The 72,089-nt window shown below is 43.5% G+C and overlaps 1 protein-coding gene across 2 annotated transcripts; it reads left to right on the plus strand.

Annotated features, from left to right (window-relative positions):
* Positions 1-2,140: 2,140 nt before the first annotated feature.
* On the plus strand, positions 2,141-56,583 carry LOC311246558 (protein regulator of cytokinesis 1-like). 2 transcript variants are annotated; one of them, XM_084336707.1, is made up of 15 exons: positions 2,141-2,260; positions 2,819-2,951; positions 6,657-6,779; positions 8,335-8,571; positions 9,873-10,043; positions 10,192-10,341; positions 15,918-16,065; positions 22,424-22,560; positions 22,821-22,916; positions 25,536-25,682; positions 34,183-34,293; positions 44,479-44,595; positions 51,209-51,409; positions 53,893-53,927; positions 55,537-56,583. In XM_084336707.1, exons 1-15 carry the CDS (start codon positions 2,250-2,252, stop codon positions 55,583-55,585), a joined length of 1,866 nt encoding a protein of 621 aa, XP_084192833.1. In that variant the 5' UTR covers positions 2,141-2,249; the 3' UTR covers positions 55,586-56,583. The 2 variants fall into 2 exon arrangements, with proteins under 2 accessions (XP_084192833.1, XP_084192834.1); XM_084336708.1 differs by lacking the exon at positions 53,893-53,927 and having other exon boundaries at positions 55,537-56,582.
* The last annotated feature ends 15,506 nt before the right edge of the window (positions 56,584-72,089 follow it).

The following is a 72,089-nucleotide window of genomic DNA, read 5'->3' on the forward strand; positions in this document are numbered from 1 at the left end:
GTCAGTTACGTTAGAACCCACTAGGGCCTCTATTGGCGGGGTAGCCTGGTCGATAGGGTCGGACATAATTTTACTATCTACTTTTTCCGCGTTTACCGTCTGTAGAAAGCTAGGTAGTATATTGGCAACGTAATCCTCTAAGTACTGAGGTGTCTGCCGTCTACGCTGCGGGCGATCTACTTTAGGAGAACCGTTTTGTGGAGTGTTCATCATAGGCCATGTCAATATTAATACCACTATATTAATATTACGCTAGTTACCCTCCGGCTCGAAGGACCAATTGTAACTGAAGGGTACAATTCCCTGACTGTATTGATAAGTATGGTATCATTAAACCACTACCGCTTTATGTACTTTAATTACTGGCCATACAGTACATGATATATAAATATGATGAACACTTCCCACAATGAATCGGTTCCACACAAAGGTGTAATCAAGTATTTATTGCAGCAAAAGGTACATAATATACTTCTCTGTATTTTACTTTGGATGCGCTTATAAGGCAAAGGAATGTGCGTAGGCAAATCAATAATGAATGTCCATTCTCTGGTTACGCAGGAGGTAATTATACAACCTGAATCTTAGGGAATTATATCTATGGTACACTAGTAATATATAGCGGGAGATACTGGAAGGGTCCCCCCGGTTGTAAGCCAGCAGGGGTAGAGGATCTGTCGGTAGTAGAGAGTCTGGTCAACGATGACTAAGGAGACTCCAAGTACAGGATACGGTGCAATAGTCTCTTGATCCACAGACGAATACAGCTGTTCTCCGTAGACTGTAGCTCCACAGTGAAGAAAGCTAGCCGGCCTCAGGCTCTCTGAGGCGCAGACTCGACTGGTCTCCTCACAGGGTAAATCCAACACGTGTAGGCGTCGGCGATTCTCCGCTCCATAAATCACAGGACCAAAACAAATATAATCCAGCCGCAAAGGGCTATGTAGTCGTCGGGTAGATTAATCCAGTGTACATGTCCACACGGTTCTCGTCTAGGTCTCCTCGGGTGAAAGCGCCATGAAAGCAGCCCAGCCTGGATAAGCACTCTAGCTGATACGAGGAAGCGTTGGTGATGCTGGTCACTGTAGAACTTTAGCCGCACGATACACTATACACAAATAGACTATTACTGACTTAATAGAAATATGTCGCACTCGACGGTATAGCGCCAAACTCTGACAATTCAGTTATTAATTCGCACGCGGTCTCAATGCTCTATTTTGGGGCCAAACAGGCCATACTTCACCGCACGGAGTATCGTGGGTGAGGCTTCAACTTATTGGGTAACTCTACTTCTGTATTCACCTGCGCCATATTTATATGCACGGCGAACAATCTAGTGCCAACCTCATTTCTGTCTCGTATCCCTGGGCAAGGCCGGGCATGTACAGACATGTCTTGACGGTGGCCTTGAACCTGACTCTGGAGGCACGGCCCCGGCGCCTGTGGACCGCTGTCCAATAGGAGAATGAAATACCATGGTCTGCACTAGGCTAAAGGGATATTCCGTGTATATGTACAAGGAATATACAAGGGATATCAAACGATATACAAATACTATGCAATATATATCAATCAATAAATATATATATTCGGTTTAATCTGATCCTTTGTAACATGTATGTCATAAATGTCTTGCTGAATTGAAAATGGGGGACCCTGATGGAAACAAGACAAACGTCTTTCTCAGGTCTGCATCCCCTTAACAATTGTATGTATTGAGCCGTACTGTATTGTACCCATTCTGCAATCTGTTAAATAAAGTTTTCATTCATTCATTCATTCATGAGGTATGAGTTGTAGTGCAAATCTCTACCAATAAATATAATAATAATTATTATTATGCTAAATGACATGCATTATAATAATGACCAGCAGCAGCAGATCTGCAAGTTGTCAGTAACACCAGTACAGTACAGTACAGTAGTATGTACAGTAGTATTTTGAGTGACGCCACCTACACACCACGCCCTGTATGTTATGGGTGTGATGGATGTCCCTCACGGTGTATTAGGCACGGGCGGGTTTCCCTCTGAGGTCTATTACGTCTCCTCCCGTCAGCTCTTGGCCGGTGTAATGAACGAGCGCTCCCTCGCGGAGCCAATGAGGGTGAAGCTGCTCTGTGCTGCGCAGTTTGAATCTGAAGCGGCTGCAGTCAGAGTGACGTCACGGTTCTGCAGAGTGTTGTGAAGCTGATCCAACAGTTAATCTAACTCATCTCTCAAAGCACCGCCTGGACTAGCAGCACGATGAGAAAGAGGTAATATAACATAACGCTAATAATACACCGTGTCTCCGCTGTCTGTCTGTGTGCACGTTTTATATCCAGAAGAACGCAAACAAGAATGCTAACTTGGCTAACGTTACTAACACAACCCGAGCTACACGTCCAAACGATCATCATCATAATCATAATAACGCGGATACATTCAAACATCTTGAGTTTCTGTATCGTTGCCTAACATTATAAGCTAACGTTAGCCAATTCATAAGTCTGGTAATAATGGGGGAACTAAATAAGCTTGAACTCAATACTCTGTGTATTGAGCTGTACTGTACTGTATTGTACCCATTCTGCAATCTGTTAATAAAGTTTTCAATCAATCAAACTCAACTGATTAGTTTAGGAATAGGGGGCAGGTAACTATAAGAGTTATTCTTCTTCCTGCTCCTGTTGCCCACATGGTATGGTATTTATGATTTTGTATGAAAACTCTATGATTGTATTGCTTCCATGTGGCGAATAATACAACTATGAGAATCTGATGAATGAAGTGCCAACAATAAAGTACGTGTTCCTGTCCTCCACGCCCCACAGTGAGGTGCTCGCAGCAGAGTCTGTGGCCTGCCTGAACAAAGCGCTCTGTCGTCTGAAGGACATATGGGAGGAGATCGGGATCCCAGAGGACCAGAGGCTGCAGAGGACCAACGTGGTGAAGAACCACATCAAGGTGGGACACCTGACCACATCTCCTCCGATGGCAGAGCGGCCATTTAGAACCGTGTTGTACATACATGTGCACATGATTTATCTACATGTCAAGTGACAGAGTATATTGAAACGTTATTCCGACTATGGAAGTGGAGCTAACTCCCTTATTCACCTCATCTGCTTCAATGCAGCCAACACACGCACTCACACACGCACGCACACACACACACACACACACACGCACACACACACACACATGCACACACACACACACAAACGCGCCCATAAACTGGAATTCCCAGTACACATTACACAGTAATGACGTAACCTTTTCCCATTCGGTTCTTGGTGGTAGGACAGGAAATGAACTCGGACTAGTATAAAGCCCTGTGTGTCTGAATTAATTAATGAAAACTTTATTACCAGATTGCAGAATGGGTACAATACAGTACGGCTCAATTCACACAATTGTTAATAAGGGGATGCAGACCAGAGAAAGACTTTCGTCTTGTTTACATCAGGGTCCCCCATTTTCAATTCATAGTGACATTTATGGCATACATGACATCATGGCATTTATGACATAGGGACATACATGACATACAGGTATATAGTACTGTTACATTTGTGACATATATGATATGCAAATATACAGTACTGTTACCCAGAGATCCTAACAGAAAATATATACATACGGTGGGGAGAGAATATATACTTTACGGTGGCCAGTTTCGAATTGCAGCCTCCCGTAGGTGCTCTTTAAGAGCGGTTTTGAATGTGGGTAGTGATTCACATTCCTTTACGGCTGTGGGTAGGGCGTTCCACATTGTTGTGGCATAATTGCGAAATGTGTTTAGTCCCTTGTCTGTGCCGAATCCAATAATATAAAGCAAGACGCACTGTTAATATATTGCTGTAATATGGGAAATGTGTGGGACTATCCGGTATTTATTTGAAAATAAATACTTTTAGTTTGATACCTACACATGGCCTGCTGTGTTTCCTCAGAAAGGTGTTCTTGGTGGGGCTTGAAATGGTTCAGAATCTGTCCGGACCATGCCATGTGTGACTCTGTACTCTCCCCTGAAACCAAGGCTAATGATGTTCTTTCTGTGGGGTGGTGGTGGCACCTCCATGGGAGTTGTGTAGGTCTCCCAATATGAATGAATGAATGATCTTCATTGTCAAGAATGGTACAACGAAATTGAAAATGCAGCCCTAGGTGCTAACACAGTCACACAGTCCTAGATAATAACAACACAGTCCTAAATACACAGTCTTAAAATAATAAAGACGAGTGAGACATAATACACATGAACAGGGGGGGGTATAAAAAGAAAATTGCACTATTCCCTTGGTGTTATGTGTGCGTGGGTGGGGGGGGGGGGGGGGGGGGGTGGTTGCAGGGGAAATTGTTTGCTTAAAATTTTAGCTGAGTTTAGTGCACTTATGGCCCTGGGATAAAAACTGAACTTGAGTCTGTTATTCCGGATGGGCATGCCGCTGAAACGCCTGCCCGAGCGCAGCGGTATGAGGTGTTTGTTGTCAGGTTGGTGTGGGTCCTTCAGTATTTTGACTGCCTTTTTAAGACAGCGGGAGAGGAGTTGTATAGTTCTTCCAGTGAGTGATATTATGTAAGCATTAAAGGAGTGAAAGGACCACACAATAATGAACACAGTTAATTTAGTTACGTTTAGTGAATGAACGAGGAAAGGAAGAAATGAACACATCAACAGAACTTCTCTGTCTTACTAAGGCTATTCAAATGTATAAAGGATAACTTCGGCATTTTTTAAACCTGGACCCTATTTTTCCGGGTCTAATTGAATATTGGGGGACACATTTTTTTGTAAATGCTCCAGTATCGCGGGAGATCGCTTCAGCCGGCAGCCGTAAAGCGGGCTGCAATGTGATCACACGGGGCAAACCTACACATCGAAGTACATCCACTAAAAGAGCTTCTTCTGACACTGACAGGCTCAGACTGTTATAAGTGTCTGAAGATTTCGTTCACTACAGTCTGGCTCAAACAGACGTCTTGCTCTAAAATCCTGTGAGATGCGAGTTGTTGCAGGAAAGGTACAGCAGACAGAAAGTGTTGCGTTATCTAAAATATATAAAACAACTAGGGATGCTCGATATTGGCTTTTTTACCTATACCGATATTGTCCAACTCTTAATTTCCGATACCGATATCAACCGATACCGATATATGCAGGGTTCCCCCCCCAAAAAACGGAATAATTCCAGGTAATTAACATTGCATATCTCTTGTTGTGGAATTAACACAACAATATGCATACTTTTGACAATAAATAAAATCTGAATTTGTTCTTACTTGCTTGCCTGGGTAAATAAAGGTTATAGAAATGTAAAAAAATTAGTGCTGTCAAACGATTAAAATATTTAACTCGATTAATCGCATGATTGTCCATAGTTAACTCGCGATTAATCGCAAATTAATCGTTTTTTTTTTTTTTTTTTTTACCTTAAACATCTTTTTCAAGTTCCAAGTTTTAATACTCTTATCAACATGCGAGTCAACAAATGCTTGCTTTATGCAGCCATTTAACACAAAAGGATGACCCTCATGCATTGCAAATTTGCATCAAATTCAAAACCGAGTGATGCACAAAATAACTTAAAAGAAAATAATAATTTAAAACAATGAATAAAGTGTGCATGAAATAATACGGGAAAGAAAACGTTAGGAACTTGTTACATTCACACACACAAGGGCTGATTAATCACTCGCCCCCCTCTCTCCCTCACACACACACACTCTCCCAGCTCTCTTTCTCTCTTGCCCCTTCCTCATCTCTCTCACCCCCCTCTCTCTCTATATCACACACACACACACACACACACACACACACACACACACACACACACACACACTTCAGAAACAAACATAGTATCAATGAGAGCATCAATAATACACCTGAGTGTATTTAATCTAGTTAATCTTGAGTTAAAAAAATTAGTGACATTAATAGAATCGGGAGTTAACGCGTTAATATCGCGTTAACTTTGACAGCCTTAAAAAAAAATAAAGATTTTGAAAACCGATACCGATATTTTCCGATATCACATTTTAATGCCAATATCGGCCGATAATATCGGACATCCCTAAAAGCAACCTTTCTGTGCTGCTCTTACAAGAGTGGAGAGACCTGCTGCAGACAGAGTGGAGGTAATGTTATTAGCTAAAGTTATTGTGTTGACCTGTCATCGGTAGACGCAAAATCTTGACAGGATAACAGCAAAAACAATCACTCAATAATAAGCCAGTAGTATGTACAAAATATCAAGTCATGATTGATCATTTTCTCTTTGTTTGTAGACATCAGAAAAACCGCAAATGGTGAAATGGATAAACGGAGACTGGAAGAAGCGCAAACACAATGTAACATGTTGTCAGAGAGAGACTTATTACAACAGTCTGTCAAGTTAACAGGATTGTCCCTGGCTTTTGAAATGCTGTATGTGGTAAAGGTGGCGTTGATTTGGGTTTGTCATTGTGAGTCGGGTGGAACTGGAACCGATGGGGGGCCTTTTTATGGACATGATGAGACATGAAACGGCCCCTTAGCTGATCTTAGTCGACCAAGACACAGTTGGTCGATTAGTCAATGTTGAGTTGTTGAATGAATCATTCCCTGAAAAATGACAAGTTAATCTCCGGTAAACACTAGATTAAGTGAAGTCATATTATCTGCACCAGGGTTTACTGGACATGATGATCACAGAGGAGGAGTCTCTGAGGACCAGGCTGGTGGAGAGCATGCGCTGCTGCCGCCAAGACCTGGAGAAGCTCTGCCGGGAGCTGCAGCTGCCCCCGTTTCAGGTGAGTAGTCCAACCAGTAGTCCAGCCAGCAGTCCAACCAGTAGTCCAGCCAGTAGTCTAACCAGTAGTCCAGCCAGTAGTCTAACCAGTAGTCCAGCCAGCAGTCCAACCAGTAGTCCAGCCAGTAGTCTAACCAGTAGTCCAGCCAGTAGTCTAACCAGTAGTCCAGCCAGTAGTCTAACCAGTAGTCCAGCCAGTAGTCTAACCAGTAGTCCAGCCAGTAGTCTAACCAGTAGTCCAGCCAGTAGTCTAACCAGTAGTCCAGCCAGTAGTCTAACCAGTAGTCCAGCCAGTAGTCTAACCAGTAGTCCAGCCAGCAGTCTAACCAGTAGTCTAACCACAGTAATCAGTAGTCTAACCAGTAGTCTAACCACAGTAATCAGTAGTCTAACCACAGTAACCAGTAGTCCAGCCAGTAGTCTAACCACAGTAACCAGTAGTCTAACCACAGTAACCAGTAGTCCAGCCAGTAGTCTAACCAGTAGTCTAACCAGTAGTCCAGCCAGTAGTCTAACCAGTAGTCCAGCCAGTAGTCTAACCAGTAGTCCAGCCAGTAGTCTAACCAGTAGTCCAGCCAGTAGTCCAGCCAGCAGTCTAACCAGTAGTCTAACCAGTAGTCCAACCAGTAGTCTAACCAGTAGTCTAACCAGTAGTCTAACCAGTAGTCCAACCAGTAGTCCAACCAGTAGTCTAACCAGTAGTCCAGCCAGTAGTCCAACCAGTAGTCTAACCAGTAGTCTAACCAGTAGTCTAACCAGTAGTCTAACCAGTAGTCTAACCAGTAGTCTAACCAGTAGTCTAACCAGTAGTCTAACCAGTAGTCTAACCAGTAGTCCAACCAGTAGTCCAGCCAGTAGTCTAACCAGTAGTCTAACCAGTAGTCTAACCAGTAGTCTAACCAGTAGTCCAACCAGTAGTCTAACCAGTAGTCCAGCCAGTAGTCCAGCCAGTAGTCTAACCAGTAGTCCAGCCAGTAGTCCAGCCAGTAGTCCAGCCAGTAGTCTAACCAGTAGTCTAACCAGTAGTCCAGCCAGTAGTCCAGCCAGTAGTCCAGCCAGTAGTCTAACCAGTAGTCTAACCAGTAGTCCAGCCAGTAGTCCAGCCAGTAGTCCAGCCAGTAGTCTAACTGGTCTGTTTGTATTATGTACTGTTTACATTTTGTACAATCGTCGTTTGTGTAAATGAGAGAACCCTCAGAAGCTTACGGTTTGAAATGAAGGTTGAAATGAAATGTGCAGTGAATGTAGACGGCATCTAGTTTTTTTTTTTTTTTTAAACTTTGGCCATTCCCCTGGCTCTTTTATGTGTTTATCACATCTATACTGGTCAAGGATGACCGACAGAAACAGGCTGAAAGGGTTCAGATGGGGGGGAAGACACTCTGGGAAAGGCACGGCTGCAGTCGGGATTCGAACTCGCTAAGCCCCAGATCCGTGACGAGCACGGTTGTCCACGGCGCTGAAATAGCGCTCGCGGTACGTGGTGAGCTACTGGAGCTCCCCCTACGGCATCTAGTTTTAGCGTCTCTCTGTGGTTTGCGCCCCCTGTCTCGCAGGAGGAGCAGGGCATCACGATGCTGCAGCAGGAGAAGGACATCCGCACGCGGGTGGAGGCGCTGGGGGCGGAGCGGAGCCAGCGGAGGCAGCAGCTGACGGAGCTGATGGAGCGCGACCACGAGCTGTGCGACATCCTGTGCTCCGAGCCCTACAGCGGCACCGACCCGCAGGCCGTGCCCTCCCTGGAGCAGCTGGACGGGTTCAGACGACACCTCGCCGGCCAGAATGCAGAGAAGGTCAGAGGTCACCCCCGCCGGGGGGATGGAAACGCTAAGACGTCAAAAAAGGGATCATTCATCAAAATAGATGATTCATCATTCAAATAGTCATGTTAGCGTGATTACAAACGAATTCATTGGGGGGGGGGGGGGGAGCAGTCGTCTGGTAATCCAGAGGTTCCCGGTTCGATTCCTGCTCCTCCCGGGCAGCGTGTCGAAGTGTCCTTGAGCAAGACACTTCATTTCTCTTAACCCCTAATTTCTCCTGATGAGCAGGTTGGCACCTTGCATGGTTGTCTCCACCGTCGGTGTGTGAATGTGTGAGTGAATGGGTAAAATGAGAGGAACAAAATTGTAAAGCGCTTTGGATAAAAGCTGCTATATACATTAAATGCAGCCAAGTTTCAAGTTCAAGTTTCTTTAATAGTTGTCATACAGAAGTACAGAATACTTTCATACAAAATGCTTCTTACTGTTACGCTCCAGAGACTGTGCTAGACCATTTATGTGGGAAATGCTGAAAGCGTTGGATGTATTAACAACTAGGGCTGTACTGAATGTAATTTAACATTCAAAGCTTCTATTGAAGTATTCGAACGAAGCTTCGTATGTCTGTCATCATATTTTATGGCGTAATCCAGAAAAAATTGTTTAAATATATATATATTTTTTAATAAATATCCTCAAACTAAATCCTCAATTTGAATAAAGTGATTAATCTGATTAAATTAGTATTTTTCTTTTATTAAATCAACTTTCTTTAATGAATATCAGTTTCGTCAACATGAATAATCCAATCAGGGCTCACGGTTGGTAGGAAAGTGATGGTGATGTCCTGATGGAGCGCCGAGCGGATGCAGATAGGCTACATCATTTATGATAAATGTTTTATAAAAATGTTTTATGATGAGTCATATACTATAATACTATAATATTAGTGTAGCCTAATCTTTATCTGTAACTGTGAAGAAACCCCCCATTGGTTTAAACGGAATGAATAGACATAAAAAATAAATATATAAAAAGATTAAAATAAAATTCGAATGTTGATTTAGAATTCGAACGTCAACATTATGGACGAAGCTTTGAACTATTCGGTACGGCCCTGCTAACAACACGGTCCCCTGCCTTCTGTGTGTCTGTGTAGCCCTGCTAACAACACGGTCCCCTGCCTTCTGTGTGTCTGTGTAGCCCTGCTAACAACACGGTCCCCTGCCTTCTGTGTGTCTGTGTAGCCCTGCTAACAACACGGTCCCCTGCCTTCTGTGTGTCTGTGTAGCCCTGCTAACAACACGGTCCCCTGCCTTCTGTGTCTCCAGGAGAGCCGGCACGCGGAGTTTGTGGACACCAAGCGCCAGATCCTCCTGGTGATGGACGAGCTGGAGCAGCTTCCAGAGAGCAGCTTCGAGAAGGACGTGGCCTGTGAGGACGAGGACGACTTCTGTCTCTCCAGAGACAACATCACGGCCCTCAAGCTGCTCCTCTGTCAGGTAACAAAGGTTTCTCAGGGTTCGCACAAGGTCCTTGAAGTGCTTAAAGTGCTTGAAATTCAAATCAACCATTGGCATTGAAAGTTGGTGAGACTGTCCTGCTAAGCGTGCTGCTGCTCTGCTCTGTGCCCTGGCGCTGACGCTGTAGCTGGAGGAGCGCAGGCTGGAGAACCAGGCGTTGTGCGAGCGCCACCGCGAGAAGGTCCAGCAGCTGTGGGAGCGACTGCAGGTCCCAGAGGAGACCCGCCAGGCCTTCTGTCAGCACATGGTGTCCTCCAGGAAGAGCAACCTGCAGGCGGTGAGTGGTGGGGAGTCAGGCCTTCTGTCAGCACATGGTGTCCTCCAGGAAGAGCAACCTGCAGGCGGTGAGTGGGGGGGAGTCAGGCCTTCTGTCAGCACATGGTGTCCTCCAGGAAGAGCAACCTGCAGGCGGTGAGTGGGGGGGAGTCAGGCCTTCTGTCAGCACATGGTGTCCTCCAGGAAGAGCAACCTGCAGGCGGTGAGTGGGGGGGAGTCAGGCCTTCTGTCAGCACATGGTGTCCTCCAGGAAGAGCAACCTGCAGGCGGTGAGTGGGGGGGAGTCAGGCCTTCTGTCAGCACATGGTGTCCTCCAGGAAGAGCAACCTGCAGGCGGTGAGTGGGGGGGAGTCAGGCCTTCTGTCAGCACATGGTGTCCTCCAGGAAGAGCAACCTGCAGGCGCTGAGTGGTGGGGAGTCAGGCCTTCTGTCAGCACATGGTGTCCTCCAGGAAGAGCAACCTGCAGGCGCTGAGTGGTGGGGAGTCAGGCCTTCTGTCAGCACATGGTGTCCTCCAGGAAGAGCAACCTGCAGGCGCTGAGTGGGGGGGAGTCAGGCCTTCTGTCAGCACATGGTGTCCTCCAGGAAGAGCAACCTGCAGGCGCTGAGTGGGGGGGGAGTCAGGCCTTCTGTCAGCACATGGTCTCCTCCAGGAAGAGCAACCTGCAGGCGCTGAGTGGGGGGGAGTCAGGCCTTCTGTCAGCACATGGTGTCCTCCAGGAAGAGCAACCTGCAGGCGATGAGTGGGGGGGAGTCCCATATAGGGCTGCACGATTAATCGTTTTTTAATCGAAATCGCGATTTGGAATGATGCAATTATCAAATCGCCAAGTCTGCATTTTTTTTTTTTTTTTATAACCAGGAAGTCCCATTGAGATACAAGATCTCCTTTGCAAGGTAGACCTGGCCAAGATGACAGCAATAACATTTGCAATACATCACACAGCAATAAAATTTGCGATACATCACACAACAGAACATAACAAATGTGCATGTATACAATACATCACATGTAAACACAAAGCAGAATAGTCTACATGATAGTAAAAGTGTATAATACAGGGTAATACAGTAATTTTGCAGTTGGGACCCGACTACAGAAAGCAGCAACATTCTTCTTGTACATTTCTTTTAAAATATGTTATAATCGCATCGCAAATCGCAATCGCAATATCGGTCAGAATAATCGCAATTAGATTATTTCCCAAAATCGTGCAGCCCCTAGTCCCATATGATCCAACACGTCACGTGTGTTCAGCCAGGAATAAGGGCTGTGATGAATCAAAAGGGGGAGGATCAAACCACAACACTGGATTCTTCCACATTGCGAGCCAGAAGAATGAGAAGAGTTAATTTAATAAAATTTCCATTCAGTTTTGGTTGATTTATTTTATTTTATATATGTTTTTGGTAGATTTTCATTGGCTTTATTGGACTTTAAGTCCGGCAGAGAGGAAGGACGGGAGGAGAGATATGGGGCCAGGGTCGCCGGGTCCGGGAGTCGAACCCGCGACGGCCGCGTTGCACCGCAGTGCCTTACGTGGTGCGCCAGCCTGGCCACCCTATTTTATTGTTTTAAAATTAGTTTAGTTTTACGTTTCAGCGTTGGGTTCTATTCATTTATTTAACCATTTATTTTTCTGGTAATATGGGAGGTACTAGTCGGGGGCAGGATTTAAGGGGTTCAGGATAGGTATTGTGTTTCTACAAACACTTTGTGAAGGCAGTCAACTACCACATGCCTGTCCCGTCATCCCAGTCTCTGTGAACAAACAGGGCTGACCCCTATTGGTCGACTAATCGGCTAATCGGTCGAAAGGGGCCGTAGTCGACTAACCAACCTCTTAGTTTCACATTTAAATCGACGTGACTGGGGAAATGTTGCCAGTCAGTCAGCCAAAACAAATTCCTGGACGACTCCAAGGTCGAACTGAGGGCTGCTCAAGTCGAAGGCCCTCTTGGAGATAAGAGTGGCATGCGGATCCCCCACCCCCCCTCCTACGTGTATGGCCCAGCGCCTCACGTTGGTGATGGCAGCTAACTCGTATGCGTGCTGGAGGGGGGAGCCAAGGCTGTCTCATCAGCCCCCCCCCCCCCCCCCCCCCCCGGGTGCTCCGCGCCAAACATGGCAGCGGTAATACGCATACGTCTGTCTCAAAGAGTCCTGCATGTATAACAAATGCGCATGTTGGTGAATTTATGACTGTGTGCCATTATTACTATCAATGTAATAATTGTGGAATATTACTATAATGAGCTGTATGTGTATGAACCAAGCATCCTTTGTGAAGCACTTTGGTTGACAAGTGTCATGTTTAAATGTGCTATATAAATAAATTTGATTGATTGATGATTGATTAGTCGAATAGTAAAAAAAAAAAAATATATATTATATATTTTTTAATCATTCCTTCCAAAAGAAAGGAGGCCTAGAAGCGTGGCTAACACTAATGGCACGCATACCAGAGGCTAACTGCCTACGAAAACAGGCACAGAGGCACTGAAAGAGGATTTCACCCATCTAATGAACACACTAGACTATAGACAAATATCAAGATGTATCCATCAGTGGACCAATTGCATGCTTTTGCAGAGGACAAGAAGCCTTCAGTCGACTCCTTCAGACATTAAGCACCCCCACAGCCCAAATGGAATGATACAATAAAAAATAAAAATATTATACTTAAAAAAAAATTATAATAATTTGTCTACCAATAGTCGACTAACGGCAAATTTTGGCCAATCATAGTCGACCATCCAAATCCTTAGTCGGGGACAGCCCTAACACACACCAATGCCTCCTCACACCTGCCCTCGACACATTTGGACCAAATTGACAAAGACAAAATGTCTTTATTATATTATTTCATTTGTATTTTAGTTATTTTTTTTATAAATAGACTATATAGTTTCAGTTTTGTTGTCGTCTTTTGCTAGTTGTCCCGAGGAAGGTGTTTCTGGTGCTGTTGTGCAGAACCCCTGGCCTTCAGAGCAAACTGCATTATATTCTGAGCAGGGGTCGCACAAGGTCCTTGAAGTGCTTAAAGTGCTTGATTAAAAAAAGTCAAGGCCTGGAATTCCTTGAAAACAGCAACTAATTGTCGGAAATTGTTTTTTTAAGTCATAAATATTGGACCAGATTTTTTTTCTATATAAAAAAAAAAAGAAAAACATTTAAAAGTAAATTGTATCTTTTTAAATGCCCTTTTTAAAATGAAAAATGGTGCTTGGAAAAGTCCTTGAATTTCATGTTGCAATGTCTGTGGCAGTGGTGCCCAACCAGTCGACCTCGATCGACCGGTAGATCGCTCGCTGGTTTCAAGTAGACCGTGAGATTATTTAGGGAGGTGACATTGGGGCTGCACATTGGCAAAAAAAAAAAAAAGATCAAATGGAAATCCGCGAGCCCAACTCAGATCGAGTTTTCCACCTGGCGGCTGTGTGTATTTGCCATGTCTCGCCCCTGCATCAACGGAGGCACAGTATTCCAACACACATCATACATCCTGCGCAGGTATAATCACTGCGGCCACGTCTGGTCGTTTGTGAGTCAGAGGAGCGCAAAGTGCCGCGACGTGCGTGACAGCCCTGCGCAGGTATATCGCCTGGTCTTTTGTGATTGTGAGTCAATGTGTACTCGGATATTTGTGATCGACACTGTCTCGTAACTAAAGCACTTCCAGGGGGGAGGCTTTCCAGGCCAAGCATATAAAGATGATGATAAAGTTGATTAATTTAACCTGGACACTCGCAATGGATAGGTCTGTTGTCAGAAGCGGCGCGTCACATGCGTGTGTTCCAAATTCTGGCAAGAGAAAGGCAGAATTTAGTAGTAGCGATACCAGAACTACTATGAAACGGAGTAAAAGAAGTTATGATCCTAAATACTTGGCATATGGATTTACTTGGACTGGCCAAGAAGATGACCCGAGACCACAGTGCGTTTTGTGTTACGAGATCCTTTCTAACGAGAGCTTTAAACCAAGTAAATTACAGCGGCACTTGGAAACTAAGCATCCTGAATCTAAAACGGTGATTTGAAGCCCATCATCTGTAGCCACACACAGGGGCGGACCTAGCACATTTGGCGCCCTAGGCGAGATTCACCACTGTAATTTTTTTTTTTTTTGTAATTTTTTTTTATGGCTTTTGCCTCTTCATAGTTCTCTAACGTTAGTCTTTCTTTCCTCAACGCTCAATTCTATAAACACTTGACCGATACCCATCAATGCACAGCGCTCTAGCATGTTCTGACTGTGAACACCTAAAGCTGAGGCTCAGACCGACCGACCGTTTTAGATTTTTGGCTCATTTTCCCTTATGTTAGAATTTTTTTTATGTAAAAATAATGGTTGCAGATATAGAGGGGGGCGCCAAAACTGCACAGATTTTTTTTTTTTTTTTTTTTTGGTGCCCCCCTCTGGGTGGCGCTCTAGGCGACCGCCTATATCGCCTGTAGGAAGGTCCGCCCACACAGAAGGGCTCATTGATCAATTTTGGAATTATTTCCCCGAAAGAAAGAGCACGGACAATTTGAACAACTGGATCCAAGATCCTGCCAAGATCCTGTTCATTGCGCATGATGCAACAGGCATCCCTCTGTCTGAGCAGGAGGCGTTGATCGATCTTTCGTGTGATGAGAAAGTCAAGTTCACTGGACAGGCCCTCGCAAAGTTTTGGATATCAGTCCGGAACGACTACTCAGTGCTGTGTAATGCTGCGCTGAGAAACCTTGTCCCGTTTGCATCAACATACCTCTGTGAAGCGGGATTCTCGGCTTTGACATTAATAAAAAATAAATGCAGATCTCGCCTCAGAGTAGAAGCGGATCTGCGCCTCTTTCTCAGCACAACGCAGCCACGTATCATGGAACTATGTTCAAATGTACAAGCACACCCTTCCCATTAAGTCTCATTTTTGTTTATTCTTGAAAAGCGCATGTGAACACATACAAAATGGCAAAATATGCCTTGATCGTTTTATAAATGTGTGTATACAGAAACAATTCCATTTGATAATATTCCTTCATTTCATTAATAACATTCTTGTCATTCTTGTAATTCCTACACTACACCATTACAATGATATATAAAATATCATATTATATTATATACTCATTCAATATGCACATGACAGAAAATATTATATGCCATATAATATTTTCTGTCATGTGCATATTGAATGGGTATTATTAATCTACTATTACTACTAATACTAGCCGAGAGTAGGTCAAATTTGGGCTGGTAGCTCTCGGCTAGGTGGCAAATTAAAAAGTAGATCTTGGTTTAAAAAAGGTTGGGCACCCCTGGTCTGTGGGAACCCAGTCTAATATAAGTAATAGCATCTCGCTTCCTCTCAACTTTTTGGGGAATTTATTTTCTCTGGCAAATATCATGCAGCCGGACGGTTTGTGGTTCAGAACATTTTTAAATGTCTATCTCTGCTGATCCCCCTGCTGGCCGCTGCCAGGACTGCTGCTGCTCTGTGTTTGATGCCCCCGCTGGCCGCTGCCAGGACTGCTGCTGCTCTGTGTTTGCTACTTTACATTTATATCTAATGTAAACTTCCCGTCCTCAGTTGGAAGCGGAGGTCTGTCGCCTGGAGGCCCTGAGGCTGCAGAACGTCCGTAACGTGACGGAGGCCATCCGCTCGGAGATGTCGCTCTACTGGGACAAGTGCTTCTTCAGCGCCGACCAGAGGCTCGCCTTCACCCCCTATCTGAGCGGTCAGTGAGCCTTCAGCCCCTATCTGAGCGGTCAGTGAGCGAATGAATGAGGCATGCCTTCGCCCCCTATCTGAGCGGTCAGTGAGTGAATGAACGAGGCACGCCTTCGCCCCCTATCTGAGCAGTCAGTGAGTGCCTTCGCGCCCTATCTGAGCGGTCAGTGAGTGCCTTCGCGCCCTACCTGAGCGGTCAGTGAGTGAATGAACGAGGCATGCCTTCGCGCCCTACCTGAGCGGTCAGTGAGCGAATGAATGAGGCACGCCTTCAGCCCCTATCTGAGCGGTCAGTGAGCGAATGAACGAGGCACGCCTTCGCCCCCTATCTGAGCGGTCAGTGAGTGCCTTCGCCCCCTATCTGAGCGGTCAGTGAGTGCCTTCGCCCCCTATCTGAGCGGTCAGTGAGTGCCTTCGCCCCCTATCTGAGCGGTCAGTTAGTGCCTTCGCCCCCTACCTGAGCGGTCAGTGAGCGAATGAATGAGGCTCGCCTTCGCCCCCTATCTGAGCGGTCAGTGAGCAAATGAATGAGTGAACACTAGGGATGTCTGATATTATCGGCCGACCGATATTGGTATTAAAATGTAATATCGGAAATGATTGGTATGATATATATATATATATATATATATATATATATATATATATATATATATATATATATTCTTTTTAACCTTTATTTACCCAGGCAAGTAAGAACTAATTCTTATTTTATTTATTGTGAAAAGTATGCATAATGTTGTGTTAATTCCACGACAAGAGATATGTAATGTTAATTACCTGAACCGGGACCCTGCATATATCGGTATCAGAAATTAAGAGTTTGACAATATCGGTAAAAAAGCCAATATCGAACATCCCATATGGTTTATTTTCTGTCTTTGTTTACAACAAATCAAAAACACACTTGTGTGGACCTACAAAAAAAAAGCTCACACACAAAAACCAAACCCAATGACAGAAAAAAGGAATAGGCTGAAGCACATGCTTTTTCTTTGCCTATCTTTTACAATTCTTAAAACGAAAATATATTTTTTAAAGATTTATTTGAGCATTTTTACAGCTTTTTTTGGTCATACAACACCGACAGGAGAGGGAGAACGGGAGAAGATGTGGGGAGGATATGACCGACAGAGGAGAGGGAGAACGGGAGAAGATGTGGGGGAGGACATGACCGACAGAGGAGAGAGAGAACGGGAGAAGATGTGGGGGAGGACATGACCGACAGAGGAGAGGGAGAACGGGAGGAGATGTGGGGGAGGACATGACCGACAGAGGAGAGGGAGAACGGGAGAAGATGTGGGGGAGGACATGACCGACACAGGAGAGGGAGGAGATGTGGGGGAGGACATGACCGACAGAGGAGAGGGAGAACGGGAGAAGATGTGGGGAGGACATGACCGACAGAGGAGAGGGAGAACGGGAGGAGATGTGGGGGAGGACATGACCGACACAGGAGAGGGAGAACGGGAGAAGATGTGGGGGAGGACATGACCGACAGAGGAGAGGGAGAACGGGAGAAGATGTGGGGGAGGACATGACCGACACAGGAGAGGGAGAACGGGAGCAGATGTGGGGGAGGACAAGACCGACAGAGGAGAGGGAGAACGGGAGAAGATGTGGGGAGGATATGACCGACACAGGAGAGGGAGAACGGGAGAGGATGTGGGGGAGGACAAGACCGACAGAGGAGAGGGAGAACGGGAGAAGATGTGGGGAGGACAAGACCGACAGAGGAGAGGCAGAACGGGAGAAGATGTGGGGGAGGACATGACCGACAGAGGAGAGGGAGAACGGGAGAGGATGTGGGGGAGGACATGACCGACAATTTTTTTTAATGTTTTACTCAAAACCGTACTATTGAATTATTAAATTTTTAAGGCGTTTTTTAAATCTCCCCTGAGAAGTACACAACTTCAACCCGTCACTAAGGCTATTCCATAGTTTAACTCCCAAAATTGAAACACATCTAGCTTTTACATTAGTTCTTACCTTTTTACATGTTTTAAGAATACACAACCCTCTTAAATGATACTTTCCTTCTCTTGGTTTAAAGAGACATGGAATACAAACTGGTAGGCTTTTGTGACCTTCAGGTTTGAACCTTCGTTAAGGGGTTTACCGTTCAGTGTAAGAATGTGTGTATTGTTCTCCTGGTCTAGGACGGTCTAATCGAGATCCGTGTCTCCTATAGCCAGAAACCAGAGGATTAAGACGTGAGCCTGTGATGTCATCAATGTGTCAAATCTAGAGCTGCTCCATAGAGAATGAGCTGGGAAAGAGTGACCGTGAAAACACCCAGGATTTATGGGGACAAACAAACATACTTTTTCTAGTTTTGTTTTATTTGCCTCATAAGACTGCTTCATACAGTAAAAAGAATAAAGACCAAACACTATACAAAATATACAAAATGCTAAGATGAGGTAGAGATGTAGTGCAAATCCTTTTGTAATAAATAGATAAAATATGGTGTAGTGTTTTAAAGTGTGTGTGGATGTGGATGTGTGTGCAATGGATGTAGAATGGATGGGTTAGTGGTGTTGCACAGAGTCACTGAGCATCCTGAGGATAGAAGCACCGTCCTATTATCCTATTTCCTACCTTGTGAATGTGTATTAAGGGCACACCAAAAACAAACAGGGGGCACCGTGCATTTGCGGTTGCAGCCCAACTCCCATCTCAAAACACATTTGTGCTCCGTAGCTTTTAAAATAATGTAGTCTGCTGCTGTAATTTAGTTTGTAGTTCTGTATTGTGTTTGTGTTTTTTTTTTTTTTTTTTTTACTATATTATGGTTTTTACTGTGAAGCACTTTGGTCAACCATGTTGTTTTTAAACGTGCTATACAAATAAAGTTGGATTTGATTGGAAAGTTATGAAATCGCCAAGCTACCATTTATAAAACAAAGCCCATTAGTTCTCTGGACTCCAGGTTTGGGGGAGAGAGTTTTTCATCTTCAAATGCTAATTACACTAGAGGCCTGTTTAGATCATCAGGCCACATGGCCTGAGGTTCTGGTCACATTATTACACTAGAGGCCTGTTTAGATCATCAGGCCACATGGCCTGAGGTTCTGGTCACATTATTACACTAGAGGCCTGTTTAGATCATCAGGCCACATGGCCGGAGGTTCTGGTCACATTATTACACTAGAGGCTGTTTAGATCATCAGGCCACATGGCCGGAGATTCTGGTCACATTATTACACTAGAGGCCTGTTTAGATCATCAGGCCACATGGCCGGAGGTTCTGGTTACATTATTACACTAGAGGCCTGTTTAGATCATCAGGCCACATGGCTGGAGGTTCTGGTCACATTATTACACTAGAGGCCTGTTTAGATCATCAGGCCACATGGCTGGAGGTTCTGGTCACATTATTACACTAGAGGCCTGTTTAGATCATCAGGCCACATGGCCTGAGGTTCTGGTCACATTATTACACTAGAGGCCTGTTTAGATCATCAGGCCACATGGCTGGAGGTTCTGGTCACATTATTACACTAGAGGCCTGTTTAGATCATCAGGCCACATGGCCTGAGGTTCTGGTCACATTATTACACTAGAGGCCTGTTTAGATCATCAGGCCACATGGCCTGAGGTTCTGGTCACATTATTACACTAGAGGCCTGTTTAGATCATCAGGCCACATGGCCTGAGGTTCTGGTCACATTATTACACTAGAGGCTGTTTAGATCATCAGGCCACATGGCCGGAGGTTCTGGTCACATTATTACACTAGAGGCCTGTTTAGATCATCAGGCCACATGGCCGGAGGTTCTGGTCACATTATTACACTAGAGGCCTGTTTAGATCATCAGGCCACATGGCTGGAGGTTCTGGTCACATTATTACACTAGAGGCCTGTTTAGATCATCAGGCCACATGGCTGGAGGTTCTGGTCACATTATTACACTAGAGGCCTGTTTAGATCATCAGGCCACATGGCCTGAGGTTCTGGTCACATTATTACACTAGAGGCCTGTTTAGATCATCAGGCCACATGGCTGGAGGTTCTGGTCACATTATTACACTAGAGGCCTGTTTAGATCATCAGGCCACATGGCCTGAGGTTCTGGTCACATTATTACACTAGAGGCCTGTTTAGATCATCAGGCCACATGGCTGGAGGTTCTGGTCACATTATTACACTAGAGGCCTGTTTAGATCATCAGGCCACATGGCCTGAGGTTCTGGTCACATTATTACACTAGAGGCCTGTTTAGATCATCAGGCCACATGGCTGGAGGTTCTGGTCACATTATTACACTAGAGGCTGTTTAGATCATCAGGCCACATGGCCTGAGGTTCTGGTCACATTATTACACTAGAGGCCTGTTTAGATCATCAGGCCACATGGCTGGAGGTTCTGGTCACATTATTACACTAGAGGCCTGTTTAGATCATCAGGCCACATGGCTGGAGGTTCTGGTCACATTATTACACTAGAGGCTGTTTAGATCATCAGGCCACATGGCCGGAGGTTCTGGTCACATTATTACACTAGAGCCTGTTTAGATCATCAGGCCACATGGCCTGAGGTTCTGGTCACATTATTACACTAGAGGCCTGTTTAGATCATCAGGCCACATGGCTGGAGGTTCTGGTCAGATGTCGGTATCTTTATTTCGGTATCTTCATGAAGATGGTGACTGACTGAAAGACATCTTTTTATAATCTATAGGCTAATGGGTAGTAGGGCTGCAACGATTAGTCAACATAATTGACGACGTCGATCATAAAAACTCGTCGACGCCGAATGGTTGCGTCGATGCGTTGTATTAAAAAAATATATATATATATTTTTTTCACTACCTATCTTTGTGAAAGTGGCTTCTCAGCTCTGTCCAGCTGAAGACAGAGCAGAGGAACAGATTGGACATTGAGCATGACCTCAGAGTTGCTTTGTCTACCATCACCCCAGACTTTGAGACTCTTGTCAGGAGCAAACAACAACCCCAGTTATCCCATTAGTTCCCCCAAACTTACTGTAGGTCTGTTATGTTAAGCTAAGAAGTCTGCTAAGAAGCATATTATTTATTATTATTATTTTATTTCATTGGGTTTTTAGCCCTAGTTGCACTTTTGTTGCAACCCCAGTTATCCCATTAGTTCCCCCAAACTTAGGTATGTTAAGCTAAGATTTTATTTTATTTTATTACGGATCCCCATTAGCTGGTGCCATGGCAACCAGCTAGTCTTCCTGGGGTCCACACACAAAAACATACAAAAACAATCACTATTGCAAAACAGAATTATTAAAAGTCAGTACTCAACATACAATACACAATGAAACTAACAATTAAGATGGCTAAAATTACATGCAAGCAAAGAAACGGAAAACAAAAAAACAAAACAAAATACAGTGTTAAAGGGGAACTCCAACATTTTGGGAAATTAGCTTATTTAACATCTTCCCTGGAGTTAGACAAGAAGATACATACCTTTTTTGTCTCCGAGTGCATTTTAGCTTTGGGAATAGACGCTCCGTTAGCATAGCTTAGCTTCATCACTGGAAGTGAGGCAGGACAGTAGCCTTACAGTGCCTTACAGTGTATTGCAAGGTCTGACATTGACCAAACTTGATATGCATGACCTTGGTGGGCTCTAGGTCAACTCCTGAAAAGGGGGTCAATGTCAGACTTTGCAATCAAAAGTTAGGGGGCTAATAACCCTTGCCATAATTTCAGTGCGCCCCCTAACTTTTGATTGCAAGGTCTGACATTGACCCCCTTTTCAGGAGTTGACCTAGAGCCCACCAAGGTCATGCATATCAAATTTGGTCAATGTCGGACCTTGCAATACACTGTAAGGCACTGTAAGGCTACTGTCCTGCCTCACTTCCAGTGATGAAGCTAAGCTATGCTAACGGAGCGTCTATTCCCAAAGCTAAAATGCACGCACAGAGACAAAAAAGGTATGTATCTTCTTGTCTAACTCCAGGGAAGATGTTAAATAAGCTAATTTCCCAAAATGTTGGAGTTCCCCTTTAAATACAATTTAAGATTGTTTTTAAAATTGAATCTTTTTAAGAATTGCTTTTAGAATGCTCATCAATGTTACTAAAACATCAATTTCACCATACCTTTAATATAATATTAAGATTGGTCGACTACCAAAATAATCGTTAGTTGCAGCCCTAATGGGTAGTTAGTTAATTGTTACTAGTCTGCTGATCCGCCCCTTGAACGGCCCTTCTAAGGTTTCTCTCCTCCACATTGCCTGTGGTGCATTTCTTTCCTGACCTCTTGTCCTCTCTCCTCAGAGGACTTCAGGGAGGATCTGTTGACCTCTTGTCCTCTCTCCTCAGAGGACTTCAGGGAGGATCTGTTGACCTCTGACCTCTTGTCCTCTCTCCTCAGAGGACTTCAGGGAGGATCTGCTCACGCAGCACGACGCAGAGCTCCAGCGCCTGAAGCAGCACTACGACGAACACAGGGATCTGTTCGAGGGAGTCCACCAATGGGAGGACAGCTGGCGGCTCTTCCTGGAACTGGAGGTGTGTGTGTGTGTGTGTACCCCCCCCCCAAAACAAAACAAAACACGAAATAGTTATTTTCTGTTTCAGTTCAAATGTTCAGTTTCAGTTAAATTCAGTTATTCTTTTTAATAGAATGGATCATTAAATCAGAGGGTATTGGAAAATGGATAAAAGCACTATAATATAAATGCACCATTTTATACCATCTGAGAGGAGCGGCTCTCGTACCGACTTCTTAGCGTGTTTCTCACCCGCGTCTGTTTGTCTGGCATCACCAGAAAAAAGCTACAGATCCGACGAGGTTCAACAACCGAGGAGGGAACCTGCTGAAGGAGGAGAAGCAGAGGTCTGAGCTACTGAAGAGCCTCCCCAAGGTAAACACACACAGTAGAGGGTCGATACAACTTTTATTTTTTACTGCAATAAAAATTATTGGAATGATGCATATATATATATTATTTTTATTGCATATATTTTATGTTAACGTTTTTCATTCAGGGACATAATTTTCAGTTGAAAAAAAGGTAATCAATCGTAATATTGTGATATTACACTATCGTGACTCGTAGTGTTGTGATAATAGCGTGTCGTGGGGCCTCTGGTGATTCGCTGGGATCCCAAAGTGCTACACTACAGGGTTAAAACATAGTTAAAATAAAATAAAATAGTTATTAGTAAAAACAAATAAAATAAAATACAGAATAAAAATAAGATAAAAATAGAACATAGTTAATTAACACTTTAACTGCCGGAAGACGCTTTTAGGCGTCCTTCCCCGCCATGCTCAAGTTGCCGAAGACGCCGTAACTCGTCTTTGATATCAATATTTCAAAAATCTGTGATCGGAATCATATTTCCTTTCCGGGGCCCTGAGACACAAGTGTGATCTCCTCTCAATCCTCTAGCGGTTCAAGACCGCCATCTGGTGGCCGATCGGCAGATCGAAAAAACGGATGTTACCTTTAACCCGGTAGGACTCACTCCATATGGGGTCCGGGCACTCGCTAGTGTTAGAGAGACTCAGTCTTCACACAGTGAACATCGATCGCTGCAAATAACTCGAAAAAACAACATGATTTGGACGTATATATTATTATACAACCTGGAAATGGACCGGATATTTCTATATCCCATAATAGGAAAATGTCTGTTCCACGCTCATCGCCCAACGGCGCGAGGAAGATACGGTAAGATTCAGCGTTATTTTTCAATGTGTACGATACTAACTGCTATGATGAACATTTGACCCACATTAGATGAATGGTATAACGCTGCCCACGGAATTATAAACGCCCCCTCGGCCATCCGGTCAACATCAGATTACGTGTAGTAACTTCCAGAAGTCCGTCCAGTTGGATTTTTTTATATCGCGCCGATTGCTATCAAACTGTATTTGATCATCAATATAATGCATTTGGGGCTATAAATCACGTTCTGGAGAAAGCTGCAGAAAGAGATGAAAACATACTTATACTTTAGATCATATTTTAGTATGAATATGTGAATGAAAAAGTTTAACGTTCATACACCCTGAACAATACATATAAGACATTGAATGGGCCCTAATAATGGCAATTTAGCAATAGAATTTAAAAGGTTATAGCCCTGCAAAGAAGGGGAACTTCTACATAGACAAATAGAGCTGGCAACCTATGGTATATCATGAATTTAGCCTTAGGCAATCAAAGTGTTAAAAACATAGTATAAACAGACAATTTAAAAACAACAGCACAAGAAAAAAAAAAAAAAAAAAGCTAACAGTCAAAGGCCTTTTTAAACAGGTTTTCAGGCCTGCTTTAAAAGAGTCCAGGCTCTGTGGTGCCTCAGCTGGATGGGGAGGCTGTTCCACAGGCGTGGTGCAATACTACTCTTATCGGTTCTTTTAGATTATTATTATTTAAAAAAAATATTAAACATTTATTTGAACGGCTTAAGGCCATATCTGTACTTGATGTTTGTTTGTTGTGTTGCATATTTGATATAAACTTCAATCAAATCAAACCCCCCCCTCTTAAAAACAAAAACCTGTGTTTAACCTGGCCATCTATAATAAACAGTTCTATCATGCTAAAACTGTGAAACAAATGTCCTACTCCCCTAAAGAAAGAAATACATAGCAAACATGACTCTGTTATCCAATAGTGCTGCTGCTTTTTATTTAGTTAAAATCTTTTAGTTAATAAGACTACAATATGACTACAATGATTTCATGACGGCTTCCTGTCCTCGCGTTTCCGGTTTCCGGTGCTATGCACGGAGATTTGTAACGTTACATTTTCAACAACAGATTGCTGCTAATTAAACACTTCATGGAAACGGAGTAACGTTAACGTTATGTCGAGTTCATACGTGTAGTGTAGTATGAACTCGACATAACTAGGGAGTTCCCGATCACATTTTTTTGATACCGATCTTTCCCGATCCGATAAAAAAAAAAAAAATGTATCCCAATTTCTCACATTACATTCACCCTGAATGTTGACGTTATCCAGGTGAAAAGTTAACTTTATTCAAGCGAGGCATTGCAGTCCTTGACATAAATCATTTGATGTATAATTAAATCAAAGGAAATGCGTTTGTTTTGGCAAAATTCTTCTGCTCTGTGTGACAATAAATAAATTAATGATGATATGCAATTTAAAACCAAAACTAAGGCCTCGGTATGAGTTTAAGACGTGAACATGGTCATGTTTGTTGAATAAAAATAAAAATCCTGATTATTATTATTTTTTTGCCGATCCCGATCTTCGGAAAATCACGTGATCGGATCGGGACATCCCTAGACATAACGTTAACGTTACTCCGTTTCGACTGTTGCTGCCACCGTTGCAGATGGATGGTACACTCTGTTAGCTCCGTAGCTAATCCGCTCCTAGACTACCGATAGCAGTACCGATAACGTCGGAGCTTATCAATACTCAGTTTTTTTCTCATTTAGAACCGGGTTTCGGGGGACATCCCTACTAATGATACACTTCCGTCTGACCCTCCAGCTGGAGAAGCGGCTGAAGGCCCAGATAGACACCTGGCAGCAGCAGGAGGGGCGGGACTTCCTGGTGAGCGGACAGCACTTCCTGCAGTACGTGGGCTCGCAGTGGGAGCTGCACCGCATCGAGAAGGAGCAGGAGAAACTAGACCGGGTAAGAAACTAGCCTGGTTCTCAGTAGAGATACAACTAGCCTGGTTCTCAGTAGAGATACAACTAGCCTGGTTCACAGTAGAGATACAACTAGCCTGGTTCACAGTAGAGATACAACTAGCCTGGTTCACAGTAGAGATACAACTAGCCTGGTTCTCAGTAGAGATACAACTAGCCTGGTTCACAGTAGAGATACAACTAGCCTGGTTCACAGTAGAGATACAACTAGCCTGGTTCTCAGTAGAGATAAAACTAGCCTGGTTCTCAGTAGAGATACAACTAGCCTGGTTCTCAGTGGAGATACAACTAGCCTGGTTCACAGTAGAGATACAACTAGCCTGGTTCACAGTAGAGATACAACTAGCCTGGTTCTCAGTAGAGATACAACTAGCCTGGTTCTCAGTAGAGATAAAACTAGCCTGGTTCTCAGTAGAGATACAACTAGCCTGGTTCTCAGTGGAGATACAACTAGCCTGGTTCACAGTAGAGATACAACTAGCCTGGTTCACAGTAGAGATACAACTAGCCTGGTTCTCAGTAGAGATACAACTAGCCTGGTTCTCAGTAGAGATACAACTAGCCTGGTTCACAGTAGAGATACAACTAGCCTGGTTCTCAGTAGAGATACAACTAGCCTGGTTCTCAGTAGAGATACAACTAGCCTGGTTCTCAGTAGAGATACAACTAGCCTGGTTCACAGTAGAGATACAACTAGCCTGGTTCTCAGTAGAGATACAACTAGCCTGGTTCTCAGTAGAGATACAACTAGCCTGGTTCTCAGTAGAGATACAACTAGCCTGGTTCACAGTAGAGATACAACTAGCCTGGTTCTCAGTAGAGATACAACTAGCCTGGTTCACAGTAGAGATACAACTAGCCTGGTTCTCAGTAGAGATACAACTAGCCTGGTTCACAGTAGAGATACAACTAGCCTGGTTCACTGTAGAGATACAACTAGCCTGGTTCTCAGTAGAGATACAACTAGTCTGGTTCACAGTAGAGATACAACTAGCCTGGTTCACTGTAGAGATACAACTAGCCTGGTTCACAGTAGAGATACAACTAGCCTGGTTCACAGTAGAGATACAACTAGTCTGGTTCTCAGTAGAGATACAACTAGCCTGGTTCTCAGTAGAGATACAACTAGCCTGGTTCTCAGTAGAGATACAACTAGCCTGGTTCTCAGTAGAGATACAACTAGCCTGGTTCTCAGTAGAGATACAACTAGCCTGGTTCTCAGTAGAGATACAACTAGCCTGGTTCTCAGTAGAGATACAACTAGCCTGGTTCACAGTAGAGATACAACTAGCCTGGTTCTCAGTAGAGATACAACTAGCCTGGTTCTCAGTAGAGATACAACTAGCCTGGTTCTCAGTAGAGATACAACTAGCCTGGTTCACAGTAGAGATAAAACTAGCCTGGTTCACAGTAGAGATACAACTAGCCTGGTTCTCAGTAGAGATACAACTAGCCTGGTTCTCAGTAGAGATACAACTAGCCTGGTTCTCAGTAGAGATACAACTAGCCTGGTTCTCAGTAGAGATACAACTAGCCTGGTTCACAGTAGAGATAAAACTAGCCTGGTTCACAGTAGAGATACAACTAGCCTGGTTCTCAGTAGAGATACAACTAGCCTGGTTCTCAGTCGAGATACAACTAGCCTGGTTCTCAGTAGAGATTAGGGATGCCCCGATCGATCGGCCACCGATCGTTATCGGCCGATAATCAGTATAAATATGCGATCGGGGAATTCCGATAATTAGTCATATTCGCCGATCGCGGAAACTGATCAAGTGGATATCTCACTCGCTTGTCTCAGACGCACAGGACCTGCAAACTGCTCCTCCTCCCTAGCCCCGCCCGTACCCGTGTAGAGTTTGTAAACACAGAGGAGGCGGACCTCCTCTGCTGAGTCTAGATAGTGCATTCGACCTGAGCTAACGTTAGCTACCTAGCTATCGTTACTGTTTAAACAAAATTACCCAGTCAACTATTCACTTTTAGTAGGCATTGTCTAACGGTATTTAGCCGGCTAGCTACTGATAGCTCCGGATATCAACAAATGCCCCAGGAAGTCTAGTAGCCCATGTTGATATCTCCGTTAGCTTGCGTTAGCTTGCGTTAGCTTGCGTTAGCTGACGTTAGTTCACGGTTCAAAACGAAATGTCCGATTGAACTAAATAGTTGTCTTAACGTCATCTAGCCGGCTAGCAGTAGCTACAGATAGCTCCTGATATCAATGTCTTATAACATTGATTGAATGCGTATTCGAGCTGAGGGCTTGCTGAATATGAAATGACCAAAGCATAACGTTACCAAGGCAATAGGGTCCCGCTGCAGCGCCGGAGAATCCTTTTTGGAGCTAGGGCTACTAGAGTACACACAGACAGTGGAGCTGTTTGCAGATAGCGAGCATTTTGACTTGTTGCGTGGTGGCGATGTCTCGCAGATAATACAAGTACAAGTCTAATTATATAATATATATATTTTATAAAAAAAAAAAAAAAAAAAAAAAAAACTTTTTATATAAAATAATTTTTAATTTCTTTTTAATCAAAAACGATCGGTATCGGATCGGTATCGGCCGATATGGCTCACGACGATCGGTGATCGGTATCGGTGGCAAAAAACGTGATCGGGGCATCCCTAGTAGAGATACAACTAGCCTGGTTCTCAGTAGAGATACAACTAGCCTGGTTCACAGTAGAGATAAAACTAGTCTGGTTCTCAGTAGAGATCAAACCAGTCTGATTCACTAACAGTAGACATTAAACTAGTCTGATCCTGCTCGCTGGTAGTTGGAACCGATTTATAAAAACACTGGTTATAGTTTTCATCAGGCTGCATGATCTGCGTGTAGTTAGGGCTGGGCGATTAATCGATTTTATCGATTAATTCGAAATAATGATTTAGGACGATTTTGACCAACCTTTCTTTTTAAGAGTCACCTTTTATTTTACAAAAAGTGGTGTTTGGTGAAAGTTAGATTTGCACTTTATTAATCCCAATAGGGAAATACATTTTTTTTTTTTTTTTTTTTTTTTATTATTGCAAAACAAAACTTATTAAAAGTCAGTACTCAACACACAATGTATAATGAAACTTTCAGTAAAGGTGGTTAAAATATATGCAAGTACAGAAACAGGATAAAACAAAAATAGTCAATAATAACATTTTAACCGTATACAGTGTATATCCAGCGAAGTTACAATTATATAAATGTTAGTATATAATATACCCCTAATACCTATTTTCTAAAACCCTACACACATATGCTCCAGCTCAAACCCCCCCCTCCCGGACCCCCTCTTGGATAGTACCTCCATTATCCCTCACTCCTAACCAGACACTACCATTATAGGCTAGCTTTTATTCTCTCCACCACTTCTAACCACATTGACATTTTGGATTCATTGAGCCCCAGAATTCTTGCTGTAGATATTTCTTGATATATCACATCGAGATATGTAAGAAACCACACTTTCCGGCAAATTTTTTCCGGTTGAAACCAACGTGATGCGATCAGTTTTTTAGCTACTGTGATACCCGATAAAACCAATCTTTTTAGTTGTGGATTCACTGCAAACTCAAAAACATCATTCAATAGCAATACCGCGGGGTGTACAGGTATATTCCAAAATACGAGTATTGATAATTGTTGGGACACATCTTTCCAGAATGCCTTAACTGGTGGGCAGTCCCAATACATGTGCATAAATGTTCCTTCGTCCCCATTTGTACATTGGGAGCATTTGGAGTCTTGTATAAGCCCCATTTTGCACAGCCTTATAGGAGTCAAGTATGTCCTGTGAATATAGTTCAGATTGATTTGTTGATGATCCGGGTTCCTTGATGTAAGTCGGACATTTGCCCAGGCTCCTTGCCAATCAAAGTCATTTTCCAGGTCTGGTATATCCCTCCTCCAGACATTGTCTAGTTGAAGGGTTTCATACGAGGACGTTAGTAATTGATAATAAAAACCTGATACAAAACCTCCCAATGTATCTCTTTCATAGAAAAATTTGTGGTATCTGTGGTGTTCAATTGGTATGTGTAATGGAACACCGTGAGATCTCATACAAAGTCGTAACTGTATGTAAAAAAGCCATGTGGACTCGGTGAGGTTAAACTTTATGCATATTTCGACATAACTACAGAGGCCCTTGTTATTAAAAATATCCCCTAATGAGTGTATGCCTCTCTCTTCCCATATAGGGAATCTTATAGGTCGTTTTCCCATTAAGAGAGCATTGTTATTGAATATGGGAGTGTGATTATGCCATACTTGAGGGTTAGGAAATTTCCTTTGTGTTTCCCGCCATGTCCTGATTGCATGGGTAATTATTGGGCCAAATTCTCGCTCACAATGCTTGATTGAAAGTTTAGTGTATGCTATGTCTTTCAATCTCTGTGGGGCTACTATGTTTTCTTCTAATTTTCTCCAAGATACCAAAGCCTCGGGGTCAAACCATATCTTCTTCAATGGTCTTAATGTGAAGGCATTAAAATATTGTAAAAAATCTGGGACTGCCATGCCACCGTCTGCTTTATTTCTCTGTGCGGTGGATCTTTTTATGCGAGGTGGTTTGTTATTCCAAATAAATTTGTATGTGGAGGTTTGTAATCTTTTCCAGTAGCCCTCTGGAGGAGGTAACGGAAGCATTGAGCTGAAGAAATTGATTCTTGGTAATACATCCATCTTAACTATTGATACCCTTGCCTGTACTGAGTTTTTAAGTTTTGCCCACCTGTCCAGGTCGTCTTTGATTTTGTTCTGTATTTTTGTGTAATTGTGCTTCACCGTTTGTCTTATGGTGGGAAATATTTCCACACCCAAGCATCTGAAATGTTTGACCATGGGTATCGCACCTGGGAGGGTTGTCTCTTTTTTTGCACTGGTGTTAAGAGGAAGAAAAGCCGATTTAGGCCAATTTATTTTAAATCCCGATAAATCACCAAAGTTCTCTATCAACTTGAGTATAAGCGGCAATGTGTTGTTGGGGTTTTGCATGAACAATATTACGTCGTCCGCATATAAACTAATTTTATGATGTGTGCCCTTGATTACTATTGGTTCTATGTGTTGGGATTGTCTTATAAATTGTGCTAAAGGTTCTAATGATAGATCGAATAGTCCGGGACTAAGAGGGCAACCTTGTCTGGCTGAGCGTGATACCGGAAAGATATCGGAGATGAATGTGCCTGTTGTAATCCTGGCCGATGGGTCCTTGTATAGTACTTTAATCATATCAATGAAACCTTTTCCTAACCCCATCCTTTCCAATACTGCCCATAGAAACGACCATTCCAACCTGTCAAATGCTTTCATAGCATCCAGGGATAGTATCGCCTTAGGTGTGATGTCCTCTTTGTCTGTATCTAGTACGTGCAGTATTCGCCTTATGTTATCATTGATCAGGCGACCTTTTATGAAGCCTGTTTGGTCCGGATGAACTGAAGACGTCATATGCTTTTGCAATCTGATGGCTAATATCTTAGAGTACAGTTTGACATCGGTTCCGAGGAGGCTTAAAGGACGGTAACTACCTCACTCAGTGGGGTCTTTGTCTTTTTTGTGAAGAACTGAAATGAGTGCGGTATTTTGGTGTTCTATGAAGCTTCCCTCTTTGACTGAGTATAAGATCATATTTAGTAATAAGGGTCCAAATATGTCCCAGCAAGAAATTTACATTTCTGATGGGATACCGTCAATTCCCGGAGCTTTGCCGTTTTTCATTCCGGATATGGCCTTCTTGAGTTCTTCTAATGTGATCGGTACTTCTAACTGTTTAGCGTCTTCCTCCGTAAGTTTAGGGAGAGTAATTTGATCAAGATATGTGTCTAATTTGTCTTGATCAAAGGTCGTTTCTGAGTTATATAAATCGGAGTAGAATTCTTTGAATGTATCGTTTATTATTTTGGGTTCTGTTACTAGAGCTTGTTGTTTCCTAATGGCAGTTATATCTGCAAATTTTGCATTAATTCTTAGTCGCATGGCTAATAGGTGACTAGGTTTAGAACCTTGGAAGTACTGCTGTTGTCTAGTGCTGCGTATTTGCAATTCCGATTTTTGTCTGTACATTGCTTTGATCTCTGTCTTTAGAATGTTAACTTGGTTATCTAGTCTGGTAGAGTTGTTGTATTTTAAAGAATTAAAAAGCGTTGAGTAAAGCGTTTCCATTTCAGACAGTTTTGTGTTTTGATTTTTGCGCAATATGGAGGTAAATCTATCCGAGAAATCCTTGATCATATTCTTTACCGACATCCATAATATTCTGGGATCTTGCACCGAGTTAGCATTGTCTTGTAGGAATACTGTGAGAGCTTCTTTAATTTGTGTAATGAATTCCTTGTTGTTAAGCAGCATCGAATTAAAACGCCATCTTGGGGCCCGGGCAGATAGTGTACCAAATGTTGCTTTCAGGATTAAGTAGCAGTGATCTGATAGCGCATGTGTTGTGTCTCGCCGAACGACAGGAGTACTTGCGGGTCATGGGGTTAAGTGAACGCCATAAATCAGTTACTCCTGTTGATTTCGACCAATCTTTTAATGCTTTAGATGAATTATTTTGTTCGCTTGAGAAGGAAAGGTAAGTTTTGTCCATCCTTGGGTTCCAAATGGCATTAAAATCCGCACCTATTATATATGAGTACTCGGGATGGTTTAACATTTCTCCTGTTAGTGAAGTGAAGAAACCCACTTCGTACAAATTCGGGGCATATACCGCTGCCAATGCAATTTTCCTGTTATTGTGTATAATCCTAGCTATAGTTATGCGCCCCTCAGCATCCGACCATACCCCTTTCAATTCGATATTTAATTTGCGTCTGACGACTATGGCTACCCCTCTAGTTCTCGTAGCAAAAGAAGAGTGACTAATATTATGGTATATGTTATCCGCTAACGTATTTATGTCTCCCTCTAAAATGTGCGTTTCGCTTAATAGAGCCACGTCCACATGTTCTTTTTTCATCAGTGTGAGCACGCTTTTGCGCTTGTGTTGTTTGTTTATCCCACCGGTGTTCCATACCATTATATTCAAACTAGCCATAGTCTATGCATGTTTTCGTGTAGTTTTTGGTAATGTTTCTGGAGTATGAAGCTACAATAGATGCACATCCAATTAATGAGGTCCCGTTGAGAGCTGAGCTTAAAAACATATATATATACAAATAAAAATCCCCTATTTTCCCCTCACCCAGAAAGTCGAACATGCCTGTGTTCCAAGAACACATCCTCCGCGATTGACTTTCTCCCATGGTCCACCGGATTGCCCAAACTGAGCATTGTAATCCTAATTTTCCTATGCTAATTGCCATAGGATCTAACATTTCCATTCTATTGCAATAGAATGTCGCTTTTGGTCTTGCACCTTCCCTTACTGTAATGAAGTATTGTGATAAATAACATAAAGATAAAAATAAAAAATAAAATAAAAAAAAGAGAATAAACCTTCATCGACATATTCCTTTGAACCCTCCACTAACGTGTGGGGGAAAAAAAGGAAAAGATTGTAGAGCAATATTGACACCTTAATGTGAAGAACATTGGAAAAGAATAATGTAAGTTAAAATATATTTAAAAAATATAGAGTAATATTGACACCTTAATGTGAAGAACATTGGAAAAGAACAATGTAAGTTAAAATATATTTAAAAAATATAGAGTAATGAGAAGAAAAAATTAAATAAAATAAAAATCAATGGAAAGATATAGATAAGGAATAAGAGATAAATAATTATCAACGTGGAGAAGCCACTAGAACCGATTTAACTGATTAGATAAGATAGAAAAGCAGCGCCTTTTAGCGCTTCAATGTGCCTTTAATGGAGTGATTACTTAAATTGTTAGAATAACCTTGCTGTGCTCATACGTTTGTGTGTGGTTAATTTTAAAGTATTATTAAGGACTGATTGCACTTCATTTAATTTATTATCTGCTATGTGTATACACACCGAATGTTATTGTTAGAGTTGTATGCTTCGTTGTCATGGTGCCTTATATTCTAGAAGGTTGTAGAATATACTAGTGCCTAGACTATTTTACTTTCCAGAATGATCTAAGAGTCCCAGGGCATTTGGGAAATTAATTTCTTGTTTGGTGATCAAGAGGCACCTTTTATTTGTTTTGAGTGAAGTTTGGTGAAAAAGCAAGTTATTGCACTATTACTCCCAATAGGGACATTCATCTTTGTTTGATCAAGAGTAACCTTTTATATATAATATATTATTATAAAAAAAAATGTAAGTTAAGATTGGTGAAAGTTGGGTTTGCACTTCAATCCCAATAGGGAAATTCATCTTGGTTTGATACATTTTTTGTGTCAAATAAAAACAAAGGTTATTTGAATGCTTTCCTTGGCGTTTATAGTTTTCAACAGAGAAAAATCGATTAAAATCGTAAATCGGATAATAAAAAAAAAAAATCAGATTACATTTTTAGGCCATATCGCCTATGTAGTGTTGACGTTTTGATTTCTGAATCCTGAACACTCTTACAGCAACTGAAGAAGAGTAAGCAGAGGGAGGAGGACATGCTGTATGGAACAGCTGTGAGGACGCCCAGCAAGAGGAGGTTCCCCAGTAAAACCACCCCCAGTAAATCACGCAAGGTGACCCAAACACACAAACAAACACACTGGCTGCTGTACACACTCAATGCATGGCTCACTGCAACACGGTCTCGTCAGAAAACGTAAACAAAGTACTAATCGACCACAGGAAAAAAGGTACATAATGTACGTTATGTTGTAGCCATGAGTCATATATTTATGTCGTGTATGAGTGATATATTTATGCCTTGTATGAGTGATATATTTATGCCTTGTATGAGTGATATATTTATGTCTTGTATGAGTGATATATTTATGCCTTGTATGAGTGATATATTTATGCCTTGTATGAGTGATATATTTATGCCTTGTATGAGTGATATATTTATGCCTTGTATGAGTGATATATTTATGTCTTGTATGAGTGATATATTTATGTCTTGTATGAGTGATATATTTATGTCTTGTATGAGAGATATATTTATGTCTTGTATGAGTGATATATTTATGTCTTGTATGAGTGATATATTTATGCCTTGTATGAGTGATATATTTATGCCTTGTATGAGTGATATATTTATGCCTTGTATAAGTAATATATTTTGTAAACACATCAATATATTGGGGCGACAGTGGCTCGGGAGGTAGAGCAGTTGTCGGGTAAAATGTGAGGAACAAATTGTAAAGCAAACATATGTGTATAATATATATATACACAAAAACACATATGTATATAATCTCATCTATTTATATATTTATTTTATTACTATCATGTTTTTAAATAAATAATCGTATCTCCTGTGCTGGTACAAGCAATAACATAGCGTGGAGTGAAGCGATAACACGTGGGGATTTACTTTTTTGGCCGGCAAGAAGTCTCTCTCTAGGCATAGATACATTGTATGTAATGATAAACACTGTCATAGTAACTGGTGGGTGTTATATTATTTCAAGATAATAAAGTAGCTATAATGAGTTAATGGATAAAAAGCAGTAATGCCATTGTAGTGATAGTCTTGATAACACTTCAGGCATGTAGGTTACTCACCCTACTAATGTACAGTACAGTACAGTAGGCATCCACACTACACAGCATTTACAGACATAAATCAACGTCGTGGCTCATCTCCTACTCTGGGTATTCAGTAGGGGGTGTCAGACAGGCAGCTACCCATGTGACCTGAGGACAGTTGGTACCGCACTTGAAAAACATGTCAATACATTTAGAAATGTTCAATTGCAAATGTAATCAATCGTTTTTTTCCCCTGGTAAATTAATCGTTTAGATGAATCGACTAATCAATACAATTGAGTTGACAGATTAATCGATAACAAAATAGTTAGTTGCTGCCCTACACTGCACTTCATTTGTTAATAGTAGAACATTCATTCGCAGTTATTTCTTAATAGGTTGGATATGACAATCTTCTCGCAAAAGAGGTTTTTCCAGTATTTTCATGTTTAACACTTTGGGTGCCGGCCAAAAATCCGGAAAATGACTGTGGGTTGCCAGGATTCCTGGACGATTCTAGCATATCTCATGATCTTAGCGGAGCTATTTCTATATTTTATATTATAACTATGGGGAAATGGTTGGGCTCATTTGAAGACGACAAGTTGATGTACACAATGCAAAAAACCGTTTGTTTCTGCATGTCTTCGTTCGTTCACAATTACAAGTTAAAAAACGTCAACAAAAGATAAAAGTGGAGGTAAATTATTTAGAACAGAAGTTACAGGCACTTTTATGAAAGGTGTGCCGGCGGGGTGATAATAGGTACTGAACGTGTTATAAAGCAATTTAGACTGGGATGGATGGTTTGATTGATTGATTGTTTGACAGATTGTTTTATTGGTTTGATTGATAGAATGTTTTATTGTTTTGTTGATAGTTTGATTCATAGATTGATTTGTTTGATTGATTGATTACTTTGTTGGTCATTTGATTGATAGAATGTTTGATTGTTTTGTTGATAGTTTGATTCATAGATTGATTTGTTTGATTGATTGATTACTTTGTTGGTCATTTGATTGATAGAATGTTTGATTGTTTTGTTGATAGTTTGATTCATAGATTGATTTGTTTGATTGATTGATTACTTTGTTGGTCATTTGATTGATAGAATGTTTGATTGTTTTGTTGATAGTTTGCTTGATAGAATGTTTGATTGTTTTGTTGATAAGTTTGATTCATAGATTGATTTGTTTGATTGATTGATTACTTTGTTGGTAATTTGCTTGATAGAATGTTTGATTGTTTTGTTGATAGTTTGATTCATAGATTGATTGGTTTGATTGATTGATTACTTTGTTGGTCATTTGATTGATAGAATGTTTGATTGTTTTGTTGATAGTTTGATTCATAGATTGATTTGTTTGATTGATTGATTACTTTGTTGGTCATTTGATTGATAGAATGTTTGATTGTTTTGTTGATAGTTTGCTTGATAGAATGTTTGATTGTTTTGTTGATAGTTTGATTCATAGATTGATTGGTTTGATTGATTGATTACTTTGTTGGTCATTTGATTGATAGAATGTTTGATTGTTTTGTTGATAGTTTGATTCATAGATTGATTGGTTTGATTGATTGATTACTTTGTTGGTCATTTGATTGATAGAATGTTTGATTGTTTTGTTGATAGTTTGATTCATAGATTGATTTGTTTGATTGATTGATTACTTTGTTGGTCATTTGATTGATAGAATGTTTGATTGTTTTGTTGGTAATTTGCTTGATAGAATGTTTTATTGTTTTGTTGATAGTTTGATTCATAGATTGATTGGTTTGATTGATTGATTACTTTGTTGGTCATTTGATTGATAGAATGTTTGATTGTTTTGTTGATAGTTTGATTCATAGATTGATTTGTTTGATTGATTACTTTGTTGGTCATTTGCTTGATAGAATGTTTGATTGTTTTGTTGATAGTTTGATTCATAGATTGATTTGTTTGATTGATTGATTACTTTGTTGGTCATTTGATTGATATGCCTGGCGCTAATGAACAAGTAAGTTTTATAACTACTGGTGTAGGTCCAGACAACATTATTATAAAATACAGAATACTTTACAATGCAAAAAACTTGAAACTTTGATGCCATGAACATTTTTATTGTAAAATATGTTCAATAAACTGGGTGACAAGTCATCAGTACCAACCATTGTTGCTGTGCATTATATGCTGGTAACATTCACAGTATAGGATTATGGTAATTTACCAAGACAATACCTTATAAAAAGTGAACACTGGAGGATAATCAACCATTGTTTCAGTGCATTTAGGAGTTTGTTGGTAACATTCACAGTATAGGATTATGGTAATTTACCAATACAATACCTTATAAAAAGTGAACACTGGAGGATAATCAACCATTGTTTCAGTGCATTTAGGAGTTTGTTGGTAACATTCACAGTATAGGATTATGGTAATTTACCAAGACAATACCTTATAAAAAGTGAACACTGTGATGATAACCAACCATTGTTTCAGTGCATTTAGGAGTTTGTTGGTAACATTCACAGTATAGGATTATGGTAATTTACCAAGACAATACCTTATAAAAAGTGAACACTGGAGGATAATCAACCATTGTTTCAGTGCATTTAGGAGTTTGTTGGTAACATTCACAGTATAGGATTATGGCAATTTACCAAGACAATACCTTATAAAAAGTGAACACTGGAGGATAATCAACCATTGTTTCAGTGCATTTAGGAGTTTGTTGGTAACATTCACAGTATAGGATTATGGTAATTTACCAATACAATACCTTATAAAAAGTGAACACTGGAGGATAATCAACCATTGTTTCAGTGCATTTAGGAGTTTGTTGGTAACATTCACAGTATAGGATTATGGTAATTTACCAAGACAATACCTTATAAAAAGTGAACACTGGCTGATGATAACCAACCATTGTGTCAGTGCATTTAGGAGTTTGTTGGTAACATTCACAGTATAGGATTATGGTAATTTACCAAGACAATACCTTATAAAAAGTGAACACTGGAGGATAATCAACCATTGTTTCAGTGCATTTAGGAGTTTGTTGGTAACATTCACAGTATAGGATTATGGTAATTTACCAAGACAATACCTTATAAAAAGTGAACACTGGAGGATAATCAACCATTGTTTCAGTGCATTTAGGAGTTTGTTGGTAACATTCACAGTATAGGATTATGGTAATTTACCAAGACAATACCTTATAAAAAGTGAACACTGGAGGATAATCAACCATTGTTTCAGTGCATTTAGGAGTTTGTTGGTAACATTCACAGTATAGGATTATGGTAATTTACCAAGACAATACCTTATAAAAAGTGAACACTGTGATGATAACCAACCATTGTTTCAGTGCATTTAGGAGTTTGTTGGTAACATTCACAGTATAGGATTATGGTAATTTACCAAGACAATACCTTATAAAAAGTGAACACTGTGATGATAACCAACCATTGTTTCAGTGCATTTAGGAGTTTGTTGGTAACATTCACAGTATAGGATTATGGTAATTTACCAAGACAATACCTTATAAAAAGTGAACACTGGCTGATGATAACCAACCATTGTGTCAGTGCATTTAGGAGTTTGTTGGTAACATTCACAGTATAGGATTATGGTAATTTACAAAGACAATACCTTATAAAAAGTGAACACTGGAGGATAACCAACCATTGTTTCAGTGCATTTAGAAGTTTGCTGGTAACATTCACGTCACATGAACTACAGGGCATATCTTACTTGGTCTCTCGCATCGATGACTGCATTGTCCATTGATAAATGGATGAAGCGCCAGATGATCTGTGGACCAAAAAATATCCAATACATGCTTCCAAAGTATATAAATAATAGGCCAATGGACTGCATTAGAAAAGTGTGGTATGTTACCTACAGTATATACTTTTTTAAACTGGGTGACTGTCAGCAACCATTGGTTCTGTGCAAACGGTAAAAATGAGGGGGGAAAAAGATAAATAAAAAAAAACTATATACACACACAATGCAAATTATGAATGGAGTCGATACAGCTAGATCGCTAACATAACGTCTCATCTGCAAGTGGTCCAAACATGCCTATGCAATATCGACAACCGTGGCCCAAATACATGTGTTCAACGCATTTGTCTTGTACAGAAAACAGTGCAACTACCCATACACTATACTATACTATACTATACTACAATATACTATACTATACTATACTACACTATACTATACTACACTCAGCTAGCTATACTATGTACCGGTACACATGGTTCTGTCTGTATCACACAATGATGGATTATTTAGAAGTAATCTGTACTTCTGTGTGCCGGATTATTTAGAAGTAGTCTGTACTTCTGTATGACAACTAATAAAGAAACTATTTAGAGAAATCCCTCTTTGTGTGGTACAGAGCGAAGCATTTGTCACGATGCAGGGGGACTTTGCACGATGTGCAAAAATATCTGGTCTCACTCCTGATGCCACGCCTACTGCAGACACGACATTTCCTACACGGTAGCTTTCTCTTCGGGGTGGCTTTGTATGCAACCATTACATGCTTCACAAAGCCACCCACTAATCTGCTCTGCGGGTCCCCCAGTGGGGCCCTAGGGTCGACACGCCCCACCTGCTCAGCCCCTGCCTCCTCCTCATCCCCACCCCCTGCCTCCTCCCCTGCCTCCTCCCCTGCCTCCGCCTCCGCCTCCATCTCCGCTGTCACCCCAGGAATCTTCTTCTCCTTACCGTCTGTGTAGGTCCGCGCCACAGCCCTGGTGAACCGGAAGAGGTTGGAGTAATGCCCTTGTGGGTGCTTTTTTTTGTACAAGACAAACGCGTTGAAGATACATATTTGGATCAGATACATCACAAACTTTTTGGTCCACTTTCCAGTCTTACGTGTAACCGGATAGTACGATATATTCTGATCCAGCTGATCGACGCCGTTCATGAATTTATTGTACTCCAGGATTGATGATGGCTTGAGCATCTCCACCCTCAGCGCTTTGCCCTTCTTCTGCTTCTTCCACACCATCGCCTTTTCCATAGTGTCCTCGTGGAAGCTGCTGATGGTCTTCACGATTCTCTTATCGCGCCATGCCACGATCAGGACCTCCTTGTTGTTGACCGCAATGCGCTCCCCCACACCGATGTCACGTTTGGTAATGTTCTTGATGATGGCTGGCTCGCCCCGGTGCTTCCTGAGGGTACCACAGACGTCGGTCCTCAACTGTCGGAGCCTGGCGGACATACGTACCGAGTTGTAGAAGTTGTCCATGTAGAGCGTATAGCCGGCCCCAGACAGACGTCCAAGCAGACCGACGACCGTGTCCCCCAGGAGCGAGCCTTCCCGACAATATGGCTTAAATGAAAAGCAATATCCTGTGCGTGATTCGCACAGGAAGTAGGACTTGATGCCATAGCGGGTGGGCTTGTTGGGGTTGTAGACCCGGAAGGTCAGGCGGCCTCGCCATGCCATCACCCCCTCGTCAATGGCGAGCTCGCGTTCAGGCTGGTACAGCTCCTTGCACCTCGTGTTTACATGGTCGACTACAGGGCGTACTTTGCACAATTTGTCTCTAACCTCCAGGGAAGTATTGTCCGCAAAGTGGAGGAATCGCCAGATCAATTGGAACCTGTTGCGTGGCATGGTATCAGAGTAGTACGGTGTGTACATCATGTCGTCAGTGGTCCACATCTGGTCCATGCGAGGCTTCCGCAGGACACTGCTAAGGAAATGGAGTCCGAGGAACTTCTTCAGCTCCTTCAATGTGAGGGGCTTCCAAAGCAGTGCCCTGCTACTGGTTAGCGTGGGGTCCAGCCGGGCAATGGACTGCTCAGCGTAGAGGTTGGACTGGGCAACAATAGAGTTCAGAAAAGCATCTGTCAGGAACAGATCCATCCATTTCGCAGGCCGGTAAGATCTGAGTGCCTTGGCGTCCTGGAGCAACCCCGGTTGGGCTGTGAAGGGGATCCTTTGAGGCACCCAGCCCTCACGAGACCAGGCATTCTCCTCTTCCTGACGGATCGCAGCCCTGCTCTTCGCTCCTCCACGACCTGTCAATTATACAAATATACTATAACACCCCTACTGTAGACATTCATATGCCACGTAGTTACAAACTGTGTGAGTGAATGAGTGAGTGTGTGTGGGGTTCAGATGTCAGAGCTGGACGTGGTGTGGGGGTCAGAGGTCAGAGCTGGAAGTGGTGTGCAGAGTGAGGCCAACTTACCGCTCTTAGATGTGCGTTTCCGCCCTGCAACAGGTTCCGGCATGTCCAGACTAGCATCCAGTTCTAGAATCACATGATGTAATACATTACACTAGGGCAACGCATTGTCATTGTATTTACCACCATCACCACCAGACCAGGCCCTGCAGCAGCCAGTCACCACCAGGCCCAGGCCCTGCAGCAGCCAGTCACCACCAGGCCCAGGCCCTGCAGCAGCCAGTCACCACCAGGCCCAGGCTCTAGCAGCAGCCAGTCACCACCAGGCCCAGGCTCTAGCAGCAGCCAGCTACCACCAGGCCCAGGCTCTAGCAGCAGCCAGTCACCACCATGTACAATTACCTGCAGGAGTAGAATGTGATCCTATGTCGTTGCCAGTCTCAGCGTCACTATCTGCAGGGTCTGCGCCAGAATCTGAATTGGATTAAATTCATTCAGTAAGTAAGTCTCACAAAACACAATAGTAATACATTTACACATACATAAATGTAGTTAGTACATACCCAAGCATGTTGGTGTATTGGCCCCGGATTCGGTTTCGGAGTGTTCTGCTGTGTGAACACAAAATAAATCAGCGGCCATCAAAGCATGTACATGTGTGTGTGTTGTAATCAATGGAATTTTACATATGCTACACAACCATGCATTTAAATATAGGCCTCGCCATGTGTCCATGCCATTGTGTATGTGTGTGCTGTAATCAATGGAATTTGCATATAGAGGCCTCACCATGTACTGCGAAGTTCAAAGGTGTTGGAGAGGATGCATGTCTTTTGATCTTGTGTGTGTGTGTGTGTGTACACACACTGCACACACACACACACACATACACACACACATCAAATGGCATGGGGTGAGGCATCTACACACACACACACACACATCCATGTAACTAAATGTAGTGGCCTGTACATGCCTACTATATCCTATATCATTCAACTATCGATTTGAACATGCACAAAACAATATTCACATTGCAACATACCAATTACCACGTCGACCACCACCACCACGTCGTATCATGCCCAGCATGCAACTATTATCACTTACATGATAGCTACACACTTCAAAGAGCCACTTCAAAGGGCGTGCACATGCACACACACACACACACACGCACACAAGACAACCTAACTGTAGCACATGGTAGCGTGGCCTGTACTGCATGCCTACTATATCCTATATCATTCAACTATCGATTTGAACATGCACAAAACAATATTCACATTGCAACATACCAATTACCACGTCGACCACCACCACCACGTCGTATCATGCCCAGCATGCAACTATTATCACTTACATGATAGCTACACACTTCAAAGAGCCACTTCAAAGGGCGTGCACATGCACACACACACACACACGCACACAAGACAACCTAACTGTAGCACATGGTCGCGTGGCCTGTACTCTACATCCCTACTATATCCTATATCATTCAACTATCGATTTGAACATGCACAAAACAATATTCACATTGCATTAGTAAACATGACGTACCGTTGCCCCGTCGACCACCACCGTGTCCGACTCCCACGTCTGAATCGTGCGATGAATCAGACTCATACCTCCGACCCAAGCCGAGATCATCGTCGGATGATTCCGGAGCTAGAATATAATAAATGCATATCAGCGTTAGGTTTGGCAAACTAACGTTACATAGTCACAGAATAAGCGGTAGGTAAATCATCAAATACACGTTTCACACACACACAATCACATGCATATCGCCGGCGTTGGTTTGTCGAACTAACGTTACATAGTCACAGTATGTAAATCATCAAATACACGTTTCACACACACACACAATCACATGCATATCGCCGTTGGTTTGTCGAACTAACGTTACATAGTCACAGTATGTAAATCATCAAATACACGTTTCACACACACACATATATATATATATATATAAGACCGTGTAATTACCTGGTGGTTCCCAATCGGCGCTCCCATCAGATTCGTGGGCGGTCGAATCGCTGTCCCCTGACTCGCATGAAGAAGCTATGACCACAGCGGCAGCCTTCCTCTTCCTCGAACTGCGTCGGGTAGAGCCGCTCCCGGTCCCGGGGAGAGACGCGTTACTGGGCCCAGCAACGGTCTCACGGCTCTCTCCGATCGGAGCTACCAAAGACGTTGGTGCTGTTGGTGCTGCTGCTGCTTGAACAACCGCGGGTCCAAACGCCAGCTTCGTCTGAACAAAGCGACCCGCCGCCGGATTGTCCCCTCGCTTTCCTACACTACGTCTCTTCATACTGATCTAAATGAAACTACTAACTGATCAAACTACTATTACTACTACTGAAATATACTACCTAGACTACACACTAATCCCTCGAATAGTACTACTACTTAGCACGACTAAGTACTTTCTAAAGCACAGCTGAAACCTTACAATTAGTCTGATACTACCACTATACTGTATAACACTATAAATATAGACTATAGGCTGATCTCAATTCAAATCTCTCTCTCAATCTCTCTCTCTCTCTCTCTATCGCTCTATCTATCTCTCTCTCTCTCTCTCCTCCAAAACCTCGTAGATTCTGGGATCGCGCTAACGTTTTATACCTGTGGTTACATTGGCCAGGTATGCTGGCCAATCAAATGCCAGATTCATTGTGGGGTACAATATTCCCCCTATTGTGATAGTGTTAGAAAATAGGGGGACACTGCCACCTAGTGAAATTTGAGAGGAAATGCAGTTTCCGGTTAAAATTTTCTTCCAAAAGCTCGGCGGTGAAGTTCAGACGGGGAAAATCGAAAAAAGATGTAAACAGATCAAAGACGCTGTACAGCGTCCTCGGCACCTTGAGCATGGCCGGGAAAGACGCTGTAAAGCGTTTCCCGGCACCCAAAGTGTTAAGAAGACCCACCTTCCTGAATTGATTTTAATTGAGAATCATGTCTTCAGCACAACCCTGGTCCACACGGTCCTCGTTCCAAATGATTACACATCTTTCATAACCTGGCTGTATGCAGATTTCACTAACCCCGCCTCTAACCCCGCCTCTCCTTCTCAGCTGAATGGTACTTCGAGCAGCTCTACTGCCAACTCTAACAGCACTGTGCGCTCAGCCTTTGGTGGAGCCATCTGTCACTCGCCATCTGTGTCCCGCCCCCCACTCTCGGCTAATAAGGTTTGTCTTCTTTTTAATCTCTTGCTAATGGCTTCTTTAATATCTAATGGGTTCAAGTTTCAAGTTCAAGTTTCTTTATTAGTTGTCATAAGTTGTATAAAATACTTTTTTCTGTTCTGCTCCTGAGAGTGTGCTAGATAAAAAATAAAATAGATAAGTATAAAATAGAAGTCAAAAATACAAAAGTGTAAACAAAAGTGTTCAAAACAAGTGTTCAATATACATATTATACAATATACAAAAAAAATTGTAACTGAGTTACAATATAATATAAAGTGCAATGCAGAAATGGGATGAGGTACAGCTTAGGGTAAGGTGCAATGAGAATAGAATAGAATAGAATAGAAATACTTTTATTATCCTGTGGGAAATTTGACACTGCAAATCGCTCAATATTTAAACATTTAGACAGGACAGGTCACGAATTAGAATAATAACACAAATCAAATCAAGTTGCCTAGGATAAGAGTAGAGTAAAATAGAATAAAAATTGTTATAATGTGGGTTCACCGGGTTATGTCAGTGAGACCTTCACCTGCAGTGTCCTATGAGACACACCTACTTAGATAGTATAATGAGTAACAGCTGTGTGTTGCACGGGACCTGTATTGCTTTTGACAGCGTGAAATAAACATCACAAAAGAACATTTGGACTGGACCTTTACATTATTACATTGGCGACGAGGATAAACTAAACAGCTTGGAGTTTTAGCCGAACGTTAGAAAAATGACGACGTATGGGAAAATCCAGGAGTTTGATCAAGAAACAGATGATTGGCAGCAGTACGTGGAACGTCTGGAATTCTACTTTGTGGCTAACAACATCACAGATGCAGGACAAAAGCGAGCCATATTCCTGAGTGCATGTGGAGGAAAAAGCTACGCTCTGCTGCGCGATTTGTGTCTGCCGGGTAAGCCAGGAGATTCGGACTTGACGGGGCTATTGAAACTGTTGAGTGATCACTTCACGCCTAAACCCAGTGCCATTGTGGAGCGTTTTAAATTTCATTCGAAAACGAGACAGCAAGGACAGTCTGTGTCATCATTTGTAGCCGAGCTGAAGAGAATCACTGAACATTGTGGGTTTGGCGCTACGTTAAATGACATGATTCGAGACAGACTGGTGTGCGGGATAAATGACGATCGCATTCAAAGGCGTCTGTTAACAGAACCGGATGACAGACTCACGTTGGCCAGGGCTATTGAGTTGGCCATCACTATGGAAACAGCGGCTAAAGATATCGCGGAGCTGCAGCAAACGGGAGTGGAGGGACCCATTCATAAATTACAACTACAACCTGCAGCACCGGAGCGCAGACCACCGTCGGCAGGAATCGGTTGTTACAGATGTGGAGGAAATCACGGGCCGGCGGATTGCCGATTCATAGATGCAGTTTGTCACAACTGCCAAAGACGCGGACATCTAGCTAGAAAATGCCGCAGCCCCAGGCAGGTCAGACAGCCCAGACAGAACCGGGGAAATGGACTGGGTGCAACCCACACACTGGAGTATGAAGAGGAGGATTATACACACAATCTGTATAATCTGGATGATGGAGAGAGAGTGGAGCCATACAGAGAGCAAGTGTCGGTGAATGGACATGACATTGACTTTGAAGTAGACACTGGTGCAGGTATGACTATTATGAGTGAGGAAACCTACACTAAGATGGGAGGGGGGCCACTCCATCAAACAAAAATAAAACTGTACACATACACCAGAGACAGAGTAGGAGTGTTAGGCAAGATGCACGCACAAGTCACCTACAAAGGGCAGACCAAGAAATTAGCATTGCTGGTGGTAAAAGGGGAGGGGCCTAATCTGATGGGGAGAAATTGGCTCAAAGCTATGCGGCTAGACTGGAGAGCCATTTTCAGACTACAGATAGGTCAGCAGCAGGAGTTAAATGCTCTGCTAGCACAACATGAGGATGTTTTTAAAGGCGAGCTGGGCACTTTAATAGGGGCTACAGCCAAGATATATGTGGACCCAGAAGCCAAGCCACGGTATTTTAAAGCCAGGCCATTACCCTATGCTCTCAAGGAGAAAGTGGAGGCAGAGTTGGTCAGATTGGAGAGGGCAGGCATAATTGAGCCTGTGGATTTTTCAGAGTGGGCAGCTCCCATAGTGCCCATACTAAAACCAGACAAGACAACCCGAATATGTGGGGACTATAAAGTGACAGTGAATCCAGTGTCCAAGTTGGACAACTACCCTATTCCCAAAACAGAGGACTTGCTGGCGGTATTAGGGGGGGGACAGAAATTCACAAAATTGGACATGTCACACTAGGCCTATCAACAGCTCCCACTGAATGAAGAATCTAAGAAATTCACAACAATAAACACCCACCGGGGTCTGTTTCAGTACACCAGGCTACCCTATGGGGTGTCATCAGCACCAGGCATATTCCAGCGCACCATGGATAACCTACTACAAGGCCTTCCCCAGGTGGTGGTGAGAATAGATGATATTCTGGTGACCGGTGACGACGATGCCAGCCATCTACACAACTTAGAGGTAGTGCTGAAGAGACTCTCAGCTGCAGGACTGCGTCTGAGGAGAGACAAATGTGTGTTCATGGTACCAGAGGTGGTTTACCTGGGTTATCGAATTAACCACAAAGGGATTCAACCAGTGGCTGACAGGGTACAGGCCATTGTAAATGCCCCACAGCCGACTGACCAGACACAGTTAAAGTCTTTTCTGGGCATGCTAAACTATTATCACAAGTTCCTGCCAAATGTGTCGACCATATTGGAGCCACTACACAAGCTTTTGAGAAAAGAGATCCCATGGAGATGGGGAAAATGTCAGACCCAGGCATTTGAGGAGGCAAAAAAGTGCCTCCAGTCTGAAACATTATTAGTGCACTTTGATGAGACAAAGCCGCTCTACTTGGCTTGTGATGCATCACCTTATGGCGTCGGAGCAGTTTTATCACACCGGTTTCCAGATGGCTCTGACAGGCCAATCGGATACATGTCACGGTCACTGTCATCAGCAGAACGGGGCTATTCACAGCTAGAGAAAGAGGCGCTGTCTATCATTTTTGGTCTAAAGAAATTCCACCAGTATCTGTTTGGAAAACACTGCACTATTGCGACGGATCACAAACCACTACTAGGCCTTTTGGGAGAGAGTAAGGGCATTCCACAGCTCGCGGCAGCCAGAATGCAAAGATGGGCATTAATTTTAGCCGCCTATGAGTACACCTTGGAGTATAAGGAGGGCTCAAAAAACGGGAATGCAGACGCACTGAGCAGACTCCCACTGCCCATAAAGCCCGGAAATGTACCACAGGAGGAAGAGGTGGTGCTGCTTATGGAGCATATGAATGGTACACCACTGCAGGTAAAAAACATCCGAGACTGGACTCGTCGGGACCCTATCCTGTCCAGGGTCCACCAGTGGTTGTTGCAGGGCTCCTGGCCCTCACAGAGCACAGACCCAGAAATACAGCCTTACACGAGACGACAATATGAACTGAGTGTGGAGGACGGGTGCATCCTGTGGGGAAGTAGAGTGATAATACCACCACAAGGAAGACAGACTATGATCAAGGAGCTTCATGAGGCTCATCCAGGGGTCTCAAGAATGAAAACATTGGCCCGCAGTTATGTGTGGTGGCCAAACATGGATGCAGATTTAGAGTCAGCAGTGCGCAGCTGTCATTCGTGTCAGTTGAACCAAGCCGCCCCAGCAGCAGCACCTTTACACCTGTGGGAGTGGCCAGACCAACCTTGGATGAGGCTGCATGTGGATTTTTGTGGGCCAGTATATGGAAAGATGTTTCTAATAGTCATTGACGCCTATTCAAAGTGGATTGAGGCTCACCCAATGCAGTCTATTACTTCATCCATGACTGGAGAAATTGAGGAGCCTTTTTGCCACCCATGGAATCCCAGCAGTCCTGGTTAGTGATAATGGACCAAGTCTGGTTAGTGCAGAGTTCAAACACTTCCTAAGAAAAAACGGCATAAAGCATGTGACAACAGCACCATACCATCCATCTTCGAATGGCTGTGCTGAGCGTGCAGTGCGGGTGTTCAAGGAGGGCATCAAGAAGATGGGGGAGGGTAGTGTGGAGACAAAGCTATCCAGGTTCTTGTTTAAGTACCGATCAACCCCTCAGACCACAACCGGAGCTACGCCAGCTGAGCTACTCATGAACCGGAGAATCAGAACTCAGTTGGATCTAGTGCGTCCTTCACTAGCGAATAGAGTTGGACTAAATCAGGACAAACAAAAAGAGCAGCATGACAAGCATGTCAGGGACAGGATGTTCACAGAGTCTGACTCCGTCTATGTGAGAGGGTACTCAGGCCAGAAGTGGATTCCCGCAACACTCACAGAGAGGACCGGTCCAGTGTCTTGGAGGGTGACACAAAAGGACGGCAAGTTGGTGAGACGTCATCAGGATCAGATGCGTCCATGTTATGATCAAAACACCACGCCAGCAAGTCTACCGGAGGAGAGCTTTTCACCACAAGAAGCAGTCCATCCAGGGTCAGAGACTCCTGCACCCGAGGCAGTCGTGTTGAGGCCTCCGGAACCTCCTGCACCCGAGGCAGTCGTGCTGAGGCCTCCGGAACCGGGTCCAGAAATAGGACGTCGTTATCCAGGTAGAGTTAGGCAGGCACCCACTTATTTTAATGCAGGGGCAGAATAATCCCCTTGGGTGTCTGGAGGAGGGGCAGTCTACCCCCTACCTTGTAGCTGAGATTAAGCTTAAAAAATTTATACCAATGATATTTCAAGACTATGGGGGAAGGGATTGTTATAATGTGGGTTCACCGGGTTACGTCAGTGAGACCTTCACCTGCAGTGTCCTATGAGACACACCTACTTAGGTAGTATAATGAGTAACAGCTGTGTGTTGCACGGGACCTGTATTGCTTTTGACAGCGTGAAATAAACATCACAAAAGAACATTTGGACTGGACCTTTACATTATTACAAAAATGAAATAAAATATACAGTAAATAAATACAGTAAAAATATGATTTATTTGTTTGCTAGCAGCCCCACGTTGGCATTTATTATTAATGCTAGTCGGATTGAAACCATTTCTCACAAAATAGTTTGGACAGAATTAAATGTATTTCCATAATCTCTATTAATGGTAAGAATACATGACTCTTTGGGGTGGCTGGGTAGTGTAGAGGTCTAAGCACTCCTACCACCACCGCAGAGACTCTGGGTTCGACTCCAGCTGTCAGTCGTCCCTACGAACACAATTGTCTGTGTTCGCGGTTGGGAAGCCGGTGGGGTATGAGTCCTGGTCGTTGCAAACAGCCACTCTCCTCGCTGTCAGGTGAAGAGAAGCGGCTGGCGACTCCACATGTATCGGAGGAGGCATGTGATGTGATGGTCCACACACCCTCCCCAGACTGACAGTAGGGCAGCATGTGATAGTCTACACACACCCTCCCCAGACTGACAGTAGGGCAGCATGTGGTAGTCTACACCCTCCCCAGACCGGCAGTAGGGCAGCATGTGATAGTCTACACACCCTCCCCAGACAGACAGTAGGGCAGCATGTGGTAGTCTACACCCTCCCCAGACCGACAGTAGGGCAGCATGTGGTAGTCTACACCCTCCCCAGACCGACAGTAGGGCAGCATGTGATAGTCTACACACCCTCCCCAGACAGACAGTAGGGCAGCATGTGGTAGTCTGTTGGCCTCCGGGTCGCGGTGATCGAATCGGAGCTCGATCCTTGATGTCGTCTGGTAATCGGAAGGTTCCCAGTTCGATTCCCCGCTCCTCCCGCCCGGGCAGCGTGTCCTTGAGCAAAGACACTTAACCCCTAATTGCTCCCGACGAGCAGGCACGGTCTCCTCCTCCACCGTCGGTGTGTGTGAGTGAACGGGTAACAATGTGAGGAACAAATATTGTAAAGCGCTTTTGGATCAAAGCTGCTCATATTAACACCGTTTACCGACACGTCTCTGATGTCCCCTCCGCTTATTGCTTATTAACAGCGGAGGAGTGCTGCCGAGTGCTTCCGCGTTTTCCCTGATTGGCTGCGACACGCCCCGCGGCAGGCGCGGCAGCCGCAGAGCTTGCGGCAGAGCTTGCGGCATTATGTAGCCGTAATCCGCGATGATTTTCATTCGAAGCTTAGCTCACCTGGCAGCGCTACGGTCCTGCGGTCCGTTGGTGACAAGTTCAAATCCCATCAATTTTTTTTCTTTTTTTTTTAACGTGTATTCTTTCGCCGGTTAAGGTTAGGCATGGTTAAGGTTAAGGTTAGGCATTGTTTCTGAGTTGGTTAAGGTTAGAAGGGTTAAGTTTAGGCGCTGTTAAGGAGCTGGTTAAGGTTAGCGTTTGTCTTAGAGAATGGCACTGCCGCTCTCTCGCGCTGCCGCGGTCACATGGTCACATTCTTGCACTCCTCCGCTGTTAATAAGCAACACGCGTCCCCTCCCTCCGTCTCTCTCTCTGATGTCCCCTCCCTCCCTCTCTCTCTGATGTCCCCTCCCTCTGTCTCTCTCTCTGATGCCCCCTCCCTCTGTCTCTCTGATGTCCCCTCCCTCCGTCTCTCTGTCTGATGTCCCCTCCCTCTCTCTGATGTTCCCTCCGTCCCCCCCTCTGTTTGTCCTCCAGCCCCCGGCGGTGCGGACCCCGGTACGAGGGAAGCCTCCTCACTCGACCCAGCAGCAGCAGCAGGAGCGGAACAAGGAGAACGTGGGTCCGGCCCCCCGCCCTCCTCCTCCTCCTCAGAGCGGTGCCAGGCTGCTGACCCCCTCCAGCCCACAGCGGAACCTCAGCATCATCTCTGTCGCCAGCACCTATGCCCAGTTTGCGGTAATTCTTTTATAATATTTTTTTTTTTTTTTTTTTTTTTTTTTATTATTCCCAGCCGTCCTACACCTCCTCACATCTATGCAGCAACACACGGCTTAATTAGGGATGTTCGATATTGGCTTTTTTACCCATATACCGATATTGTCCAACTCTTAATTTCCGATAACCGATACCGATATATGCGGGGTTTCCCCCCCAATAAAAACGAAATAATTTCAGGTAATTAACATTACATCTCTCGTCATGGAATTAACATAACATTATGCATACTTTTCACAATAAATAAAATAAGAATTTGTTCTTACTTGCTTGCTTGGGTAAATAAAGGTTAAATACATTTTTATTTAATGGATACCGACAATTTTAGATTTTTACATTTTAATGCCAATATCGGACATCCCTAAGCTTAACCCTTTCACTACCACACTACAGAAAGTTAACCCTGTGTAGTGTGGTAGTGAAAGGGTTAACCCTTTGTTGTGTGGCAGTGAAAGGGCTAACCCTTTGTAGTGTGGCAGTGAAAGGGTTACCCTTATGTAGTGTGGCAGTGAAAGGGTTAACCATTTGGTAGTGTGGCAGTGAAAGGGTCAATGAATGATTTCCCAACCTTAGGATCAGGACCCTAATGGGGTCCTTCAGAAAAACATCAAACCAATCTAACACTTTTTTTTTAAAACCAAAAAAAACAAGCCTAGTTAACACTTTGATTGCCTAAGGTTAAATTCATGATATACCATCCCTTGCCAGCTCTATTTGTCTATGGAGAAGTTCCCCTTCTTTGCAGGGCTATAACTTTTTTAATTCTATTGCTAGATTGCCATTATTAGGGCCCATTCAAGGTCCTATATGTATTGTTCATTGTGTAGCAACGTTAAACTTTTTCATTCACATATTCATAGTAAAATATGGTCTAAAGTATAAGTATGTTTTCATCTCTTTCTGCAGCTTTCTCCAGAACGTGATTTATAGCCCCAAATGCATTTATATTGATGATGAAATACAGTTTGGTAGGAATCTGTGCGAGATCAAAAATTTCAATTGGACGTACTTCTAGAAGTTTCTACGTATCATCTGATGCTGACCGGATGGGCGGGGGAACGTTTATAATTCCGTGGGCAGCGTTATATCATTCATCTAGTGTGGGTGATATGATCATCGGAGCAGTTTATATCGAACACGTTAAAAAATAACGCTGAATCTTACCGTATCTTCCTCGCGTCGTTGGACGATGAGCGTGGAACTGAAATATTCCTATTATGGGATGTAGAAATACGCGATCTATTTACAGGTTGTATAATAGTATATACGTCCAAATCATGTTGTTTATCGAGTTATTGGCAACGGATCGCTATGTATTGTGTCGAGATCGAGTCCCGGGACCTATAGAGAGTGCCCGGAAGTAATATGGACGATCAGCACTTCATCCACATGACTTCCTGTTTGGCGCTTCTGCCGATCGGCCACCAGATGGCGCTCTTGAACCGCTAGAGAATTGAGAGGAGCTCAGAACTGTGTGTGAAGGCTGCAGAGGGGAAATATCATTCCGATCACAGATTTTTGAAATATTGATATTAAAGACGAGTTACGGCGTCCTCGGCAACTTGAGCATGGCGGGGAAGGACGCCTAAACACGTTTTCGGCACTTAAAGTGTTAAGTCTAGTTAAGCCGGACTAGTCTAGTTAAGCCGGACCCGGCCACGACATTCTTACATTAGGGTTAGGGTTACACATCTGTGGTTCGCGCCCCATATCAAAACGACCGGCTTGCCTATGGCAACAGCGCTATTCAAACTCGGAAAGTTTCACCGCACCGTTTGGCTACGAATCTACTTTAAGCGGGAACATTTCGGTCCCATTGGAAATGCATTGCAAGTTAGAGTGCGGTAGCTGAAATAATCTTTTTCCACCACCTTGGGTAAATTGCGAGAGTGATCTCAATTTTGGACGTAGAAAAAAAACAAACGCATCAAAACGATGACACGGCTGTCAGCTCGCTCACAAAAGAAAAATAAATGGAATTGGACAGATGTGTTAACACATATGCGTGTTCCGGTCAGTCGTGTCGGGGACATTTGCTGTTGTAGGCCGGCCCGGTCCGGGTGCCACACACACGGGTGTTTTTGGTTCCTGCAGAAGCTGCTGTGAAGCGTCTGTAAACTTGATCAGGTTGTAAGTTGTTATGGAGAAGCTTGCTGTCTCTGTTCTCCTGAGGAATCTTTTATTTTATAATTTTTTTTTTAATAACCAGGCAGGTCAATTAAGAACATTCGTATTCAAAATGACAGCCTGGCGAGAGGACAAGAAGGAATGAGAACGTTTCCACATCCATATATTTTTATGTTGGGGTCGGATATCGTCTGACTTCAGGAGGAGGTCACCTGCCGGAGGAGGTTGGAACCCCTAGTTTTACCGTCTATAAGAAGGGCTTTGATGTTGATGTAAGAAATGTTAATTGTATCAAATGCTTTTTTATTTTATTTTAGAGGGACTTGATCGACAGTGAACCTGTTCAGTCAAGGTGTGTTTGGATTCATAACGGCCATAAACATGATGCTTACTAATGACAACCATAATGCATGGCAGATAATCCATCTCTGTGTGAAGTGCTTCTTCTAATCTAACGGCATCATCATCACCTGGACCACCGCACAGCACTTAACCTCCAGTCCCCCCTCCTGAGCTGCTCACTGGCCGCTCTCCCCGTGGCTTCAGAGACGGTGTTTCCCCTCCAAGGGTAACGGGGAAATTAATAGAAAAGAGACGGATGATTAAAACGCACATCAAACAACCAAATAGAATTACAAAGGGCATACATGAAGCAGAACAGTCAAAGTACAGTTAAAAGGCTGCAGGTGACAGACAGTTGCAGGTGTGTGTGTAAACAACTCTGCGATGGAGTCCTTAAAAGTAGTGAGGGGGGATCAATTTGTCCATTTTCAAAATCTTTTGCATCCCGTTCCAACTGCTGGGAGCAGCACATTGGAAGGAGGACTGACCGAAGTGTTAACACGGGGAACATCTAGCCAGATATGGTGAGCAGCTCTGGTGTTATAGGGAGTAGATGACAATATTAACAAGTGTATCAAATGAGGAGGGGTCAGACCAAGGAAGGTTTTGTATACGGCGGTGTAGTGGTTAACACTGTCGCCTCACAGCTAGAAGGTCTTTGGTTCGATTCCCGCTTGGGGACCGTGTTGCCAGGTACCCAGGTGGGGTATCTCCCGGGCCTTTCTGTGAGTTTGCATGTTCTCCCCGTGCTCGCAAGGGTTTCCCCTCCCGATAAGATAAACCCAATGGAAAAACATGCACAACGGATCGCTAAAGCTGTTGCGTCCCTACTGACCGGAGCACTTGGAGACTCGGGGCTAGATCCACAAAGAATGGATTGCACGGAGCAAGTTGCACCCTTACTTACAATTCATTATGAATTGAAAATGGGGGACCCTGATGTAAACAAGACGGAAGTCTTTCTCTGGCCTGCATCCCCTTAACAATTGTGTGTATTGAGCCGTACTGTATTGTACCCATTCTGCAATCTGTTAATAACATGTTCATTCAATCAATCAATCTGCGCAGTGATTGATTGAATGAAAACCACCACAACAACCACCACAATATCAGACAGACCACCACAATATCAGACAGACCACAATATCAGACAGACCACCACAATATCAGACAGACCACCACAATATCAGACTGACTACAATATCAGGCAGACCACCACAATATCAGACGGACCACAATATCAGACAGACCACCACAATATCAGACAGACCACCACAATAGCAGACAGACCACAATATCAGACAGACCACCACAATATCAGACAGACCACCACAATATCAGACAGACCACAATATCAGACAGACCACCACAATATCAGACAGACCACAATATCAGACAGACCACCACAATATCAGACAGACCACCACAATATCAGACAGACCACCACAATATCAGACGGACCACAATATCAGGCAGACCACCACAAACTGCCTTGTGTTTGTCCAAAGAAAGCAACAGTTGTGATTGGAGGATCCAGAAAAGAGGGCGGGGTTTGAGCTGGGTCCATTGCAGACTCTTGGCAGCAGTGTTTTCTCACGCGTGTCTGTCCTCCCTCACAGCGAGACCTCTCCAAAGACTCCAACACCAAGAGCAAGCCAGGCACCCTGAACTCCACCTGTGACCCCGCGCCCTGACCATCATCCAGTCCAGGCCACCATGATGACCTATGACCCCTGCTCTTGTTACAACCATCCAGTCAAACCTGAACACATAACTACCTTCCTCCTGCCCCAGAGTGTTTCTATGTAAATGAAGGTTGTAATATATTGAGCATGGAAAACGAGGTGTTTGAATCATACATGCTCGTAGCGTATTGCATGCTTGTATCGTATTCTAACTAACACTATATATATTTTTTTTGCTGTCACAATGGCGCGGAGTAGTAAGCATATGGATTGTATGAAAGGTGTATTTTTTTGTCTGCATCTTGTGCAGTGTAGGCTGCGTACTTTTAAAGAAAGGAGAAGGATTTGGAAGTTGTGTTACCGACGGTCTCCTTATTCAAGGGTCATGGGCTAAATGTATAACGAGTATTTCTTTTGCACTTTCTATGATTTGTATTGTGATTTATAGTTTACTTTACATTCATACTATGTTCAATCCATTTTCTTCTCACACTTTTATATACATGTATGTTTTGTCACCATCTGTAAATAAATATATATATATTATACATCCTATGCTACAGTAACCTGTTAATGTGGCTGATTGAGCTCCAAACTAGACAGCAGAGGACGTACAATAGATACATAACCAGTACAGTACAGAGAGAGACTGAGGCAGACGCACAGAGAGGGATATGATCAGAACAAATGACTTATGAGGTTTTTTCCCCCAACACGATTGAGTCATTTGGCCGGTATGAAGTCAAGCAGACAAAAGACCACTACTGAATTGCTATAACGAGCATGAAATATAGTATTGGTACAATGATGTAATATTGGTATTTAAGATAAGATAACATATTCCTTTATTGATCCCCTTGGGGAAATTCAGGTTTTTATAACATTTGTTGGGGGTGGGAATCGCCAGAGACCTCGCGATACGATACTATCGCGATACTTGAGCCGCGAACTCGATATATCGTGAATATTGCGATTTAAAAAAAATAAAATAAAAAATGTAATCAATTCTTTTTTTTTTTTTTTACTGCAAAGTAAAACTGTCAGCATGTTTTATCTAATAAAATAAAGTTCAGTCTGTTCATCTCACTTCAATAATTTTTATGGCAGAACATGGTATTTTCTCAAGCAGACGGATGTCAACACTGTAATCTGTGTTGCGTGTACCTGACAAACTGAACTGTTTGTATTACAGTCATATTCCAACTTAACTGAATGCACACGTGTGTGTGTGTGTGTGGACTACTGTACTATTACAGGTATTGAAATGAACAATGCAACTGTTATACAATTTTTTTTTATGAATAATTAAATATCGATACTTGGCGTCCCTGTATCGATACAGTATCGCCACGCAAAGTATCGCGATACTACTACGTATCGATTTTTTCCCCCACCCCTAACATTTGTACATGTTATTGGGACACAGATAAAATTGGTCTTTAAGTTAAGTTTATTTGCATCCCCGTTAGCTGTTACAAATGGCAACAGCTCCTCTTCCTGGTTTTCACACAAAACAATAAATACAAACAAACTACATAATAAAAAATAAAACCAACAATAACAAACGTAAGAAACTATACATAACATAATAAAACTTTCTTTACAGGAATAATTTGGATTTCAACATCAAAACATTCCTGATATAACTTACATCAACAACAACCTATTTCTTCCCTGTTGCTGCTAAATACCGACCAGATCTTGTCACAATAAATTAAAATTCACTTAATATCACAGTGAAAGCTTAGAAAATATTTTCAAATGGTTTAAACTAAGTTCATGTTTGTTTTTATTTATGTTTATAAACTGTCACTGGTGTATTAATATAAAATAAAACAACAGATTGATTGAAAATTGTATTACCAGATTGCAGAATGGGTACAATACAGTACAGCTCAATACATACAATTTGTTAAGGGGATGCAGACCAGAGAAAGACTTTCGTCTTGTTTACATCAGGGTCCCCCATTTTCAATTCATCATAACATACATGACATACAGATAGACAGTACTGCTACATCTATACATTTATGACATACCAGATCTACAAATACAGTACTGTTTGAGTACAAAAGTAGTCTAAAAAAGAGAGCATATACATTTGACGTAGAAACTGTACATTGGAGTTTGTAGTGCAATTAACTGGCAATGCTTGTTATTCCAGAATGAAAATAAATAAATGTTGCTAATTTATCGTGGTCGTCGGACTTATTTAGACGGTCCAACATCCGGCTTCGTCATTGATGTCTAGTTCTCCGCTGGTTGGCTAGCTGCTACACTTCCGGAGCTACAGCCACTCACGTCACGGCTCTTCCTCTCACGAGCGCCATGTAACACGGAAGTGCAGTGGTCTATCGTTCCCCACGTCTCTACTTTCCGTAGCTCCATTTCTGCAGACCCCTCTCTGATTGGTTGAGCCCATTTCTGCAGACCCCTCTCTGATTGGCCGAGCATGCGCATGAGCCGCGACAAGCTCGAAACTCCGTTAAGCTCCAGAGAGAGAGGCTGAAAACCCACAGTTGTTGCCCGACGGATGGGAGCCGAATCCCGGATCCGAGTTTTCTGATGAATACCCCCAAAACATGGAGGTCGCGAACGCAATTTATACGCATGGAAGTATTGATTACGCCATAACGAATCATTACAAAAATATACCGTTAACTGGAATATGTTGTGTGTGCCTTTACACATATGTTGGATTATGTAATTGGTTTGTCATTAAAAACCAATAATAATCGCTCACATCGCCGGCTTCGCTGACCAGAGCTCTCTCGGATTCAAAGTTTTAATTGCAGCCTGGAACATACATGTTTCGGAACCAATGTGTAACTAGACAGTTACAATATAACATTTATATTAATTAACCCAGTTAATGCCTTAAGAGAAAGAGTCTGGTGGTCAATGTCACTTCGGATTGCTACGGAAATCCTGGCCGTGTGGCAATAAAAGAAACTTGAACTTAACTTGAACTTGAAATGTTGTGTCTTACTAATAATAACTAATTCCTTGGTCAATAGAAGTCTCTGTGATACTTTCTGAATATGATTTGGGAACATCAAATGGGCAGGGTTATAATAGAAGAAAGACAGTGTAAACAATATAATTAACTCTGAATATAATAATGAGGAAAAAGAAACAGGATACACAACAAGGTGCATGAGATGAGGTTATTTATGTAGAACATGGTACAGTTACAGTAAGTGGGGAGTGTAAACTAGGGTGACCATATTGTGATTTCCAAAAAAGAGGACACTCTGCCCCCAGCCTCAAGATGATACTCGAAGTTTACTCAAAGATGCTTTATAATTTTAATATATTTAACCTCTTTAGCCCGGAGTGTTACGGTGAGTGGCAAGGTCCCAGTAGTAGGGGAATAAAGGAGGCAGAGAGTGATTGCTCGTCTATCAGTGGTTCCTTTTAATGTTGGAACAATACACCCGAGCAACAGAGAATAGGCGATGACGCCGAGCGTCTACTGAAGAAGCATAAAGAACTGAACAACTAATCAAGACGATCTGGAGCGGGAACGTCCGAGTCCAGGGGTACCGCCGTGTACCGAGCTGGAGGTAGAGTGAAGAACCGACGATAAAACACAGGGGAGACAGGGCTTACATTCCAGGGTACACATTCCAGACATTCCACACACACCACAGTGACAACGAATCAGAGAACACAGACAATTAGTGACAGGTGTCAGAATGGTGTACGGTTCTCAGGCAGCAGCCAGAGAACCCAGAGCGTTACACCGGAGCCTATTTTCTGAAAATCTGCCTAAAATACATACCTAAGTAAGTGGAATATTGCTCCACTTCTACAAGGTCCATTTGCATGTTCTTGGTATCTAGGGACATCTATGGACCTCAGTGAATGTATTCCCAGTGTCAGAAATAAGACAAAGGAGAATATGAATTATGATTTTTCTTTGCATCTTTGACAGTCAATAACACCATGCTAAAAATGACCATTTGAAAGCTAAGATTTGGCACAATCCATAAATGTGCGAATTGGCTATAATAAAGTCATTCTATTCTATATTCTATAATAATATTTCCAATTGCATTGGTCCGGATGGGAGAATTCAGTACTGTATCTACAAAACCTTCTGTTTAATCATCTTCCCTTTATTCATTATTCCTTAATTTTGTACACGTGATCAAAAGAAGGTGCTGAGTGAGATCAGTGGCAGTTTTTCATGTCTGGTCATTTTTAGCATGGTGTTATTCACTATCAAAGATGCAAAGAAAAATCATAATTCATATTCTGCTTTGTTTCATCACAATTTAAGCAAGCCTAGTAATAGACACAATATTTCTGACACTGGGAATACATTCACTGAGGTCCATAGATGTCCCTAGATACAAAGAACATGCAAATGGACCTTGTAGAAGTTTTTAGTACATAGGACGAGACAAAATTATTACTTTCAGGGTTCTAGACCCAGCCAATGAAAATTCCCACAAAAAATCCCTTCAATCAGGACACAACAAGGAGTACTTACTACTGACTAAAAAAATATCAATGACACTTTTAGAGAATTGTATTCACAACTGTATAGCTCAGAGGTCAACTTTGATCATACCAAATCTGAAACGTTTATTGGCCTGCTTAAAATACCAAAATTATCCAAGGAGGAGGCCGGGGAATTGGGGAGACCCATCACTCTTATAGAACTCAGAGAGAAAATTGTTGATATGATATGATATGGGTAAGGCACCTGGCTCTCAGAAGATTATTACATGTAATTGACAACAGTAAGGACAATATAACTCCAGCCACGGTTCTGTCTTTAGATGCCATGAAGGCATTTGATAGACTAGAGTGGTTTTATCGTTGGACGTACTGGAGGCTATTGGACTTGGAAAGGAATTTATACATATGATTAAAGTGCTTTATGCCTCACCGTCAGCAATTATAATGATGGTGGCAAAATATGCTCCACACTCTTCCCGGTCTCTAGGTCTTCTAGGCAGGGTTGTCCTCTGAGCCCTGGACTATTCGTGCTTACCCTCGAACCATTAGCCCAATTTATTAGGCAAACGAAAGAAATATTTTAATAATCAGTGATACACCACACAAAATTGCTCTTTATGCGGATGACTTGCAATTTTTTTATGAAAGACCCCTCCCATTCAGCCACAAATTTACTTAATATAATTGATTTCGGTAAATTATCAGGCTTCAAAATTAACCAAAGCGGTGCAACTACTGGCTGACATCCACATAGTTGAACACTTTAAGTAATTACACATAGAGATTTTTTCCACGCTAAATCAACTAAATATAACTTCACAGGTACATATAATAAAATACACCAAGATCTAAATAGATGGTCGAGCCTTCCTAACTCATTGATCCATAATCAAAATGAACATACTACCTAGGATACATTTCGTTAGCTCAATGCTCCCCCTGCCTCCTCCAATAGACCACTGGCGCAAGACACAAACTATGCTATCTAAATGTATTTGGAATAACAAACACCCAATAATCAAAATAACTACCACTCAATGTAGGAAACAGGATGGGGACTTGGCAATCCCCAATTTTAAGTTGTACTTCTGGTCCTTTTCGCTGAGACCCCTGATGAGCTGGTTTAACCCTGAAATTGCTGTATCGTGGCGCCACAAATATTACAGGATGTAGTATACTCCAATATCCCTATATCAAAATGCCAATTACGATATGGACCGATCATATCCCACGTAATTCAAACATGGCGTAGCGTACAGAGGTCTTGTGCTGTCAAATGCCCATGGCACCTCGACTCTGCAATTTTTCATAACCAACATCTACTTGTTGGGCACCAACCTGTTAATATTCCTCAATGGGAGAGGAGGGGAGTTCACACCCTTTTATTAAACGTATCATGAGGTGGAAAGAACCTGAGAAACTTACAATGATTAATTGGTCTCTGACACTACTGGATGATATTTATATGGAAATCTCTACTGCTTGTGTAATTGGAGTGGCACAGGCCAGCATGGAGCTGTGGGTCGAGTGGCACAGGCCAGCATGGAGCTGTGGGTCGAGTGGCACAGGCCAGCATGGAGCTGTGGGTCGAGTGGCACAGGCCAGCATGGAGCTGAGGGTCCCAGTGGCAGAGAAAGTAAAGGCCAATATTATCCATACTTCCCAACAATTCGGTCAACTTTGCCATCAAACTCTCGCCTCGCATTTTAATGTTTTTCTGTGTCCATGTGAGCTTTGAGATCTCTGCCACCTTTATTACACACAGAAACATTATGGTCAAGCTTCGCACGCGTTGCACTCCGCCTCCCATTAGTCTCGACCGGGACGGTAAATTGGGAATTTTCTCTGCAGTACATCTGTAATGTACATTTTCACTTTGGCATTGTGAGCAGAATCAATGCTGGTCCGATCTGTCTGCTTCCTCCTCTGTTTGTGTTTGAGCGTAGTAGCGCCGCCCACAAAGCAGTCTTGGGAATACGTCACATGCAACAGAGTACCGTAGTATTCGGTGCAACGCGCCAGTCCATTTAAGTACATGCATAATGCTCCCGTGATAAACAATGAAACCTGGACATTTTCATGAATTTATAAACGCCCCCCCAGACAGGACGTGACATGGTAGTGACATGGTAGTGACATGGTAGTGACATGGCTGAAGACTCACCTGTTTTTATTGGCGTTCTGAGGCTTGGTAAGCCAAACACCCCGGGTCGTGTCGTGGTTGTTTTTTTTTTTTTTTTTTTTTTTAGTTTTTATGACTTTGTGTGTATACTGTATTTTGTATTTATTTTAGTATTTCTGTTTTTATATTGTACAGCACTTTGGTACAACCTCGGTTGATTTAAATGTGCTATATAAATAAAGTTGACCTTGACCTTGACATAATCTGAGGTAAGGAAGTCACTTAGCCAAGACGAAAGATCACTGTCAGTCAAAGCCATCAAAACGTTGCTACAAGAAACAAAGAATGTTCGGGGCTTGAAAGTGGAGGAACATATTCCTGATACAGAGGCTTTCTATACGTCTGTCAGGTTTCATATGGGAAACGACAGCTTTACTAAGCAGGAGGTGTACAGACTAAGGAAAACTTCTGCCAAAGGTCAAAAAACAACTTGTGGCAACCTTTAACATATTGTTATTGTGTGTTTTAGTCACTCCTCTTCTCCCCATGGAACATTTTAAGGTTGGAACTTTAAATTTGAACGGGGCAAGAGATGTGAGAAAACGTGCAACGCTGTATGAACTGGTAAAGTTGAAGCACATTGATGTTATTTTTATGCAGGAGACACACAGTGACAAAGAAAATTAGGTCGAATGGAGGAAGGAATGGGAAGGAAATGTAGTGTTGAGTCATAATACTACAAATAACAGTCGAGTTGGCTTTTTATTCTCAAAACGGTTTGTTCCTGCTTCTTATACTGTAGAACATGTTGTAGAGCAGGGGTGGCCAACCAGTCAGAGCCCAACAGCCACAAAAATGACTGTGGTACCACAAAGAGCCACACCATATATACTAGCGTTTCTCAACCTTTTCTTTTAGGCACGGCACCCTTCATGTGTTTATAGGTCCCACCCTCTGGCCTCTGAAGTTGCTAATGTCTTTTTTATTTGGGCCTCACAGTCACAGGGTTAAAAGTACCCTGTGAGACCCACAGTTGCAAAATAGAGAGAGAGAGAGAGAGAGAGAGAGAGAGAGGGAGAGAGAGGGGGAGAGAGAGGGAGAGAGAGAGACAGAGAGAGAGAGAGAGAGAGAGAGAGAGAGAGAGAGAGAGAGAGAGAGACACACAGAGAGAGAGAGAGAGACACAGAGAGAGAGAGAGAGAGAGAGAGAGAGAGAGAGAGAGAGAGAGAGAGGGAGGGAGAGATACAGAGAAAGAGAGAGAGAGACAGAGAAAGAGAGAGAGAGAGAGAGAGAGAGAGAGAGAGAGAGAGGGAGAGAGACAGAGTGTGTGTGTGTGTGTGTGTGTGTGTGTGTGTGTGTGTGTGTGTGTGTGTGTGTGTGTGTGTGTGTGAAACGGTAGAAATACAGTGTGTATCTCTAGTTAAGTGCCCCAGGTCTTTAACATATTAAAGTACTTTATCACCATCACCATAGCCAATACATGTAAACGGTGCAGGGAAAATCCACCCTAAAACAGAATACACATGCTATTCCAGTTGTATCTGGCAAGTTAAGGGATAGTTTTTATTTTCTAAACCAATGCACAGTCAATGGGGTCAAGCGCCTGGCTGTACAAGCGTACTGACACTCACTGAAATCTACTTTATCTGCAGAATACAAGTCATAGGAACACCCACATGATGTTACCTGTATCCAGAGCAGCATTAGGTGCTATGTATGCTTTTCATTCATTTAAGACACATTTATTGCAAGGGTTTTGTATACACATAAACTCAACAAATAACCTCTGTTCTCCTTGCAATGCGTTTTTAATTCTTTCTTATACAGTAGGAAGGAGGAAGAACACTATATCGTGGGTGTTCCTATGACTTGTATTCTGCTTACAGCTTCGAAACTCCACTTATTTCGCTTTACAATGTCAAAGCCTTTTAAATATAATCAAAACGTTCCTGTATTTCTGCAATCTATGCGCCAATAATAACAAGTTGAGTTCTAACAAAGATCGTATTACATGCTGGCAGGGACGTGCACAGGACTTTAGAGGGGCAGGTGCTCAAAGGCTGAAAAGGGCCTGTGCTATATTTGGGGGCCCTTTTTGGGCGGGGAGGGACCTTTTTATGCTTTTTGGGGTTTTTTGGTGATCAAATATTGAATATTGAACTATAATAATCAGTGCAGGAGCTCACTTATCCTTGAAAGACACTTTTATCACTGACTTAAAACGCCCATAGATCTCCATAAATGTTCAGGGTGGAGGGAATAAGTGCTTACCCTACAGCCCCCAAGTCTGTTAGGACAGCAGACTAGGTTGGCACTGCTCAAAACTTACCTTTTTAAAATAGCTTTTAAATGAATTATTATCTTTATTTCATTGTCTTATTTTTCTTTATTTCTATAAATTTTACTTAAATATTTTATTATAATTTGTATCATTGTTTTATGTCGTTTTTTTATCATTTTATTTGTTCTTTTTAATGTCAACATATTATTTAAATTATTCAAATTATCTCAAACATGTTCCGTTGTGATGTCACAGTCAAACATTCTAGAACATTTGTGATGTCACAGTATGATGTCATAATCAAACATTCTAGAACATTTGTGATGTCACAGTATGATATCATAATCAAACATTCTAGAACATTTGTGATGTCACAGTATGATGTCAGAATAGACAGTCTAGAACATTTGTGATGTCACAGTATGATGTCATAATAGAACAATCTAGAACATTTATATACAGTATATATTCAACAATTCTGGAGTTTTGAGGAGAGAGACTAAACAACATAGATTGAAGCCATGCAGGATTCGGACTAGCTAACACGAATGAACCGCTGGGTAATGCTGAGGGGGAGTGAGCGGTGGTGGAAGGCGAGCCATGCAGCTTATGGAGAGCGGGGAGAGTGGAGTCCTCGTGAATGGCCCCGGCCGGTGCAAGAATGTCCAGGGTTTTGGGTGAATCGAGATGGGAGCGAGTGGAATGAGGGCTTGCGTCAGGAGGGACGCGAGTCACCGGGTGCGAGCCCAGTGTCCCCTCGGGGTGTGACGTGTGGAGAGGGAAGTGAGAAGGAGGTCTCGGAGATGGTGGAAGACTACGGAGAGGGAAGTGAGAAGGAGGTCTCGGAGATGGTGGAAGACAAAGGGAAGGAGTCGGATGGTGTAAAGAAGAAGAAGAAGGAAGAGGAAGAACGGCAAATGGCCACGACCGATATTCGCGATCAGTCGGAGTACAGTGGGGAGGAGAGGGAGAAAGAAGAGAGGGAGGAGGAGGGGTGGGAAACGGTGGGGAAGAAGAGGAAGAAGCGGACGGAGAGGAACGACAGCAATGGGGATAGTGAGAGTAGGGGGGAGGAGAGGGGGGGAGAAGGGGGGAAGAGGAAGAAAGGGGGGGACGATAGCTCAAGTGGGCCGGGAGATGAGGGTGCAGGAAAAGATGTGGCAAAAGCGGAAGTGATCCATATAATGGTCAGGCTTGAGGGGGAGAGGGATGAGAGGAAAGTAGGTAGGCTCGAGTGGCCCAAACTCATTGCCGAGCGATTAGGAGAGGTAAAGTACGTGAACGTTTTGTGGGATGGGAATCTGGCCGTAGGGTGTGGTAGTGAGGGGCAGGTGGAGGTGGCTAGGAAGATGCAGAGCATTGGGGGGGTGGGTATAAGTAAGGTGGCGAGAGTAGGGGAGAAGAGGGGGGGGGGATGTAAGGGGGTGATAGCTGGGGTACCGGTCGAGGTTACAGTAGAGCAGCTGGTGGAAGAGCTAAAGGAGGACGGGCGTAATGGCATAGTTAAGAGTGCAGCAAGGATGAAGAGGGGAGCGGAGAGGGCAGTGACGGGGACGGTAGTGATTACGTTTGAGGGTGGGGTTGTTCCTAGGGAGGTGTTTGTAGGGCGTAGGATGTATAGGGTTAGGGAATTTGTTCATAATCCTCTTAGGTGCTATAGGTGCCAGGGGTTTGGCCATATAGCTACCACGTGTATGAAGGGGATGAGGTGCGCTAGGTGTGGCGGGGAACATGAATATGGGAAATGTGGAGAGGGAGTGAAGCCGAAGTGCTGTAGTTGTGGTGGGGAGCATAGTGTAGCGTTTCGGGGGTGCGAGGTGATGATGAAGGAGGTCGCGGATCGGAGAGAGAGAAGGGAGGGTAAGTTGACGTATGCTGGGGCGGTTAGCAGGGCAGGACAGGGTAGCCAAGAAAGGGTGCAGGGGGTTGAAGGAGGGCATTTGGCAGTGAGGGTAGAGCAGGTGGAAAGAGAGAGGGGAAGGGAGGAGAAATTAGGTATTGTGGCCTTCGTGGCAGGGGTAGTTACTGGTATGGCAGAGGCTAAGGGTAGAACAGAGATGGTGAAGATGATTGTTAGGATAGCGGTTCAACATCTGGGATTGGAAGGTCTGGACTGGAAGGAGGTGTGTAATGAATTGGCTGAGGGGGCTGCGAGGGACAAGGCTGCGAGGGACAAAGCAGCCCAGGATAAGATAGCAGGGGGCAAGGAGGGTCCCGCGGAGGGGGGCTCAGGCAGGAAGTAGCAGCAGTAGCTGCACTCCAATGGACAATGTAGTTGATGACGGGGTCCAGTAGAAGAAGAAAAAGAAGGTGAAGAAGGAGAAGAAGGAGAAGAAGAAGAGCCCATAAAAAGAATTGCGGAGGGCAGTAATACGCCACGATGCGTCTACTCTGCCGGAAATTCAAATAAGAAGAAGAAGAAGAAGATGGATTTTGAGAGGTGCGCAGAGTGGCGGCGTATGCGTCCGTCGGAACTGTGCAGAACAGGGGGTGGGAGTAGTAGTCGGTGGTGGGAGGCGAACAGAGTAGTTATGGAGGATCGGGAACAGGGAAGACCTCACGATTGGTGGCCCCGGCCTGTGAGAGGCTGTCCAGGGTATTGGGAGGATGGTGATGGAAGTAAATGGTGTGAGAAGGGCGAGGAAGATAGCGATAGGGGTAAGAATGGCAAAGGGAAGGAGTCGGGGGGTGACAGAATGGAGTATAGTGGGGAGGAGAGTGAGAAAGAAGAGGTTGAGAAAGAGGGGTGGATAACGGTGGTGAAGAAGAGGAAGAAACAGACGGAGAGGAACGACAGCGATGGGGGTGAGAGTAGCCAGGGCAAGGGTAAGGGGTCGGGTGGTGACGTGGAGAGTAGGGGGGAGGAGAGTGGGGAAGAAGGGGTGAAGAGGAAGAAAGCGAGGGACGATAGCTCAAGTGGGCCGGGAGGAGAGGGTGCTGGAAATTATGTGGCAAAAGAGGAAGTGATTCATATAGTGGTCAGGCTTGAGGGGGAGAGGGGAGTGGGGAAAGTAGGTAGGCTTGAGTTGCCCAAACTCATTGCCGAGCAATTAGGTGAGGTAAAGTACGCGAGAGTTTTGTGGGATGGGAATCTGGCTGTAGGGTGTGGTAGTGAGGGGCAGGTGGAGAGGGCTAGGAAGATGGGGAGCATTGGTGGGGTGGGTATAAGTAGGGTGGCGAGAGTAGGGGAGGGGGGATGTAAGGGGGTAATAGCTGGGGTACCGGTCGAGGTTACAGTAGAGCAGCTGGTGGAAAAGCTAAAGGAGAACGGGCGTAATGGCATAGTTAAGAGTGCAGAAAGGATGAAGAGGGGAGCAGAGAGGGCAGTGACGGAGACGGTAGTGATTACGTTTGAGGGTGGGGTTGTTCCTAGGGAGGTGTTTGTAGGGCGTAGGATGTATAGGGTTAGGGCATTTGTCCAGAATCCTCTTAGGTGCTATAGGTGCCAGGAGTTTGGCCATATAGCTACCACGTGTAGGAAGGGGCTGAGGTGCGCTAGGTGTGGCGGGGAACATGAATATGGGAAGTGTGGAGAGGGAGTGAAGCCGAAGTGCTGTAGTTGTGGTGGGGAGCATAGTGTCGCGTTTAGGGGGTGTGAGGTGATGAAGAAGGAGGTCGCGGTTCGGAGAGTGAGAAGGGAGGGTAAGTTGTCGTATGCTGAGGCGGTTAGCAGGGTAGGACAGGGCAGCCAAGAAAGGGTGCAGGGGGTGGAAGGAGGGCATTTGGCAGAAAGGGTAGAGCAGGTGGAAAGAGGGAGGGGAAGGGAGGAGAAATTAGGTATTGTGGCCTTCGTGGCAGGGGTAGTTACTGGTATGGCAGAGGCTAAGGGTAAAACAGCGATGGTGAAGATGATTGTTAGGATAGCGGTTCAACATCTGGGATTGGAAGGTCTGGGCTGGGAGGAGGTGTATAGCGAATTGGCTGAGGGGGCTGAGAGGGACAAAGCAGCCCAGAATAAGATCGCAGGGGGCAAGGAGGGTCCCGCGGAGGGGGGCCCAGACAGGAAGTAGCAGCATTAGCTGCACTCCAATGGACAATGTAGTTGATGACGGGGTCCAGAAGAAGGAGAAGAAGAAGAGCCCATAAAAAGAATTGCGGAGGGCAGTAATACGCCACGATGCGTCTACACTGCCGGAAATTCAAATAAGAAGAAGAAGAAGAAGAAAGAAGAGAGGATGGAGGGAGAGTATAGGCCTAGTATGTCAGATGAGGAAAGGATGGATATATATGAGAAGAGGATGGAGGGAGAGTATAGGCCTAGTATGTCAGATGAGGAAAGGATGGAGGGAGAGTATAGGCCTAGGGAGAGGACGAGGTCTCCCCTGGGAGAGTATGTTTGCTGTGGAACGGTGGCCAAGCCTTGCCCACCGTCTTGCTGTGGCAAAGGGAAGGAGTCGGATGGTGTAAAGAAGAAGAAGAAGGAAGAGGAAGAACGGCAAATGGAGCTACGAATTTCCAGAACGACCGATATTCGCGATCAGTGGAAGGGCAAGGGGTCGGAGTACAGTGGGGAGGAGAGGGAGAAAGAAGAGAGGGAGGAGGAGGGGTGGGAAACGGTGGGGAAGAAGAGGAAGAAGCGGACGGAGAGGAACGACAGCGATGGGGATAGCCAGGGCAAGGGTGAGAGTAGGGGGGAGGAGAGGGGGGGAGAAGGGGGGAAGAGGAAGAAAGGGGGGGACGATAGCTCAAGTGGGCCGGGAGACGAGGGTGCTGGAAAAGATGTGGCAAAAGCGGAAGTGATCCATATAGTGGTCAGGCTTGAGGGGGAGAGGGGTGAGAGGAAAGTAGGTAGGCTCGAGTGGCCCAAACTCATTGCCGAGCGATTAGGAGAGGTAAAGTACGTGAACGTTTTGTGGGATGGGAATCTGGCCGTAGGGTGTGGTAGTGAGGGGCAGGTGGAGGTGGCTAGGAAGATGCGGAGCATTGGGGGGGTGGGTATAAGTAAGGTGGCGAGAGTAGGGGAGAAGAGGGGGGGGGGATGTAAGGGGGTGATAGCTGGGGTACCGGTCGAGATTACAGTAGAGCAGCTGGTGGAAGAGCTAATGGAGAACGGGCGTAATGGCATAGTTAAGAGTGCAGAAAGGATGAAGAGGGGAGCAGAGAGGGCAGTGACGGGGACGGTAGTGATTACGTTTGAGGGTGGGGTTGTTCCTAGGGAGGTGTTTGTAGGGCGTAAGATGTATAGGGTTAGGGAATTTGTTCATAATCCTCTTAGGTGCTATAGGTGCCAGGGGTTTGGCCATATAGCTACCACGTGTAGGAAGGGGCTGAGGTGCGCTAGGTGTGGCGGGGAACATGAATATGGGAATTGTGGAGAGGGAGTGAAGCCGGAGTGCTGTAGTTGTGGTGGGGAGCATAGTGTAGCGTTTCGGGGGTGCGAGGTGATGATGAAGGAGGTCGCGGATCGGAGAGAGAGAAGGGAGGGTAAGTTGACGTATGCTGGGGCGGTTAGCAGGGCAGGACAGGGTAGCCAAGAAAGGGTGCAGGGGGTTGAAGGAGGGCATTTGGCAGTGAGGGTAGAGCAGGTGGAAAGAGAGAGGGGAAGGGAGGAGAAATTAGGTATTGTGGCCTTCGTGGCAGGGGTAGTTACTGGTATGGCAGAGGCTAAGGGTAGAACAGAGATGGTGAAGATGATTGTTAGGATAGCGGTTCAACATCTGGGATTGGAAGGTCTGGACTGGAAGGAGGTGTATAGTGAATTGGCTGAGGGGGCTGCGAGGGACAAGGCTGCGAGGGACAAAGCAGCCCAGGATAAGATAGCAGGGGGCAAGGAGGGTCCCGCGGAGGGGGGCTCAGGCAGGAAGTAGCAGCAGTAGCTGCACTCCAATGGACAATGTAGTTGATGACGGGGTCCAGTAGAAGAAGAAAAAGAAGGTGAAGAAGGAGAAGAAGGAGAAGAAGAAGAGCCCATAAAAAGAATTGCGGAGGGCAGTAATACGCCACGATGCGTCTACTCTGCCGGAAATTCAAATAAGAAGAAGAAGAAGAAGAAGATCTCACATCTCAGAAGACAAGTGAAGATCTCACTTGTTGTTTCCCGCTACTTGTCTGTAAGCTTGAATATATTCTGTAGATACAATTTAAAATCCCCACATGGAAAAGGAAACAATGTCCTGTACAATCCTTAATGAGCTGCCTCTGGAGGGAAGGTTCTGTGATGTGGTTATTAAAGTCAACAGCACTGAGTTGAATGCCCACAAGGCCCTCCTGTGTGACTGCAGTGACTATTTCAGGTAAGTTTAGCTTGGTTCAGGTTAGCTTGGTTCAGGTTAGCTTGGTTCAGGTTAGCTTGGTTAGTAAACAGATACCATACTGTACTTTTACTGTAAACGGATGCTATTCTCCACTTGCACAACCTGAAAATAGGCACTTCCGGCTGACTTCCGGTTGCGAATGGTACTTCCTGTCCCATCCAAATACATTGTTTTTAGCTACTTTTCTCCCGTTATTTAAACAACTTTGTCGTCACAGAGAGGCAATGAAACGTTTGTATTATTATAGTATAGAATGTATTTAATAAGCAAACGTTTATCAGCAGGGTTTTTGGGCTGTATTTCATGTAAAAACGTTTACTGTTAGTTTACTTGCTCACGCTAATTAAGGCTAATGCTGGCTAACAGAAGCTAGCGCAAGAAACGACGCCGCAAAGTATTGTTTATAGTGCATTTCTTGCCACCTTATAGCATTTGTACATTTGTATGACAGTCTATAATGCTCCTGTGAGGTTTCTCCGGACGTTTTGGTAATGATTTTCACTATAAAATCATATTTCTAAATGACAGGAAGTTGATGAAAACTGTCCGGAATAGCTTTGAGCTAACAATCTTTTCCGGTGCATTCCATTCTAAACGTAACGTTAGTTGTTCAAAACATTACCTGTCTATATAATTTGTTCCTCAACATTATATAGACAGGTAATGTTTTGTAAACTAACTGCAGCCTGCTACAGTTAGAAGCTAACGTTAGCCAGCAAGCTGCAGCCTGCTACAGTTAGAAGCTAACGTTAGCCAGCAAGCTGCAGCCTGCTACAGTTAGAAGCTAATGTTGAGGAACAAATTATATAGACAGGTAATGTTTTGAACAACTAACGTTACGTTTAGAATGGAATGCACCGGCAAAGATCGTTAGCTCAAAGCTATTCCGGGCCAGTTTTCATCAACTTCCTGTCATTTAGAAATATGATTTTATAGTGAAAATCATTACCAAAACGTCCGGAAAAACCTCACAGGAGCATTATAGACTGTCATACAAATGTACAAATGCTATAAGGTGGCAAGAAATGCACTATAAACAATACTTTGCTGCATCGTTTCTTGCGCTAGCTTCTGTTAGCCAGCATTAGCCTTAATTAGCGTGAGCAAGTAAACTAACAGTAAGCGTTTTTACATGAAATACAGTCCAAAAACCCTGCTGACAAACGTTTGCTTATTAAATACATTCTATACTATAATAATACAAACGTTTCATTGCCTCTCTGTGACGACAAAGTTGTTTAAATAACGGGAGAAAAGTAGCTAAAAACAATGTATTTGGATGGGACAGGAAGTACCATTCGCAACCGGAAGTCAGCCGGAAGTGCCTACTTTCAGGCTGTGCAAGTGGAGAAAACTGTAC

Source organism: Notolepis coatsorum (genome assembly GCF_963971535.1).
Source record: "Notolepis coatsorum genome assembly, chromosome: 2".
NCBI lineage: Eukaryota > Metazoa > Chordata > Actinopteri > Aulopiformes > Paralepididae > Notolepis > Notolepis coatsorum.

Coding starts and splice junctions, on each gene's coding strand:
- LOC311246558 (XM_084336707.1), top strand. Junction 25,683..34,182: donor AGCAGGAGAAACTAGACCGG/GTAAGAAACTAG, acceptor ACACTCTTACAG/CAACTGAAGAAGAGTAAGCA. Junction 51,410..53,892: donor GCACCTATGCCCAGTTTGCG/GTAATTCTTTTA, acceptor ATTTTATTTTAG/AGGGACTTGATCGACAGTGA.